This window comes from Phlebotomus argentipes, unplaced genomic scaffold, assembly GCF_947086385.1.
Source record: "Phlebotomus argentipes unplaced genomic scaffold, Phlebotomus argentipes genome assembly contig_6, whole genome shotgun sequence".
In the NCBI taxonomy this organism is placed as follows: domain Eukaryota; kingdom Metazoa; phylum Arthropoda; class Insecta; order Diptera; family Psychodidae; genus Phlebotomus; species Phlebotomus argentipes.
The window spans coordinates 5,331,963-5,402,029 of NW_026776145.1; the positions used below are offsets into that span (position 1 = coordinate 5,331,963).

General features: G+C 42.5%; 7 protein-coding genes and 1 long non-coding RNA gene across 9 annotated transcripts; 7 read left to right on the top strand and 1 right to left on the bottom strand.

Annotated features, from left to right (window-relative positions):
• Window positions 1–3,649: 3,649 nt before the first annotated feature.
• Window positions 3,650–6,195, bottom strand: LOC132260976 (zinc finger protein OZF-like). The gene is made up of 3 exons (XM_059759463.1): window positions 5,982–6,195; window positions 4,562–5,914; window positions 3,650–4,506 (listed from the first exon to the last, which is right to left on the bottom strand). Exons 1-3 carry the CDS (start codon window positions 6,063–6,065, stop codon window positions 4,318–4,320), a joined length of 1,626 nt encoding a protein of 541 aa, XP_059615446.1. The 5' UTR covers window positions 6,066–6,195; the 3' UTR covers window positions 3,650–4,317.
• Window positions 6,196–6,995: 800 nt separating this feature from the next.
• Window positions 6,996–14,010, top strand: LOC132265750 (sodium/potassium/calcium exchanger 3-like). 2 transcript variants are annotated; one of them, XM_059766525.1, is made up of 8 exons: window positions 6,996–7,392; window positions 11,507–11,680; window positions 11,752–11,939; window positions 12,006–12,192; window positions 12,715–12,792; window positions 12,862–13,323; window positions 13,496–13,597; window positions 13,669–14,010. In XM_059766525.1, exons 1-8 carry the CDS (start codon window positions 7,359–7,361, stop codon window positions 14,001–14,003), a joined length of 1,560 nt encoding a protein of 519 aa, XP_059622508.1. In that variant the 5' UTR covers window positions 6,996–7,358; the 3' UTR covers window positions 14,004–14,010. The 2 variants fall into 2 exon arrangements, with proteins under 2 accessions (XP_059622508.1, XP_059622515.1); XM_059766532.1 differs by lacking the exon at window positions 12,715–12,792.
• Window positions 14,011–16,083: 2,073 nt separating this feature from the next.
• On the top strand, window positions 16,084–19,161 carry LOC132265741 (sodium/potassium/calcium exchanger 3-like). Its single transcript, XM_059766513.1, has 5 exons — window positions 16,084–16,196; window positions 16,305–16,489; window positions 16,572–16,850; window positions 16,922–17,257; window positions 17,917–19,161. The coding sequence occupies exons 2-5, from the start codon at window positions 16,342–16,344 to the stop codon at window positions 18,780–18,782; spliced, it is 1,629 nt and encodes a 542-aa protein (XP_059622496.1). The 5' UTR covers window positions 16,084–16,196; window positions 16,305–16,341; the 3' UTR covers window positions 18,783–19,161.
• An 897-nt stretch (window positions 19,162–20,058) lies between these two features.
• LOC132265703 (sodium/potassium/calcium exchanger 3-like) lies at window positions 20,059–22,707 on the top strand. Its single transcript, XM_059766469.1, has 4 exons — window positions 20,059–20,240; window positions 20,432–20,665; window positions 20,934–21,476; window positions 21,795–22,707. The coding sequence occupies exons 1-4, from the start codon at window positions 20,156–20,158 to the stop codon at window positions 22,544–22,546; spliced, it is 1,614 nt and encodes a 537-aa protein (XP_059622452.1). The 5' UTR covers window positions 20,059–20,155; the 3' UTR covers window positions 22,547–22,707.
• Window positions 22,708–24,538: 1,831 nt separating this feature from the next.
• On the top strand, window positions 24,539–27,774 carry LOC132258201 (sodium/potassium/calcium exchanger 4-like). Its single transcript, XM_059755377.1, has 7 exons — window positions 24,539–24,639; window positions 24,681–24,826; window positions 24,896–25,123; window positions 25,203–25,339; window positions 25,401–25,803; window positions 25,866–26,342; window positions 27,113–27,774. Exons 1-7 carry the CDS (start codon window positions 24,539–24,541, stop codon window positions 27,424–27,426), a joined length of 1,806 nt encoding a protein of 601 aa, XP_059611360.1. The 3' UTR covers window positions 27,427–27,774.
• Window positions 27,775–28,454: 680 nt separating this feature from the next.
• LOC132258202 (sodium/potassium/calcium exchanger 4-like) lies at window positions 28,455–30,813 on the top strand. Its single transcript, XM_059755392.1, has 5 exons — window positions 28,455–28,539; window positions 28,928–29,238; window positions 29,310–29,712; window positions 29,776–30,414; window positions 30,491–30,813. Exons 1-5 carry the CDS (start codon window positions 28,455–28,457, stop codon window positions 30,811–30,813), a joined length of 1,761 nt encoding a protein of 586 aa, XP_059611375.1.
• A 1,745-nt stretch (window positions 30,814–32,558) lies between these two features.
• Window positions 32,559–38,044, top strand: LOC132265281 (uncharacterized). Its single transcript, XR_009468563.1, has 3 exons — window positions 32,559–33,189; window positions 36,195–36,562; window positions 38,016–38,044. It is a non-coding gene; the product is annotated as an uncharacterized LOC132265281 (long non-coding RNA).
• On the top strand, window positions 36,394–41,997 carry LOC132258207 (calcitonin gene-related peptide type 1 receptor). Its single transcript, XM_059755408.1, has 10 exons — window positions 36,394–36,562; window positions 38,016–38,157; window positions 38,242–38,332; window positions 39,786–39,877; window positions 39,948–40,074; window positions 40,699–40,800; window positions 40,878–40,996; window positions 41,068–41,141; window positions 41,212–41,426; window positions 41,671–41,997. The coding sequence occupies exons 1-10, from the start codon at window positions 36,394–36,396 to the stop codon at window positions 41,827–41,829; spliced, it is 1,290 nt and encodes a 429-aa protein (XP_059611391.1). The 3' UTR covers window positions 41,830–41,997.
• Window positions 41,998–70,067: the final 28,070 nt, after the last annotated feature.

Sequence of the window (70,067 nt, forward strand, 5' to 3'; positions counted from 1 at the left end):
GCCTCAAAGCGTGAGTGTTTCCTTTAAAAGAAGAAGAAAAAAAACCCACCCATTCAGGCCTCCAACTGAGAGATAGCGACTACATGGGTGGCATTTTGCTGTGATGGAGAAAAATATACCTATTTCTCATATCAAAATTGCGAGAGAAAGTCTGCGCGAGAAAATTGTTGCAGCCAGAAAAGTGCCTTTTTTCCCTGCGCCCGTCTGTAAACATATTCTCTCGAAGAAAATACTCTCGGGGGGGTTTACTCGGTGAAAAATCAAAGTCACAACGGAGAAGAGAGGCAAGTGAGATGAAAAGATTTTCCCGGTATGAAGCGCCCTTTGCTATTTCCATCTGCTTCTCCAATTTAAGTCGGCCGAAAAGAGCTTAAACACGGAGCTTTTGCCAACTTTTCTCCACAGAACACTTGACTTTCTCTACTTACGACCATTTTTTCTCTCTCTCTCTCTATTTTTAGAAAGTGCGGCGGAAAGGAAAAAGAATAAAACACGAGGAAGACTGCACAGAAATGAAAATGAAGAGTCTCTCTGGGAAGTGTGGAATTTTATCACAATCTTCAAAAGTCCGTTCACCCCACAAAACGTGATGTGAAGCCGAAGAAAAGCTCCGTCACGCGAAAATATGATACTGGGAATTCAATGAGGGGCTCAAGATTGGTCAAAATAGAACGTGATAAATCTCAAATCTAAATTGCAACAATCCGAGCAACGTATTGATCTCTCTCACTGCTCGAAAATCGAGGCCAACGAGTGAACTTATGCAACTCATCTGTGATTCAGGCGAAACACCGGAAGCGGAGGGAGAGACATCAAGAAGCATAGGAAATGATCGAAAGACTGAATCAGTGTGTCTTATTGGAATTCTAGAATAAGGAAGAGATTCCTCCTTCTATTCGCATTTCTATTCATCCTCTTCTGCTTTTCAAATGAATAAAAATTGATTTTTTTCGTGGGAAAATTTATATATACTTTGTGATCTCAAGGGAGGAGCGCAACCAGGGTTGTTTGACGGCAGACGCACACACACACACACAGTGGAACTTAGGGCGGATGGTTCAGTGTCTTTTGATAAATAAACTTTTTTTGGTGCTGTTTGCGCCTAATAAAAGCTATTTGAATTGTCTTTCTATATCCCGAAACACTTCTTAGATGGCAAAGTCATAAGATTCTGTTTCAGATAGTAATTTAACTCCTTGCCAAGGATTTGAACTGAATTGCCAACTCATGAAGATTACATTCACTGAATAGCCCGTTCCTGAGAATTTTCATACTCTCAACAACACGCTTTTATTGTATGCAGTCCAATAATCTTGTCGCTGCTTTTCGCTAGACTCAAGGGGGAATTTCATAACAAAAGAATCTCCAATTTCTTCTATGCCCTGCCTCACTTCTGCATTCGGCATGGGCACCAAGCGAAATATTCACGGGAGATTCCCATTTTCATCTCGGCTCCTTTCATCCCAAGTTGCTCCATTTGTTGCCCACACGCTCTTCGGCGGGAGGAACGCGCGCCGTGGAACATTTCCGCCCCCCGCGACATTCATGTGTGTTGTTTGAAGAGGATAGAATGGCAGCCGAAAAAATGCCGCAGTCTTATGTTATGTGAAAAATATTTACTCCCATTTGGTTTACACACAATCCAGGGCATATAAATTATACAATGGCTTGGATATCACAAATAAAGCATGCTCGCCACACTCCATCATTACAACTGGCATTTGTCGAGACGCAGAGAAGGAAAGCGTGATGATTGTGCACTTTGGGATAATTCCCCTTCCGCTTCGCCATCACGAAAGCTCACTCACCCTCTCTCGCGCCCAACAATACATATCGAAATGTGACGCCACCCACACACACACACGCAGTGCGACTCAACCCCAAACCAGCGCCCGGAAACAGATAGTCACTGAGATTTGTTCATGACCCATTAGAGTTATGAATAGCATTCTGTAGTGGAGGAGAAACATTGTCGTATAATTATGCAAATAGGACATTTTATGCTGGTTCCGTTACACACTCAGCCACACCAGAAAATTTACATTTAGACTCCGGAGCACGGGAGAGAGCCTTAAATGACACAGGTGGCTTTACCCGAAGGTGAGACGCCTAAGAAGCTCGCTTTGCGGTCGCTCGCGTCATGCGGAGTCGCCTTGGGTGCCACTTGAAACTAATGACACGAGTTGACATTCCAAACAAGCATTATCATTCACAGCTTCAAATGAATCGATTATCGCCCTTTGCCAGCTATTTCGCGCGCCGAAACCGAAAGTCTCAGCCAAGGGGTGAATATTTGCGACGCTCGTGATTTACTAATCGAATAATCAGCAAATTAAACAGTGATTCAATGCTTTAAGATAATTCTTTTCTTTTGTCTGATGACATATTCATTGTTTTGAAACAAATTGAATTGAAATTTGTCAATATTTTTCAATATTCCATTGGTGTTTTCTGTTTTCATTCCTCCTTCAGTGAAGAGATTCAGCGAAATTCACGCATTATTAATCCATTGAAACACTTCCAGGAAATTGTGAGAATAACACTCAAGACTTCATGGGAACTTTGCAATCAACTTAGAGAGAATTGCTTAACAAATTTTGTGACCAGAAGCATTTTATGCTGTGAATATTTATTAAAATCCTTTTCGCTAAAAGCGCCGTGATTAAAGGGAATTTCAGGGAAGAATTTCCACTTAAAAGTGGTGATACTCACCAAATCACTTTCATCCCAAGGATATTCTCTCCCCCGACAGCACAGCATAATCGAATTAGGGGATGAAAATTGACAACACGGATTCACGTTGGCGCAAGTGGAGAATTTTTGAGCAACACTAATTAATTCGAAACAAGATTTCCGTGCGGAATTTTCTCAGTGAAGAAATTTAATTTACGTCCAACAAAAATAAAAAAAGCGACGCAAAGTGCTCAAGACCATGAATTTCGGGTGAATTTGTTAGTTGGCTCAAATTCCAAAATAAAACTCATCCATTGTGAATGGAATTTCATGTTCGGGATTAATTCAGACAGAAGTACATTGGAAAGAAAGGATGAAGAAATTGCGAAGATTTTCAGCACATATGAATTGAATTATAACTTCGAGGGGAGATTTTTCTTAATGCGCAATTTTTGGCAGAGCTGAAAAGAAGAGCGAAAATCCTCAGACAACACACCACCAAAATAGAGCTGTAAGTCGTCCTTTGAAACCACCCAAATTGACTCTTTAGCTTTCCCGTGAGCGCCTCTTTTTCAGCATAATATCGAATCTAATATGCTTGTGATTTTGTTATTTTAGGACATCCTCGTCTTCGTCGTCTTCCACAAAGGGACGCCCAGACATATTGCACGGCATCTTTGCCTCGTGTAAACTCACGTGTTGTGTACATTATGTCATATCTAAGGACTCCTCACTAAGCGGAAAGTTGTCTATTTCCTCTCTGTGGAGGAAAACAAGAGGGAAAGAGAGCGAAAGTTGAATTTGAGAATGTTCGGCAAATACCTTATGAAACGATATATTCCCAATTTGTACGTTGCTATGCAAATTTCTCACTGCTGGTCAGATCACAGCCACCGCAGAAGCAGTTAAGTTGCAGCCACAGCAAGAGGATACTTTGTGCAAATTTATGCTATTAAAATATTTTGTTTCTCCACAACTAATTTCCACATTCCTCGGGGATATCATAAACTTTCTTCCTTGTCTCGAATTTAGCTTGCACTCGCAAAATTTGATTGCATACCATACACAATTTCATCAAGTAGCTAGAGAAACTAATATCATCAATTAAGCGGTCTTGGGATGTTTATTAACCGCTTCCAGCAATGATATTGAGGTTTATTTTCCTCATTTTCACACAAAATAACGTGAAAACACCGTAAAATTTGACTCTTTTAAGCAAATTAGACTTTTTTGCAAAACTTTCAAACATGACCTTCAGAACTTTGCAGAAGTTACAAACTCTATTAGTTCAGGGAAATGTTTTTGCTATGTTTTCGTATAATTTCTACGAGATTTTTCTCTTAAAATACTTCAGAAATCGACAATTTATTTAATTAAATGCCTAAAATCTAATTATTAAGATTTCAAGTGACTTCTTAAGAAGTTTTATTGCTTTACATTTAATATTTGCCGAGCCGAATGCAATCAATGGGTTAACATAGCATTGGAAATCTCTTAAAAGAAACTCACACTGAAATTTCACAGCATAAGAGATGGTTTTGGTCTTCGCTTGAGTCATTTTAGGCATTTCATTAATAAAAGATCTTATTTCTTATTAAAATTCGAGCATAAAATACAAATCAAAGTAATCTTTCTGAGCATACTTTAAAGACCTACCGCTTCACTCTGGCCTTCGTCCGCCTTGGCCTGGAGAATCTGATTCTCCGACACCACGAAGGTTCCAGCGTTGAGGTGCGTGAGTTGATGCGTGGACAAAGTGGATTGCTGAGAGAAGCTCTTCTTGCACACGCTGCAGGAGTATGGCTTCTCGCCGGTGTGACTGCGGATGTGCACCTGAAAGGGGGAAGCAATTGTTATTCCAGGAAGTTGAATTGAGAATTGCTCTCACATTGAGACTGCTGCTGCTCTTGAAGCGCTTCTTGCAGATGTCACACTCGTAGGGCTTGTTGGAGTTGTGCGATCGCATGTGCCCGTAGAGATGACCTGAGCTGTTGAATCCGCGGCCGCAGAGTTGGCAGACGTGCGGCTTCTCGCCAGTGTGGATGCGCTGGTGGATGACGGCCGTCTCGTGGCGCGCGAAGCGCTTCGGACAGATGGAGCAGGCGTAAGGACGCTCGCCCGTGTGACTGCGGCGGTGGATGGCGAGCGTGTTGGACCCGGCGAAGCCTCTGCCACAGTCCGGGCACACGTACGGCCGCTCGCCGGTGTGCGTGCGCAGGTGGATGCCCACGTAGCCGCTCTGCTTGAATCCCTTGCCGCACACCGGGCAGAGATAAGGCTTCTCGCCCGTGTGCACGCGCAGGTGTTTCGTGAGATTGCACAGCTGCGTGAAGCCCTTGTGGCACACCTCGCACACGAAAGGCTTCTCGCCCGTGTGCGATCGCAGATGGATGCTCAGCGAGCGCGCCTCGACGTAGTACTTCGGACAGTAAGGACACGTGAGGATCTTGTGTTTCGTGTGGTGCTTCATGTGCTTGGACAGCGAACTCGCCCACTTGAACCGTTTTCCGCACACCGAGCAGAGATTTGGCTTGCCCACCACATTACGCAGTTCGCCAGTGTGTTTCTTCTTGTGCTTGGTCAGATTCGAGCTCTCCGCGAATGTCTTTCCGCAGATTGAGCACTCGTGCGGCTTCACGACCAAGTGAGTTTTACTGTGACGCCGCAGAACTTTGTTGTCGGCGAACTTCTTGTGACACTCGCGGCACTCGAAGCGACTCTCCGGCTCCGGAATTTTCTCCTTGACGGGCAGATCACTCGCTTGGTACACCTTCAGATCCTTCACCGTGGCCAGGACATCGTCACAGCAGTCCTCCGGCAGGAGTTCTATCTTCTCCAGCTCGATGCTGGCTTCCTGCAGGTTCTCAATGTCAATGTCCTCCGATGTGGCCAGAGCGTCATCGAAGTAGACGCTTTCCTGGACAATCTCCTCCTCGTGATCCTGCACAGAAGGTAGGGAATTCTCCGGGCACTCCTCAATCTCCTGTTGAATGATGGATTCCTCCTCGAACACCACTTCTGCGCTGTGATTCTTCGCTTCCGGAATGTGCTTCATCATGTACAGCCGGAAAGTGGCGTCAGCTTTCTGGCACTGTTGCTTGAAGGTGAACGCCCGGCTCACTTGCAGGACGCACTGGACGCACATCTGGTCCGGAAGGCCGTCGCCCATCTTCACGTCCACGCACGACACAGTCCTCAGCATGTCATCCAGGCACGAGCCGAAGATTGTCTTCATCTGCACCTGTAAGCGAGCAAACAGGAAGTGTCCATCAACACAACTTTCTTCCCCAATTTCCCACCAGTCTCACCTTCTGACCCATACAAGAGCGGCACACTTTGCTAAAGTCCAACTCACTCTTGCCCTCCAGCACGGAATTGATCAAGAGAGACATCGTTATCACTGATAAAAGCACAGAAATTCGTCTTGTTTTGGTTCGCGAACTCTCCTTGGTGGGCTGTCACTCTCTATGGAGCATATGCTGCACGCAGCATAAACCGTTTTTCGATGTCGAAAATTGCTTTGGCGGGAAAGCCCAATAGCGCATTTCTCTGTATTCTGAGAAATGTACAGGAAAAATCGATGGAATCCTCCAAATAGAGTGTTTATTGGAGGATTTTCCAGGCCGAAGCTTTTGAGAAAATGAAGATTATTGGTTTAAGTGAAGAGAAAAGAGTATTCTATGAATTGTTTTTCTTCAATTGCGCCTTTAAAACAGAATTAAAAGGTGAAGAATTCCTCGACATCTCAACAAGTATTTTTCGCAATTGGGATGTTTAGTGGAAATTTAGATCACATTCCAAGTGAAAGTAAAACGAATTTCCTGATAAGCCGCGCGAGTGCAGATAAGAAGTCGCGAGGTGAACAATCTCTGTGCTAATCACCTGCCGATTGAGAGAAAATGCTTGCGCAGGTGTGATAAATCACAAAATGCAAATTGAGAACGACCTCGGGAAGTTTAGCAGCGAATTTCCATTCATAAAAGAGTTTAATTTTCACGAAGAGAGTCTCTTAATTGGCAAATTAATTACAACTATTTGCCAATTAACGGATGTGTGAGTGAAATTGCATGGATTTATTTGCGTCATAAAGTATACATGCAAATCTTCCTCGCCTACGTTATCTGCAGCGATTGGAGTTTAGTGAAGTGATAAAAGGCAGCAATTAATTACGCCGAGTGATTGAGTGTAGATTAATTTGCTCTGTAACACCCAGATTGTGTGTCTTGCGAGCCGAGGGCTGGGCGAGGAGAAGTTCACGGCTGCGACGGTGAGTCAAAGACTTCTTGTGGCCAAATGGATAAGAGATAAGCGTGCGAGTGTGTAAGATTAGCGTGAGTCAGTGCCGAGATAAGGAGTTTCCGAAGCGTTTTGGGCACTTTCCCGGGCGCTTTTCCCCTTCCCGGCCACCCGGCGGCTCTGTGTGCATCCGAGGGCACTTTTCCGTGTGATCATCGGCGTCGTGCGCGCTCCCGGAGTCTGGCTCGCTGGCAGTTGGGTGTATTGGCGGAGTGTGAGTGGGGAGTGTATTGGAATAATTGGAATATGCTTGGGATGGGGCGCACTTCTCTCTCACTCTCGCTGGACAGAGGCGCGGAGCAAGTAAGAAAAACACACTGTGTGTTGATCAGAAAAAATTAGCGAGTATCTAACACCATCAGTTTGCCAGTGACTACCAAGATATCAAGATGGAAGACTACTGGGGTCTCGCGAGGAATAATGGTACGAACTCATCACCCACAAAAAACACCACCTTTTCTCCTCCAAAATTACATAAGCGCGCCTCCACTCTCTCTCGCCCCCGTCACAAAATCACCGCCAATGATATAAATTAATAACCTGTGCTGCGAACTCAATCACCACTAACTCTCCCAGACAACTTTTCCGCGCTGTGCGCTGGGAAATTCGACTCACAATCTCCAACGCATAAAACGCTCTGTGCCGTGAAGTTTCTTTTATTTTCGTGTGTGAAAAAAAACCACCAGAGAAAAAGTGTGTATTGAGACGACGATCAACGCATCAAGTGGGATTTATTAAGTGGGGAAAAAAATGGTTTATCAGTTGTGATGATATTTCACTAAAGTGATGGATCATCAGCATCCAGACTAAACCAGATTCAGTGGAGAGAAAGACTCAGACGAATCATCTCAAGGATCCTGAGTATAAATTCAAATTGAAACATGTATAAAAGTCAAAGTGCAACAAATTGAAGTATAACTATAGCCACAATCACTCTTACATTGTACAATCTCTCGCGCGCGGAGTGTCACAATTTATGATAAAAAAAAAGAGCGACAAATAGTGTGAGGATGCTGAAAATTTACTACCATCTGTAGATACAAGCACTCTCGTTCGAATGCATATTGAAGAGAGTCCACGTCGAGTGGAAAGAGATTTGTGTTGATTCAATTAAGTTAAATCACATATTAAGAGAAGTTACACGGGATTCACAGACAACATTACTCTATCTCTCTGTGCCTTGATATCTGGCGAGAAATTTCTTTCTTCCTTCCTACTCGACCATTCACCATTTGGAGTGAGGAGGCTTTGACACGGGGAACTTTCAGACCCTCATCAAAAATTCTCCTCAATATTATTCAGCGTAGCGCTATAAGAATGCCTTTTCCCCACTCATGAGCTCAAAATGTGTGAATTTCCACTGTGCTCGAGAGGAAGGTTGATCTCAATATCAAAAGAGCATGCTGAAAATCCAATGAATTTTACAAGGGGGGATAAAAAGCCACCCAGAAATGAGAGGTAGGAAAGAAAGCTCAAGAGAGCGTGCAAAAACATGCAAGGAAGCCTCCTTGTGATGGATTAAACCCATTGAAGAGAGTTCAATAGCAAATAATCTACATCAATATTTTATTGTTAATCCCCCACACGAAAGTGAGCAAAAGAAGAATATATTTCACTTCAACCCGCGACAGTGGCAAGTGAGAATCAACATCGACAGAGTGTGTGAGAGAGAGAAAACACACCAGCTTATAAAGCATCTTTTAACTCCATAACAAAGACTTAAGTGGCACCCTGATTTCCTAATCAACCACAATAAAACTGCACACAATATGCCTCCTTCCTAACCAAATACATTTCGGTACGACAAGCAAACGCAAAACTAGACTGAGCATCTCTCCTCCAGTCCCAAAGCCGTGAGCGAGAGACAATTGTGGATCTGTGATGTCGCGGGTACACGAGCCACCCAATGGGATCGCGCAAGAGCTTTTCCTCGCGCACGAGAGCTTTGGACTTGTTTTAATTCCCGACTTCCGCTCTCTCTCTCTCTCTCTGAGTCTTCGCAATCGGCCTAGTGTGAGCTTTATCTCGACATTCTTCCAATAGCGCCCCAAAACCCAAATGCGATACGATAATACGTATTTGCAGACAATTGCTGATGATAAGGGCGCTCTATTGGGGTCTCTCTCTCTTTCTTCCTGTGCAGGCAATCATTAAAACCAACTGTATTCTCGAGACATTCCAAAAGCGCACAAATTTTTTCAAAAATTATCACGCCCATTGTCTCTGCATATCACCATTCAGCCACGAGTTTGACAAAAGTGTCCCCGCCTTATCACAACTTATTTATAGAGTGGTATATAAGAAAATATTACCGCACTCGAGAGAGGCACTCGAGTCCAAAGTATGCATTTTCCGCCATGCCCAAGATCATCCCAATGTCCCAACTCATTTCCATGCAATGCATCCGAGTGGCACGCTGTGTATCATATCCGATAGCATCTGAAATGAATAAGACAATCTATTTTTAGTGCGAAGATTCTTCAGCTCCCATTGATAAGTTGTCATTGTGGCAATTTTACACATTTTACGATCAATTTATCGCGATACTGTCGCGATGTTAATTACCAATTTACAAAACTCCACTTCTTGCCCATCAATAGCGAGAGAGGAGGCTTCGACATGGCGATAGAGGGTCATTTAACTAATTAATAGGAGAGGCTGAATTTGAATTTTCAAATACCGCTCTGATCAGCTTGTGCAGAGCTGGGATTTTCGGGGTCGAAGCGCAACAATTGCAGTAGTAATTTTGATAACATATCTTCTATTTTCTCTACTAATTTATCTAATCAATTTTATATCTAACAACATATTTTCAGCCGAATTCGCAACCTGAAGAAAGATTAATCATTTCTCACTGAGGCAAATTTTAGCGTAATTAGATTGAAAAAAAATTACTTTTAATCATTTTAGAATCATATTCAGAAACTCTCATTATACTTAATATCTAGATTTTGCATTATTTCGTTAATCAACCGATCACAAAATAAGGCTGTGATGCGAAATCTCAACTCCTAAAAGAGAAGCAAAGCGAGTTTGCTTCATAAATTAATTAAGGAGCGCGTGATAAAGATGCCTCCAGTTACTTGAATAGGCATCTTATCTGCAGACAATCAGATTATTATATGGTGGAGAAAATGAAAGGAAATTTAGTGCGTAGAAATGAATGAAAAATATTTTCATTCACGTGTTTGTTTTTTTGCTCTGAATCCTTTGAATAGTTGTGGAAAATGTGCGAAATGAGCCCAAGAATTGCAGTGTGAATTTCAATACAGAATTCTCGCGCGCGCAAACTTCCGAGGAAATTCACAATTATTTTCAACATGCAAAGATTTTTCAAGCATGTTTTGCCGTGTCATTAGCAAAGTTACAACCGCTCGGCTTGTTTTGATGTTTGCTCTCTTGGCGTCGCAGATAAAAGACCACCAATTAGTCAGACACTCAATTGAGATATTAAATCTTCTTCTCATTTTGCAACCATTTTTCGCACTATGCGAAATTGGCACAGAAATTAACCCCAAGATGCACACGTGATGAATTTTGTCATCTCCTAAATCACATTTCTGCACTTTTATTCATATCTCTGTTCGGGAGAAAGATTGAATTATATCCAGCATTGGCGCTACAAAATGTCTTTTGTATGGTAATTTTTCTTCATCTCTCTTCCCTTCCACGATCTTTTATCGCATTCTTTTTTTTGTATTTGAATACGCGCGATAAGAGGAGATAAAATTATTCATAAAGTCGTGAAAATTGCAACGGAAATGGGGGAAAAATTAATTGTTTATACGTATTTTGCACTCTTTATATGAGGAAAATATCGCTATTTTGACTAATCTGACATCACAAGCGTAATTTACGTCGCGTCTCTCGGACAAATTGTACACTTTGTTATTACATACAATCTCAGGTGAGACTAATAAATGTCCGCTTTGAGTGCTGCGGAAGAATACATCCAGAGTGGCAACATTTAGCATTCAATCGCACCAATTCACTGCATTTACTCATGTGGAACGATGGATTTAGCACAATATTTGCCTCACTATTGGTTTACCCATCAAAATAACGTGTTGCTCTTTAATTAGATCTCTTTGAACAGGCAGTTTTTTGCCATTTTATCGACTCTCTGAAGCCTATGTAATGTTGTTCATCTCATTTGTTTGTTCATTGCGATAGGAAAAAATAACACGACGAATTTTTCCAATTTTCGCATGTGAATTTCCCATTGAAAGACAAAAACACACACACACACATAAAAGGCGTCTGAGAGTTGTAATTTTTGGGGGAGCTTTTGTGTTTTCCCCTCAAAATAACCGTCATGAAGCGCGGGAAGTGAAATAAAAGAGAGTCAAATCACACAATGTTACACGAAATATAAATTTTTGGGATTATGACACGCAAATATTGGTTATTTTTGGCAAAAGAATCACATGATGAAATGTGTTTGTCTCTGAAATCATTTGCCGTTTTTATCACCATGCCAGCTTCCATTCCCAATAAAAGTGGCTAATTGTGCGTTTTCATGTGTCTTCCAATCAAGGCTTAAACTGTACCCCGCCAGCAATTGATGACTTTCCCAGGGATTACTTCACGGAGGAGCAGCGACAAGCTGGTGCTGTGGTGCTTCACATAGTCGGCAGTTTGTATTTATTCGCAGCTCTGGCTGTTGTCTGTGATAAATACTTTGTACCTGCCGTTGAGAAAATATGTCAAGGTGCGTTGCAATTCCATGCACTCTCGCCAATCCATGCCTAACTCTTGTCCATTTGCGCATCTCCTGCACAGCACTTAATATGTCAAACGACGTGGCGGGAGCGACATTCATGGCGGCAGCGACATCAGCTCCCGAACTCTTTGTCAACGTGATTGGGACATTCATTACGGAGGGCGATATTGGGATAGGCACCATAGTGGGATCAGCTGTATTCAACATTCTCGCCGTGGCGGCGTGCTGCGGCATCGGAGCTGGAATGGTGAGACTCTGGCCGATGGCAGAGACTTCATCCAGGCGACTCACACTGCTTCCTCTATCACTTTAGGTGGTGCCGCTCGATTGGTGGCCTCTAACGAGGGATTGCCTCGCTTATGGCATCACAGTTGCCATCCTCATTTGCATAATTCACGACGAACGCGTGGAATGGTACGAGGCGCTGACGCTCGTGCTGCTCTACATTGTCTACATAGCCGTCATGTATTTCGATAAGTCCTTCCAGAAATGCGCAAGAGGTAAAGAGCTCACATCCGTCTCAACCCTGAGCCGTTCCTTGGATTGTTTTCCGCCTCACTTCCATCGTCAGAAGGAGGAATTAATTTACTAGAGATATAGTGATTTTCACCCTTCAATTCTCACTCTAAACAAATTGTAATAATTGAGTGATGAAGTTCTAATTTTGATCACTGTCACTATAAATTACAATTTATTTCCTAAATTCACATTTTCATTGCTATACAATGATTGGGTTTGTGGCTATATAGGAAATGTCCTTTGAATTAGCCGCAAACCAAACATTCGCATAGAGAGAATACAATCCAAGGAGTGGTTGAGAGTTAACTCGTGCATTTAGTGCGTGTGCACATGCATAATTGAACACTAATGGTGACTGGGATCGGTAAATTGAGCGGAAAAGACGGTCAATTTGCCGATAGAGTTCACATGATTAAGTATTCATTATCACGTTGTTCTGGTGGACGGGAGCAATTAGTGAAAATAACTCACTGTATTCGTCGTTCGGCACGGTCTTTTCGTAGGCAGTTTGAAGCACGCACGACAACGTAGATCTCACGATGGCACAGCGAGTATTCGGTCGAAGAGCAGTCGGGAGATGGGTAAATTGTCCCCGAAAATCTCCTTTGCCAAGTGAGGAATTTAATCGTGTGCTTTCTGACCCGCCACAGAGACTCTGGAGGCTCACTTGCCGCTCCGCATTGAGCACTTCCAGCAGAATGGCAATATCAAGAACATCACCCACATTGACGCCAGCAACAATGAGCTCACCACGGCCATTGACGCGCAGTCCAAGACCACGCCGGTCAGGGTGGCGGAGGCCGTGGTCGAGTCACCGGACAACTCGGCCGTGGACATGAAGCAGGACGCCGAGGTGAAGGTGGAGGCGAAGGAGGTGGCAGAGCCGGAGGAGAACAACGTGGACTTCTCCCTGCTGCGCTATCCCTGCGAGGGCAGCTGCTTCCGGCAGATCGTGTGGATCGTCACCTGGCCCATCCACCTGGTCTTCTTCTTCACCATTCCGGACTGCGAGAAGCCGCGCCTCAAGAAGTGGTTCCCCATGACCTTCGTCATGTGCATCATCTGGATTGGGTCGCTGTCCTACTTGGTGGCCTGGATGATAACGATAATCGGTGAGATTGAATTCTTCCTCGGCGCATTTCAATATTGATAAAGCACTCGTCTGTGTCAATATTTTGAATCAATCTTGCGCCACGAGAGCCCCAATCCATCAGCCAGTGACAACTTTTCACCTGATCTTCCTCACCGATTTTTCACACAATCGATATGCCAATTTATTTTCAGGTGACACACTGAAGATTCCCGACTCCGTGATGGGTATCACATTTTTGGCAGCCGGAACGAGCGTCCCCGAGGCCGTGTCAAGTGTCATTGTGGCGAAGCAGGGTGAGAGTGGCAGTGAGATGAGGCTGAGGCCAGGCATTCACGTGGCGCTCTCTCTCTTTTCTCCTTTGCAGGGCACGGATCAATGGGCATAAGCAATTCAATTGGGTCCAACACCTTCGACATTCTGCTGTGCCTGGGCCTGCCATGGCTCATTAAGGCCGCCTTTCTGCCCATCGAGCCCGGCCACCACTGGGTGGGCATCAACTCCGCCGGACTCGAGTACTCGGCCATCTCGCTCCTCTCCACGCTCCTCATGCTCTACATTACGTTCTCCTGCAACAAATTCCGCCTCGATCGCAGAGTTGGACACGTGTGTCTCATCATGTATGCGGTCTTCTTAATTCTAGCTAGTTTAATTGAATTAAATGTGTTTTTCCGTGTCAATCTGCCCACCTGTGGCCGGTGAGCAACCCACCCGCGTCACTGAGAGAAAAGCACACACACACACACACAAACACACAACACTACAAGGAGCCACGTAGAAATTTGTGTAATTTATGTAATGAAATTCCCTTCTTCGTCCTCTTTTAGCAGAGTGACAACGATATTTCTATCATCTCTATCGAACAAATTGACTAATTTCTTGAATATTCTTGAAAACCAAATCTAACAGCCGCACCAAAAGACATAAAAACTACACCACAGACACAAAAAGACTAGTATAAAAGTATTTTAAATGATAATTCTATGTTTAATATATGTAATTTTATGTTAATATTATTTTCTAGACATATTATACGTGTTTATTTGTAAAGTGTTGAAAAGGGTGTTGATGAATAGCAAGTGTTGACTCACAGTCGCGAGACGTGTCGTAGAACGGAGTGGAACTTGTTGTGTCTACAGACCTAAAGATGTTATCAATTCAAAGTCATAATCCTTCGCAGGTTTAGCTTTACATTCCGCACAAACTATTTTCACCATCAAAGATCTCGAATATCTCAGATTTCAACTTGATACGGATATTTGATCGGCAGTAGTGCGGATTTGATGACATTTTCATGTCACAAACAAGTGAAACAAATCCTTTTTACGACGCGTCTCTTGTCAGTGCTGCTCTAAAGGAAATTCCGGGGTTTAGTTTAGTTTAAATTTGCAACAAGTGGTGGTATTTAATTTGACTTGTCTCACATTCCTTCTAATAGATTGTATTTTTATATAGAGAATTCATACTTGTATGATTGATTGCAAGTGAAAGAAAAGAAAAGTCTCCAAAGCCGAGACAGAGTCAAGAGAATTCCTCTCAGTGTATATTTAACCCTCTCGTTGCCAGTAGAATTGCACATTCCTTATCAACTAGTGAGCTTCTATAATCCATTTACCTCTGAATCGCATCCAAGGTTGCATTATGCGGAGCTCAAATTACCCAATATTTAATACGTAAAGCCTTAATGTGAGACTCAATGTTGCATCCCACCCACATTTGGCGGCAGAGACGCGCAGAGTGTTGTGAAAGTGGATGAAGAAATTAGGGACTGTTTTCGTGCAGACATTTGCGTAGCATACCAAAAATGAGGAAAGCTTTCACTGTAATAAGACATTCGTCGCATAATTTAATTTAATGTAAAATGCTAAAAAGACATTTTTAGCCAACATTTCTCGTCTTGTTCTCTCAGAAACTTTAACCTCCCAAGCATTTTTCCCCTGAATGTCCCTTGTTCTTCTCTCTCTGTGTTACGATATATTTCTTGAGATCTGTATTATATACAATCAGAGCATTATTTAAATAAAAAAAAAACACATTATATTGAAGAATTGTATATTTAGTGGACTATTGTTAAATAGCAATGTAAATATTCCTGCTGATGATGTTATTTGTATAATTTTACGTCATAACGCCTTAGTGATTAGTTCCTAATTCCCAATTACAATGTGCATTACAAATATTTAGGGAGTATGATAGTAAATTGTAAGATTTTGTGCCTCTCGATGGAAAATTTCTCTTGCCAACTTGTGCCTTTTCTCCTCTCTTTTTGCTCTAGAGTGACCAAAAATCCCCTTTAATTGCACTCTTTCTCTCTCTAGTCTCATCGAGTTTTGCTAAAATACCACTTCTCCCACTCTTTTCTTGCCTTTTCAACACCACAAAATTGAATGATTCAAATAAATTTGATGACACTGTTAATCTCTTATCATGGTTGACTTTTTTTCGGGTGGCACTTTGGATGAGATTTACCGAAATGCACTTTATTGGACTGCCCGTGAACAAGGACTTTGAGATAGTGAATTGAGTCATTTGGTGCAGCTGAGACGAGACACATCAACATTATAGTTTAAATACTCCATTATCTATTGATATAGTGATTAGACTTCCCGTTCAAAGTGTGTACGAGTGCAAATAAGATAAGAGACACCTAAATTTTCGTGAATAAGAAAGACCAGAGGCATCTCCCTCATTTTCTCTCCACACACAATTGACACGCCAAACTGTGAGCAAGACCCGTGCAAGAGTGACCGCAGATTTACCCTAGACGGGCAATAAAAGTGTTCAAAGTGTCGCGCAAACGGTTTAGAGTTGTCCTTAAGATATACTCTAAGAAGGAGATGCTTTTATGACAATTAATCCAACAATAATAAGACTGTGAGCATCGTTCTTCACGAGGTAACTTGCCAAATAATTTGTCCAAATATTCCCTCAGACATTCTCCTCTTATCTATCATTTTTCCTATCTCTCTCTCTACCGCTTCTCATGTATTCACTCTACCCCAGACAATCCCGCCGCCAAAGAGTGAGAGGTTGACCAAGTATGAGGACAAGAATATCGAGGAGAATTCAGACGAGAGTGACCTTTCTCCTGAGAATTCTCATCTTTCTGGGCGTGACAGCATTTTATCTTGTGATCCCAAACACCGGCTCCGATGCAAATGGACAATCAAAGAGTTGCCTCGTATCTGGTGAGTTTATCTGCTTAGCATTCATGCGAGAAAGCCGGTGGGCGACAGTGCTGTGCGTGAAATGCTGACGCTCTATTCGCAGCTCACAGTGTGCCCAGTCGTCGGCTGATGAGCTTCATGGAAGACTTCCCTGAGGTCCGCTCAGTGCGATTGATGAGTCCTGATGCCAATGGGGTGGAAGAGGTGGAATTGAATTGCACGCCGGCCGCAATACTCGAATTCCCATCGGACGGCTTCACGCGGGAGCAACGCAAGAGCGGCTGGATCGCCATTCACGTTCTCCTCGTGTGCTACTTGTTCTGGCTCCTGGCCATTGTGTGCGACGAGTACTTCGTGCCGGCCATTGAGTCAATGTGCGACAGTGAGTGCGATTGCCATCGCCCAATTTCCGCCAACACGCAATTCATCCTTTGAACTCTCCCCTCGTCGCAGGTCTGAAAATGAAGAAGGACATCGCCGGCGCCACATTCATGGCGGCCGCCTGCTCCAGCTCCGAATTGTTCATCAATTGCGTCGGCACGTTCATCACAGAGGGCGATCTCGGGGTGGGCACCATTGTGGGCTCCGCCGTGTTCAACATCCTCGCCGTGCCCGCGTGCTGCGGCCTCATTGCCGGCCAGATTGTCTTCCTGGACTGGTGGCCAGTGAGCAGGGACTGCCTCATGTACGGATTCGCCGTTATCGCCCTCATCGCCACCCTCTACGATGGCAAAGTGATGTGGTACGAGGCGCTGTGTTTGGTCTCTGCGTACGTCATTTACATTGTTGGTGAGTTCTGTGTGTTCGTCCGAACAGCATGGTGGAATGGAGCAGAGCTGTGCTGATTAATTACTTCCCGAAGAGTGTAATTTTATAGGTAAATTATTCAATTTCGCCCGTTAAAATTGCTTACTTAATAGTTTCTGCTATCAAGAAACACGGGATCCCGCTTTTTTTTTGTTAAATAAGAGCTGAGATTTGAATAACCATTAATTTAATGACTCTGGAAGACGGTTTCTCAGTGGCGCAGATAGAAAGATAATTTCTCATTTTTATGTTAAAGTGTTGAAAGAAATTTTTATAGGCCCACTTTTAGGACAACTTCGGGAGATTTCTGCGAAATGACTTTTGCTAAATCATTCCTCTGCAGACAAAAACCGCGAAGAAAACGTTACGCCACTGATTTATCTTCGTAGAATTTAAATGCAAAACTGTCTCAGCAGGCTAGAAAAGCTAATTTTCTTCTGGATTCCAACCAGATTTCATTAAAAATTTAAATATAAATTGTTTCCTTCTGTAATTTCACATTATTGAAGTGAAATGTATAACAATGATTACACGTCTAAACCGCAGAAAATCAATTTATCAGCACTGTTCTCGCCACTCACCCTGTTCAATACATTCAATGTGCGAGCTCATGAGTGACATTTCATTTAACTTTGATACAGCAATTTGCTGCAATGATATGATTGCACGCAAGGCTCAAACCGTGGTGCATTCGTGCGGAGAGCAGTTCTCCTCGCCGCGGTGCTGCGACAAGGCGCCCAAGACCGTTGACGAGAGCAGCCCGCTGATGGAGGGTGTCCAGCGACTGCAGAATGGCCACATCAAAGACCACACCGAGCCTGCCATCAGCGTCAGCGTCGCAGAGACCAGCGCCACCAGTGAGCCTGACGAGTGCGTCGCCGGCGGGCCGTGGAACCGGAAGGGCGACGCCCTCTTCCCGTTCCTCTGCCGCTGGCCCATCGCCCTCGTGCTGTGGTTCACCATCCCGGACTGCAGACGCTTTCCCAGGCTGCGCTTCCTCACGTTCATCACGTGCGTGATGTGGATCGGCGCCACATCCTACGTAGTGGCCTTCCTCATTACCGCCATCGGCGACACGCTGGACGTGCCGGACTCCGTGATGGGCCTGACATTCCTGGCGGCGGGCACCAGTGTGCCCGAGGCTGTGTCCAGCGTGATAGTCGCCAACAAGGGACACGGCACGATGGGCATCAGCAACTCCATCGGCTCCAACACCTTCGACATCATGCTCTGCCTCGGCCTGCCCTGGCTCATCAAGTCCCTCGTCTTCCCCACCACTCCGGGCGACCACTGGGTGTCCCTCAAGTCCTCCGGCATGACCTACACGGCCAGCCTGCTCCTCTCCGCCCTGGTGGGCCTCTACATCTCGCTCCTGTTCAACCGCTTCAAGCTGGACTGGAAGGTCGGTGCCACGTGCACATTCTTCTACGTGCTCTTCCTCGTCGTCAGCAGCCTGATTGAGCTCAACTTCTTCTTTCCCGTCAACCTGCCCACATGTGATCACTGAAAAGTCCCCACGCACACTTTTCCCGGTGCTTCAAAGTATTCAATTTATGGCTTTCTCGTCTATCATTCCCTCTCCTCCAATATCTCCACTACTCTTTTATATTTAAGTGGCAATAAATCAGAGCAAGACTAACATGGCTGCTAAAGGGTCTCTTCTCCAACCTTCGTAACACACTTTTTCTCAACACTCACACTCAAATGGCAGCTCCAATTTTCATCCCGAAGCCACTCAAGCCCTAAGAACGCCATTGAGATTGCAACTGTTCTCTCGAGTGCCATTGCAGACCCCGTAATGTTTTCATGAAATTTATATATGTGCCATTCTATTATTGCATCTCGCGCGCTGTGTTAAAAATAAAGTTTGTTAAGTGTAAAAATCATTCATTTTTTATCAATTTTAGTGTGGAATTTGGGAAAAATTGATCGATTTTGCTTCTATCGTTTTTACTTCGGACATATCTGAAGAATTCCATAGAAAGTCTTTATTTGTCAGTGGATAAAACAAAGACACGTTTCCAAAAATGTAGTACAAATTCCTTTGAAACACTTTTTAACGACATAAGTTCTTGTTAAATGTGGTTATTTGAAAAAATTCTATACAAAATTCTTATATTTTTTGAAAACACAAATGCTGACGAAAGAAAGTCTTAAGAAAATCTATTGACTGTCCTACACAGAACGCAGAAAGTATATCAAAATCATAAATAAAATCACATTCCATTTATTTAATTATATTTCAAACCATACGTTCAAATTCAATTACATCCTTAAACAAAAATTTATCAATCCTTGGTCTGTGTGTAGACAGAATTGGACAATATGAAGGACATTTCTTCTGATTTGTCATACTAAGACGCATTTTCTCACATGTGGACCAGATAGAAGACTCTTCACGTTAACAAAGGCCTGATTTGAGTTGTTTGTTTACCGGAAACATCCAATAGCGGAAGCTTTTGGCGATATGATGATCTCCCAATAAAATTACAAATAGAACCATAAAACTCAGACATCAGCTCTTCTTATAAGTTTACAGACCCAAATAGATTAGCCGTCTAATCGCTACTTGACATTATGAGATCACTATTATATAGTGTTCTTGTGAATTTTAATTGCAAAATTCCTCCAAAGTCAGGCTTTCAATATTTCGTCGCAAAATGCAATGGCTAAATCGCGCCTTCCAGACGAACTTGGATGCACTTCAGAAGAAATTCCACCCATTGAGTGATAGTAGATAGGTAATAATACTCGATGCTATTGCTATCATGAGCACTTAGTCGCATTTCGTGCGCCTTGCGGGCAAGATCAATTAAAGTGGCGAGACTTTGCTATTTCTGTGTTAATTGGAGCTTTGGGAAATTATTCATAAGGCAAATTATGGGACTTAAAGTAATCTCCATTTATATCATCTCATCAATTATTGGGGTGTGTTTTGCCAATGCTGCCACCCAGAGAGCAACAGGTAGGTTTGTTTTTCCACCAAAGCCTTTAATTCTCAGGCACACAGAGCGCCAAAGTCTACGATGATGTATACTTTGCCCACCTTCTTGTCTTTTGGGTGTGTGTGACTGTGCAAATGGTGTCTCGAGTGGGTGCCATAAGGAAATTGAGAGAGGATTAAGTGTGATGATGTTTGACCCACATCGATTTCAGACACAACAATATCTCCGCGCCATGACGAAACAGTGCGCCAAAGTCACCCAATTCTCAGGTACTTCTACGAGCCGCATCTCACGCTACAGGAGCGCCTGGCTATCGAGCGGGAGACCTGGCATTGGCATCCGTGGAGGAGAATCGAGTGGCGCCAGGCGGAGAATGGCAGCCAAGAGGAGAAGAGCTGTGAATCCCCGTCGTCGATTGATGAGTTCCCCGAAGATATATTTACGCGTAAGTGCAGCAAATATTTAACCTCATGAGGAAAAGATTCGCACGTTGTTTCCATCATTGAGTAAATAATGACTATATTGCATGCTTAATTGTCCATTGTTGGCTGTTCAATCAGCCGCCGTAGTGCGCGATTGTCTCTATGGTCAGAACAATAGATAAGATAGCGCGAGGCGGTTTACCGAAGTTGCAACACCAGATTACCCTTGTCATTGACATTAAATCTGACCACATCAATTGACTATATCTCCCAATCTGACTTCCCGCGCAGAAAGCCAGAGACTGCAGGGCGGCATCTTGCTTCACTTCCTGGCCACCGTGTACTTCTTCACATTCCTGGCTGTTGTCGTGGATGACTTCTTCCTGCCGTCCGTCGAGTGCATCTGCGTGCAACTGAAGATATCCAAAGACGTCGCCGCCGCAACGTTCATGGCGACAGCGACGACGATGCCCGAGTTCTTCACCAACTGCCTGTCCACTTTCCTCACGGGCTCGGACATGGGCCTCGGCACGATCATCGGATCGCTGCTGTTCAACACTCTGGGCGTCGCAGCGCTCGCGGGCATCGCCACCACGAGGCCAGTGCAGCTGGACTGGTGGCCGCTCGTCAGAGACTGCTCCCTGTACGTGATTAACATAAGCCTGCTCACGGTCTTCGCGTGGGACGGCCGAATCTACTGGAGCGAATCGCTGATTCTCTTCATCTTGTACTTCCTCTACTTTGTCATCCTCTTCCAAGACAAACGAATATCCGAAGCCGTGAAATTTGTCTGTGAAGAGAAGCTGAATTGCTGCACCAACAGAGCTTCTCACGGTGAGTTCATTTGCCACATAGGCGTAGGAGAAGAACATACAATGTGACAGAATTTGAAAGAAAATTGATGTTCAGCACTTAAATTTCCCTAAAAACACTAAAGAAATGAATCACAGTGATAAGAATTTGATAAATAGTACAGCTTTTCGATTGTAATTTTCATTCATATTGCGCTTTGGCACGCTTTTATTGGCTTTTGTGATAATTTTATATCATAAAAATGACCAGAAACCGAAATTCTCCTACAATTTCCGACTACGTCCATAACAAAGGTCGGTTTAAAAGCTTATTCAATCTCATTCGCTTTTTCCGCACCAGATTTGGAGCAACCCAAACCATCGAACGACTGTAAGGGAAGAGAAACGGTCGACGATGATGGAGCAAAAAGCGATAAAATCCCAAATCTCTCCACCAAATCTCCCAAAGAGATACAAGAGTGCGGCTCGAGCTTGTGGACAATTCGTCGCGGAAGTGCTCTGCAGACCATCTGGTGGTTGTACACGTGGCCAATCCACCTCGTGCTGACATTCCTTGTGCCAAATCCCCGCACGAATCGCAAGCTCTATCCGCTCACATTTATCCTCTGCATCATCCTAATTGGAGGCAATTCGTACATGATCTACTTCATGATTTCCATCATCGGACACACGTTCAGCATCCCCGAATCTGTGATGGGACTCACATTTGTCGCCGCTGGCGGATGTTTGCCGGAGGCAATTTCCTGCATCATCACGATTCGCAGCGGAGAGGGTGGAATGGGGGTATCCAACGCCCTGGGCGCCAACTCTCTGGCCATCCTGCTGTCGCTGGGCCTGCCGTGGTTCATTCGCAATACAATTACGCGTCAGCACGACCAAGACGCGTACATCAACATCTACTCGTACGGAATCGAGGTGACAATCTTATCGCTCCTGCTCGCCGTTGGGGTGCTCTTTCTCGTTATCAGTCTCGGTCGCTATGAACTGAAGCGCTCAGTTGGCGCGATCTTGCTCACAATCTATCTCATCTTCCTCACATTGGCCATCCTCATCGAAATGGACGTATTCTTCCCGTCCGGCAACGTTTGCTGACGACCATTCATCGCCTCCCAATCTCCACGCAATGTGATAAGCACTCATCGTGTATGTAGTTTTGAATAAACGCACAACTGTGACACCCCAAATCAGTGCATTTCGTGGTAATTGAACTCCTTGCAGCCAGCGCCATATCTGATTACGAGTGATTGATACAAGCCCAGTGATACTCAACTTCTGAATGAGAAGCACGCGCCAAAGTGATTAGCAAGTGATTTGATATTGTTGACTAACGATTTATCTTATCAACACTCACATGTCAACATTATTTTCTTTCCTGCTTTTATTTATGCTCTCCACCACAACTTTTTACCAATCACACACTTGCAAATCCACCCTCTGGCTTTTTTTCTCATGGCAATTTCCGGACCATTTTATCCCTGCTTCCTATGGCGCTTTTTTGCTCACAACACCCCACAATGTTATCACTCGAGAGAGAGGCATTAGTATTGAATTTCCCCCCTTGTTCAATTAGAAAATAATCTGGGTGGTTTTGCACGTGATTTCCATTTAGCTGACTCACCAACACATTCTCCGGCTTTAGCCGTGAGAAGGTCACGTAAGAACAGTAGACAATGTCTTGACTTTTCATTAATCAAATCCGCTGCTACACCAAATGATAAATGCTTTCCCTCGCATTATATTGCGATACATTCACAGCCGCCTCAACTCTCAGCACTCAAACACTTTCGCGGGTGTGATTTTGGTGAATGAAAAAAAAAATGCATTACGAAATATTCAAGGGTGACTAACCCAAGTCAGAGAGATAGAAGAGAATTTCAGACAAAATATAATCGAAGAATTGCCCTATCTTTGACCCACTTCAACTAAGTATAAGAGGATAACCGAAAATACCTGAAAGATGAAGATAACGATGAGTTCTTTAACCCTCTTTGGGCTTTTATGCATGGAATAATGACAAGCAATGAATTTTGATAAGGAATGGATAAATAGTTCGAATTTTATTAGATAGAATATTTCTACTTTCAATTCTCTGCGCTCGATTACACAATAAATTGAGTGTATAAAAATGGAGTCCACAATAATTGTATTGATATTGTAAAAATCTCTTAGAATGACGTATGTTTGATGGCATTGCAATGATTGCAGTGATTGTAAGAGGAATCCACTTCAGTTAAGCTATAGAGACACTTAATATGAGATTCCTACAATCACTGCAGGCTTGTGATTGATGTTTTTCTTTAGCAGAACTTTGATTCCTTTTCCAAGGGTGACTCATAGACGAAGAAATGATATTTGCAGGAGGATTAATTGGGCTTAGAAAGACTCAAAATATAGTCCCTAATCAAAATAATACACGAGATACAGTGGTATTTCATATGATTTTCTGGCAGAAACCACTGCTTTCTGGTGTGACTAAACCCGTGAGAAAATGACTGTCTTGAGTGCGAAGAGGTACAATCATCCATCACCATTAGCATGGATTCCTGGACGCACAGCAAAGGTGTGACTCACAATCAACGTCACATAAATGTCTTTGAGGATTTGATCGACATCATTTAGTGGGCGCAAGAATTCCATCACTTTCATTATCATTTCACACGATATCCTTATCAAGCTTAAATACATGCTTGACTAACAACAGAGAAACATTCACACGTTTTAGCATCAATTCGCTGCCTCATCTGAGGGCAAACGACCATGGAAGAAGTTTGATTAATCGATTTCCAGCTTGACCAGAATTTTCCGCAATAAAAAGACACATCGCGACAAAACACGCCACGTGAATTTGTGATATTCTCTGTCTGTGTGTCGCCTCCCAAGATGGAAAATCCTCAAATGGTATTTTCTGATAACAGGCGTCCGCTCCTAATGCCCACATTTAATCCTTTTAATTCGCCAGATTTTGGAAGAAAGACTAAATCACTACCAAGCCCCGCCTTGTTTCCGAATTTTGATTTTATGATTTGAGACTTGGAATATAAAAGCGCGCGAAGGTGGAAAAGTTTAGTTGATGTGCGATCGCCGATGAAGAAAACAATCGAGTGCAAGTGCTGCCAGTTGTTGGTGTTCAATACCCCAGAATTGTGGAATCCTGCAAGCGCTAGAGATTCATCTCGTTGTGATCCGTGAGGATAACCTGTAAAGTTTGTTAATGCGGTGTTGGAAGATTCCTCAGAGAAGCTCAAAGGAATTCAATAACAAGATTCGGACTAGTTGTGATGGGTTTGGTGACACTGAAGAATGCCCTCTGTGCAGGGTTTGTGGTGTTCCTGATCAGCGGTTTGTCCTGCACCGAAGCCTTCCCGCACAAAGGTAGTTTGAGCGTCCTCAGAAAATCCTTGGGATGGTTGTCAGAAAGATAGTTTTGGTGTGTATTTTCAGAAATAGTGGAGCAGATTTCCCAGGCAAATGACATTTTGCCCTCTTTTCCCATTCTGAATGACATTCGTGAGATTTATCTCACACCCTTGGAGCGATTTCACCTCGTGGCGACGAAATTCAGCTGGTATCCGTGGTACAAAGAGGATGCAACATTTGCCACTGACGACATTCATCCAATTTGCGAAAATCGCTCATCCATCGACGATTTGCCCGATGATTTGTTTACTCGTGAGTTTCACATTGAAACGCATCCAATAATGTAATTCATAAAGGTAATTTTTTCCACTCCATTCTCATTAATGCACAGAGGAGCAGAGGCTTCAGGGAGCAATTATCCTTCACTTTCTCGGTGCCATATATTTCTTCACAATGCTGGGCATTGTGTGCAATAATTACTTCATCCCGGCGGTGGAGTGTATATGCGAAGACTTGAAAATATCACGGGTAATGCACTTAATAGTCATTCGACCACCGAGATTGAATTAACTCTTGTCGTTTCCTACAGGATGTGGCCGCTGCTACATTCATGGCAGTTTCCGGCACAATCCCTGAGCTCTTCACCAACCTCATCAGTACTTTCATCACTGATTCACCGATGGGTCTTGGCGCCATCATTGGCTCTCTGCTGTACAACACACTTGGAGTTGCCGCTGTTTGTGGTTTGGCGACAATTAGTCCAGTGCAAATCAATTGGTTTCCTCTCGGGCGCGACTGCTTCATCCTCTTTATCAATTCTGCCCTGCTCACGGGATTCATCTGGGACGGCGAAATCGCCTGGTATGAGGCAATGGTGATGGTCATTTGCTCCATTCTCTACTTCATCGTCCTCTTCCAAAATCCGCGCATTGAGCGTCTGATCAAGAGTGTCGTGGAAGACAGATGGAACTGCTTCACTGGTCCGCGATACAGTAAGTTCACCTGCAATCACAACTTATAAAGACAGCAACTACAATTCCCATCTTTTCAACAGATATGACAGAGCCTGAGCCCAAGAGAACTTCCGCTGCAGACACCCAACAGCGTCAACCTCCTCGTCCGAGCTCCAATTCCATCACTCCTTCTGTCATTTCGGTGAAGGAAAGAGCCGCCGACGAGGCAAATCCCAGACTATCAACGCCCAAAATCGAACCACCGAAGAAGAGCCCAAAATCTCTGTTCAAGATTCCGAATGACAAAATCATCATGCGCATCTGGTTCTTCTACTCCTGGCCCATCCAGTTCTTTCTGCGCTACACCGTGCCCAGTCCGAAGTACCATCGCCGCTGGTATCCTCTGACCTTCATTATGTGCATCGCCCTGATCGGCGGCATTGCATTCATGGTCTTCTGGATGATCGCGATCATCGGCTACACCTTCTACATCCCGGAATCAGTCATGGGCATGACTCTGCTCGCCTGGGGAAGTTGCATGCCAGAAGCTGTGGCGTGTGTCTTGGTTATTCGCAAAGGTGAGTCATCCTAAGCTTTGTTTACTACACTCGATTATCTGTGACTCAGATGGAGCTTTTGATAAGACATTGACTTGGAAAGTTCAAAGCCCTGTGAAGCTTTTATGGTATCAATATGACCTTTGAGATATTACACGTAGTCCTGAAATATTTGCAGGGAACAGCCTGCGTTTCTTGTCTCTTTTCTTGATATTTCTCCCATTTCCTTCAGTTCAGATTTAATTGATTTTGAAACACACATTTCAGCAGATTATTCTATTTTTTCTTTCTCTCTCTTTAAATTATCCAGAACGCCATTTTCATTTCCGGGTTGTAAGGTTTAGTTTCTCTCCTTCCTTAGTGATTGAAATGATCGGTACTGTGTTCTGATCTCAATATTTCAAATCTCTCTTCAAAATTACTCGGGGAATTTACACTTCCCATTTTGTGAGAGAATTATCCAATTTTTATCCTTTCTGAAAAATGTTAGTCTAACTTTGAACCTTTCATTCTACATTCTTTCCTTGTTTGCAGTACTTGAAAAATTCCCACGAAAGTTTATGCTTTTTTGAATCACTACATCGGGATTTTCCAACAGAAATTAATCGTCCCGTGGAATATTTAACAGCCATTCTTCAATTCTAACATTAAATCGACCAAGAAATTCCACTCTGAGTGATGGCAAGGGTGACAATTTTATGCTCGCTATTTCCGCGATTGTTAATGTTCTGAGAGTACCAGTAAATTTCCATTTTCCCACACGAGAGTAACATTTTATGTGTCTGTTTCAGGAATTGGCGGAATGGGTGTATCAAATGCACTTGGCTCAACCTCCCTGGCCATCCTCATCTCCCTCGGCTTCCCGTGGTTCGTGCGCACCCTCGTGGACGGCGAGCCTTTTAATGTGGTCTCCTATGGCGTGGAATTTACAACGATGACGATGCTCCTCGCCACCACACTCCTCTTCACTGTGCTGGCACTCTTCCGCTTCAAACTGAGGAAGACGTCGGGAATCATCCTCGTGGGAGTTTATGCCATCTTCGTCACTTTTGCCATCCTCAATGAAATTGACATCTTCTTCGCATCTGGCATCTATTGTGACTGATTTACGGGCGTGACTCAACGGAGATTCAATCGACAAGCGCACTAATCTAACGTTAATTCCTCCTGAGTTGTAGAAAATCACGGTAGTGACGAGAATTAGAGATAGGCGTAGATTCCATGAGGAATAATAAAGTAGAATTGGCAGCAAAAAATCTGTGATGCTATCGTGATTGCAAAGTGTGATGTAAAGAGAGTGATAAGGCAATGTGAGATATCTTAAGCATAGTATTTTTGCCTTATGCTGATTTCTCATCAGACAAGTCTATCACGCGCTATAATAATGAAAACAATTTTTTCCCAGCTACATATGTTATGTACATACCTCGATATAGAGCACATAAAGATGTTAAGACTTAAATCGAAAACCGTGATTTGAGTTATTTGTGATAAGGAACAATAGACCTCGTCAGACCATGTCTCTTGTTACTTTGTAGGTGTTCTTTAGGGAAGACTCGCATGCAGCGTCCATGCATGCTCTTCATGCAATATGTCCCATTATCAGCCTCAGACAACAAGCCTCATACTTGCGTTATCATCGAATTATTAAGTTCGCAAAGTCTTCGAGGATCTGCAGAGCTTCAGCGGTATTATTTCGTGTGAAACAGCGAGGAGATTTGAGAATGGAAACTATTATGGTTTCGTACATAATGAAGTCACACTATCAACTGAATATTTGTGCCAAAGTGTAAATCACTGACTGATAAGACACCTCTAAAATGTAATTCCATTTTTTGCTCCCACGATAACTGATTATGATAAATAAGAACTGGAAGTCCACCTCAAAATCCAATATCTGTCGAGGGAGTTAGAGAGCCAAAGTCAGTTCGAAGTGATTCCTCAAGCGAGACAGTTCAAGTGAAGGAAAAGTCTGCCGCGAATTACCCACAGTGAAGTTTTCCCAAGAAGATGTGAATAAATTAACAAATAGCAATCGATTAAGCGAGAGAGAGCAATAATTTGTGATAAGTACTTGCCAAAGATACTCCATTAAAGCCGAGACGCCCGAGAGGAGCAAAAGAGGACTTGAAAATGAGTAAAATACTGATATTCTCCTGTCTCAGCATTATTCTTCTGGGCTTCCTGCTATGTGTCAATGGATATATAGTGCACACAGGTGAGGAAATAATCAATTATAGAGGTGTTTTTCAGCAAAAAAAACCCCATTCCACGTCTCCCACTTTAATACAATGACGTCGGTAATTACGATTCGTCTGCAACGGATAATAATTCGCTCACTGGCTAAATTGAGAATGGATTAAAATACGCGTTGATAAAGCGCCTGGCGATATGGATTTAATTAAAGTTCACTTGCGGAGCAAGTCAAAGTAAAAAAAAACCAAAAAATTCCGATTATTACAAGATTGGACTTGTCGATTTCTTCCCTGATTGTTTTTCCAGGGCGCCTTATCAATAAAAATGTGACGATATTATTGCGTCTTATTGTGTTTGCCACCCAGGAAGTCCTTTCGGCCATAAAAGTAATAAATCTTTTTATATCACAGAATTGGAGTCGAGTATTGGTGAGATGCCAATACAAGATGCTCCGCACGCAGTTCATTTGAACAAGACAAAACGACAATATTGGTTTCCATTCAATGCGCCCTTGGAGGATGCGGAAGATGACTGTCCCGACACGGGATCATCAATTGACGATTTTCCCGATGACCTCTTCACGCAGGACCAGCGAAGACAGGGCGCCATTATTCTGCACATCTTTTGCGCCATTTACTTCTTCACCATCACCGCGATGGTGATCAATGGATATTATATTCCATGCATCGAGTGTATTTGCGAGGATTTGAAGATATCACCGGTACTACTAAGCTGCAGATTACATTACTCCTGATCGAAGTACAATGCTTTTATCTCTTGTGACCTTTGTAGGACGTCGCGGCTGCGACTTTTATGGCCACTGCCACGGCCATGCCCGAGTTCTTCACCAACACCATCTCCATCTTCATCGCGGATTCCGATATGGGCATCGGCACGGTCATTGGGTCAATGATGTTCAACATTCTGGGCGTGAGTGCCATCGTGTGCCTGGCGGCGCGACAAACATACCAAATCGAGTGGTTCCCAGTGACCAGAGACTCACTCCTGTACCTGATTCACGCCGCCTTCCTCACGGCCTTCGCCTGGGACAACAAGGTCATGTGGTGGGGCACAATAATAATGCTCATCCTGGTCGTCAATTACTACACTCTGATGGTGTTCAATCGCATAATCCAGGCAAAAATCGTGTACCTCGTAGAGAACAAGTGTGTCTGCTGTCGCATTAAGAAATACGGTGAGATAATGAGCCAACCTTGCCCATGATTTATCAGTCCAATAACCAGCCTTGCACTTTCAGAGTTTGGAGACTCCAATTCCACCACGGAGATTGACGATAAACCGCGCAAATCCGAGAAAGTGGTGCACATTTCCACGATATCCCCAACTGTTATTGAGACTCCTGACCCACCAAAGCCCTCTTCCGTCGAACCGCCAACTGCGCCCCACACTCCGGTGCCAACGAGACCCTCCACCACATCGAATCCCAACCCAAATCCCCGCACATCCATCCTGTCCATCATCCGGCGCAGCTCCGTGTCGCCGTCCGAGGACTCGCAGATCAATGATGAATTTCCACCACCTCAGCTGGATCCCAGGCGACCGTCGCTCATGCTTAAGCCGCCAATTACGAAGCCCTTCGTGCTGTGGAACATGCCGAAATCGTCGGTGGGACGGCGCATCTGGTGGCTCTACACCTGGCCCATTAGGTTCGTCCTCACCTTCACCGTGCCGTCGCCCAAGCGGATGCGCCGCCTCTACCCGCTCACGTTCATCATGTGCATCATCTGGATCGGCATCAACTCCTACATGATCTTTTGGATGCTCACCGTCATCGGCTACACCTTCTACATCCCCGAGTCCGTCATGGGCATGACTTTCCTCTCCTTCGGCGGGTGCACACCCGAAGCCATCACGGGATTCATTCTCACGCGCAAAGGTAAGGGCCCTTTAATCTCCTCCACCCCCACGATTTCTAATCAGTCTCTCTCTCTCGCCTTCGACTGTTGCCACAGAGATGGGCGGAATGTCGATTGCCAATGCCATCGGATCGAGTTCAGTGGCCATGCTGTTATCACTGGGCTTGCCTTGGTTCATCCGCACAATGGTGGACGGCGCGGGATACACCGATGCACACATTCAGCTCAAATCTAGCGGAATCCAATATATAATTGCCTCAATGCTCGCCGTCATCACCATTTTCTACATTATAATTTCTCTCTCCAAGTACAAGATAAGAAGATGGCTCGGCGTGCCGCTATTTTTCAGCTACGCCATCTTCATCACTCTGGCCATTCTCGTGGAAATGGACGTCTTTATTGGCGGCATTCAGTGCTAAACACTTATCACGGCAATCCCCAATGTTCACCCAAGTTTACTTCTATATCATGCTACCCATTCATTCACTATAAAAGACAACGAAAAGTGAAGGAAAATTATATGTTTAATACTCATACATTTTCGCAACAAATAGTTATTACTTAACATACGATATTAGCCAGGATAAGACAAAGGAAAATAAAGAGGTTATACTAAGTGGAGTGTGTGTAAGAATCCCATGTGGCAAAACCGAGTCAGAAGGACGCTATTTCAGGTCTATTCTTGACTGTTCAGTAGCTGAAACTTGTGCTGATTGGGATGATTTGTTTGCTATTTTGTGCTCCCTCGCGCAACTTCCCATAATCCAAGTCATAACCATTGAAATTACGAGAATTACAACGTCACTGATGAATACAAATTGGGGAACTATGGAGACCTTTTAGAGGATGGTCATCATATTGACACATGGTAAGATATTCAACTCCTTGTTCATCGCATCACAATCGTAGAGAGTCATTATGATATCAAATTGCCAGAGGCTTCAGTGGTCCCTTTGTACTAATTCCTATGGCATGATTGGCCCTCTCAGGTGAAACACACCTTATTGTTTCAATTATTTGACAACACTGGCCGTCCAGAAATAAATACACAAAAGCGGAGATGAAATGGGTGTGACGACGGAGAGAGCGAGCAAATTTCGTGCCACTTCCCTACAAACCCTCCTCACCCACTTCAAACACTGCCGAGCATAAAATTATTAAAAAGGATTAAAGAGATGCAAAATCTACCTGTCTCCCGAATTTTGGGTCCCACGAAAATTATATGCATATGAAATGGAGGCGCCGGGTTAATTTGCAAAATACATTACGAGCCTTCGCGCTGAACCTTTTCGGTGTGTTCAGAGAATCAACAAGTGTTTGAAATCCACTCTCTCTCGCTCTCCTGGTCCTCCACTTCCAGTATGAACTTGAACTGAGTGCTGGTTGAGGTGAAAGTGCCAGAGGCAAGAAGTTCTTTGAGGATGAATTTTAAATCCACAGCAGAACGATAAGCGCATCAGAAAGCTCTCTCTCTCTCTCTCCGGCTCTTCGTTCTGCGCACTTCAATGGCATGGGTTTGAAAAAGTGCGGCTGTGATAAAATTCGATCAACTCCACAAGTTATACAGCATCAGAGTCAGGAGAGGGAAAGCAGTGAGAGGACTCTCAGCATTGCTCCATTGAACATCTCTCCCACATGCTCCATCGACTTGGTAGTGCGATACTCACCGAAAATCAAAGTTTCTGCCGCTTTTGCCGCACAGCAACACAATTGAGAGTCAGTCTTCAATTGGCACGCGACGGGATAAGAACGTGGCGAATTTCTCTTTGTAACTTTCACGCCTCGCGCTGTGACCCTGAAAGAGGCAAAGGAATACACACGCATTATTTATTGAAGAAGCATCGGAAGATTTTATATTTCTCCGTCTCTCCCCAGGATTTTATTATATTGTTTATTTTTCCCAAGTTCTGCCTCATCACTCTCACCCGTCGAGGTAGGGAAAAAATTGATTCTCTCATGTGATTTTTTCCCGTGATTCCACAACGGCAAACTTTTTAATATTTCATCTTCACGCTCTTTTTGATATAAACAGGAAGTTTCGCCACAGCGAGTGAGAGCCAAAAGACATTCTGTGGATATTTTATCACTCTGGCAATCAACTGAATCGCCCAATGTGCGAACAATCAGTGAGATGAATTAATTCGCAGTGTGCTGATCTGAAGACACTGGAGGAATTATGTGCAGACAAACACATATTTCATAAAAATATTTGTGCGCTCGGCTATAATGAGAAATCTCACAATTGGCGCCGATGCCATAAATTGCAGTGCCACACAAGTGAGATTCACTAATTCAATTGATTCTCCCTCTGATCATGTAATTTTCCCTGCAAAGTGACACTAATGGCACTTTACTACCACATTGTGTCGTAATTAACGTGAATATCCTCCATGGAATAGTCAAAACATTAAAATTTTTATCGCTCCCACACACTAATTGTGCCGACAGAGCGAAATCTTGAAAGAAAATTGTGCTTATATCGATTTAACGAACGTTTCCTTCAATTATTTCCCAGCCATAAGTGTTTGTTCCTAATTGGATGATTATAAGGTGAATCATAATCGTTCTGGAAATTGTGTAAAAAAAAATTAATTGACTTTCATCAGTGGAAGGATAAAGTTTCCTCGTGTTGTAAAAAAATAAATGGACTCGCAGTGAACTTTCCACGCTGAGCAATTTTCTCGTCTGTTTCACCGATAATTTTTATGCGTAATTGCTGGAAAGAGGCTGAATTTTTTCTCCTGGCGGCCACCAAAGAATCTCCATTCTTTCATCTTACCGACTAAAGAATACAGGTCAGTGCAGAAAATCGTTGCCCTAAAGTGTTGTTCTTTATTGGTTTGGCACTGGAAAAGGCTTAGAGGTTGCTTTTGGGGCAAATATTCTCACGCAAATTTATAGCGATATTATGTAAATTTAGAACATTGAATATCCCATTTAAATTTACAATATTTACAGTTGAAAATTTCAAAGAGCGACGACATAAATTTCAATATGCAGAGCATAAGATTGTTTCTGGGTGAAAAAGAAGTTCAACACTTGGCATTTATTTCCCTGACTCACCCTTTCGCTCCACGTCAGCTTTTATTGCCACTTTAATATTCATTTATTGGATTAAAACATTATATTTTCAGTGATGTCTCGAACCCACACACGGTGCCAGACAGAGTCGGGAGAGGTGTAAAGAATAACAGAAGGAGGAGGAGGGTGTTTTTCAGAAAGAAAATACACTGCGGAGAGTGAAATTACTTCATGAAATACAGCAATAAAATAAAATACGAGTGCCTCGCATAAGTGTTAAATTAAGCACACACTGAGGGACCAAAATGATGGTTTAGTTGGTTATTTCTTCAAGCCATACCTAAACTACAGGTCTTATTGCTCGTTTGGCAGTGCAAACATATAAATATTTGGATTGAAAAAAGGAGAGAAGATTACTAATATGAGGGAGTTCAATATTGGAGTATATATACCTTTCGCCTCCCCTCGTCGCGTCTTATCATGCACCACACATAACATAGCAGTTCGCTTTCAATATTTTCTAAATATAATGAAATAAGAGAAGAGAAAAATATAATGTGGAGGGCAATGTGTTGCAAACTCTTCCATCTGGTATTCCATTTATGAGAACTTCACTCAATTTGTCTGACTCGGTGTTTTCCACCCCGTGAACTTCTTTCTCACTTTTGACCTTCATCCAGCAGTCGGACAAGTCATCACTTCACACCGTCAATAACACTTTTGCCACCTCAAAACTTCACAGAAGTTCGCACTGAACCGCACAAGGACTCAATGAGTTTCGTCTCATGTTTCCTTCTTGAGTATGCAAAGTGAGATTTCCAATTACATTTGTGTGAAAAGTGCAATTTAGATTTTGAAATATTTCCATTTCAGAACATTATTAGTTATTTAGAGGGATGTAGAGTATATTAAAGACAAATCTGGAGGTCGAAAGAAATTGCGTTATAATTTTGTTTTCCAATATAACACCACGTTAACGGAATGTTAATTTACTGTCTCTCTAAATAACATAAATATCTAGACACGTTGTGGCAAAACTTCCCTCTTTTCCCCTATAAATTCACAAACTCCTGAGCTTGCTCAGCATTTTTTCATTTTCTCCTGCAAGAGCGTGTTTCCCTGTTTCTGCCATATTTATGACGGTGAAAGAGGGCAAAAATACATCAAATAATTTGACAGAATAAATTGCATATGAGCAAATTTGGCGAAAAATGGTCTTTAAACGGTGTGCGCGATGGAAAAAGAGATAAGAAGAGCACACAAAATTCAGTGAAGAAAATTCTTAACATCATTTATTTTAATAATAATAAGACAATATTTACCTTTTGGAATGAAGAAGTAAATATTTTCCTTCTGTGCAAATTCTGATGAGGTGCGCCTTCAATGCCCTGAAATCTCGAGACAAAATGCTCATTATTTTTACGATCCTCGCCTTCTCACTTTTCCTCCGGGGCGATTCCATTTGCTCTTTTCGTCAAGCTTCCTTTCTTCACACTGTTTGGTATTTTTAGTGATTCGAATAGGATGTTCATTTCCCGACGTGCAGAAAAAAGAAACTCAACTGCGGCGCAATGAAAAGCGTTGCTAGAGAGAGAGAGAGAGTTTTGTGAATATTTGAGAAATTGAGGCAATTGTGGGGTCAGAATCACAAATCACACTTCCTCAGTCACTCTTTCTTTCTTATTGTTTCAATTTAAGCCACATGATAATCAACATCCGCCCTCGGAATAAATTGTAAGCGCGTGAATTTGTCGCCTTCAAATTCACTCTTCATCATTCCCAATAAGTTGTACGAGAAATGTGCTTCTCGCTCGCATTGTCTGATAATTTGGCTCGATGTTTGAGCAGCATCTCATGGAGAAAATCAAGTGCAGTCTCTTGTGTTACAATTGGGATCGTGTTTGCCTATGGGAGTCATCGTATTGACAGTGCTATTGTGATGGTTTTTGGGCAGAATACGAGAGCTCTCATTGGCCTGGGATTGTGCGGTGATTGAAATGGGAATATTTTGATCATTCGAGAAAAATATCAAATTATTTGCTTCAAATGTGAGTGTAATTTGTGGAAAATCTCAACTGATATTTGATCATTCATCTAAGAACTTTCTCATCACGTCACTAATAGGCTGCTATTAGAGCGATTAATTGCGCATTTTCGTGTCAATGCCTGTTTTCACCGCATTTACCTTACAAGAGCTTCACATTTTTGAGCATCTCCCCCTCCCCCAGACCACGCATCTAATACGCTTCTCAGCCAGCACAGAAGACATACAAGTATATAGAAACTTAATGGTTTCTATTTCCAATTGCTTGTTTTCTCTTAAAGTTCCTCTGGAGGGTGGCTTGCTAAATGTGAGTTTATCCAGAGATTGTTTTCTTGAGCACTTCAATTTACCAGTATTTGCTTAAAGGGCAAAAAACAACAAGTAGATATTTGCTTTCACCCACACTCTCATTGCGGAAACCATTGGAATAATGGAAATTTATACACCTGCATTTTGCTTATTTTCAATATTTGAGGGATTTTACAGGCCTTCTCGCGTATTACCAGCGAAATCCTATAAATTATTTTCAATGGTACTTCGGTTGCTGAATAAAATGTTGCATTTTATTGTTAAAAATGAAATTTTGCGACTGTTGACAAATATGAAAGTTGTAATTTATGCATTTTGCTGTGAAAATTAATTTTGCACTCAAATGATAAATAGTCACATTGTGACTCTACAGAACTTTTGACCGAGCTTTTCACTCAGTTTTCACCCTGGCATTTTCATTCACAGTGACACAAGATGAAGCAGAAGGTGGCAATCGAAGGACGGAAGAAATTCTCGACGGTCCAGATGGAATAATTTATAAAGCGTCAAATCAAATTACCGACTCCACAAGAGTCACCACAAATAGATGAGATTTTGATCAGCAGAATCATCATTAGAATTACAAAATTGGAAAGAGAGAAGGTGAGAAGATTATTCCAATAAAATGGGCACGGCGACACAAATTGATGAGAAGGAACTTCTCGAATCGATTGATGAGGAACTGAGTGAAATTCCAAACTCACGCACAGATGAAGTGAGAGCTCTGCTTACACGTCTCTATTATGAATGCATGAAAACCGACAAGAATACATCGGAATATAAAAATAAAGCAGGTGAGTTGAAGTCCATGTGCAAGTCTTTCATCTCCACCGAGGAAGAAATCTCTGCGGGGGTGAAAAAAGAACATCTCTCGGAATATTTTCAACATAGCCACAAAGTAAATCTGCTCAAAGACACAATGATTAAATTCAGCACAGAGAGAGAAGACAAGTGCTCAGGGATAAAAGTTTTAATGTTGTTGAGAAAAGGCACGAATATCTCTAGTTTAGCCAATTTTTATAAACTTCCCTTGTAAAAGAACAGAAGATCAAACTAAAGTCAACTTAAGATGAGTAGGAGGAAACTCGGCAAACAAATGCACATACATAATATTGAGTGAAACTTGAGCTTTTATAAATTGTTTCGTGGAAAAAAGACTTCTATCTAACTGTTGTTTATGCAATTATTTATTGATATTTCTGAATGCATTTATTGTAGACAATTCTCCATCTTTTCTCTTACTCTTCTTCGCCCACGCGAAATAGGAGATGAGAAATATTTTCAAACAAATCCCATTCATTGTGATATTCTGAATATAAAAAACATTTTAATCTCAATCAAAAATAATTCGAGCGAAGCATAAGTAAATATTTTAATGAATTTTCACCATCAAATAAACAAACTTCCACGAAAATGGTTCTAGATTAATGTCATGTTATTGATTGCATTTGCTCGCTTTCCAGCATTAATTGACTTAAGTTGCAAGTTGAATAAACCATATTGCGATAATAAATCGTCGGTTCCACACTAAAGTTTTGCCATTGCACGTCAAGTCTTATTGCACGTTCCTCTTCATCTTCATCAGAAGACTCAATTGCACATGATTTCTACTTTTATCCTCCGAATCACGTCTAAAAACCGCCACATTTATAACAAAGATATTTATATTCTCAAGATAATGATTCTCCGTGAAACATCTGCATTTTGTTTCTTCTTCACAAGATGTTTCCATGTGTCCACAAATATCTTAATATCAATTTCAAATATCTTCTGAGAATGAAGCTTTTCAGTCTTACAGTAAGAAAAATATCCTTTTTCGAATCATAAATTTAAGGTGTGTTATAATATTTCTTGCTTTAAATTGTCCTTTTTGCTGTAACATTGACATCACATTCCAAATGCTTTACTGTGGACCCGTCGAAATGTGTTGAAAATTGGGTGAAACTCTGTGATCAAGTATTGTATAGAATAACTTATGGAAAGTGACACAACTTGACGACGCAACAATTAATTGCATTAAATAATTTTATCAAGTGCGAAGAAAGTTACTGGCAATTCACAACTTTCATCCCCCTTCCCCATTTTCCTTATAATAAATGTGATAAGAATCTCTCTTCTAACTCAATTGTCATCAAAGAAAGCTCAATTCAATTACCGTCAATTAGCGAGATGCTTTTTTCATCCCATCAACTTCCATCATCGACACTTTGAAGTGAGGGGACGAAAAGTCACTGTAAATTTCTCCAGGAAATCCATCGCATGGTCTTCAGTGTCCCAGAACCTTCGACGGCTACTTGTGCTGGCCTCCGACGGCAGCTGACTCCATAGTCTCGCAGCACTGCCCGGATTTCGTCACCGGCTTCGATAGTTCACGCTTAGCCTACAAGACGTAAGTGAAGTGAATGGAGAATTCAGTGGAGCGGGAAATTGTTCATCTTCTGCGTGACTCTCCAATGATCTTGTGTACTTTCAGGTGCTTGCCAAATGGCACTTGGTACTCGCATCCTGAGACCGGGAATGTATGGTCCAATTACACCACTTGCGTGGACATTGAGGATTTCGAGGTAAAATTCCACCGTCCCCCGAATGTGGTTTGATTCTAACCATACGAGGAGGACCTCATGTTTATCCCTGCTTTGATATTTCGCCCTCTGGCTGTGCGCCCCTCCGCTCACCCACTTCCCATACACCCTCCGGCTATTAGCACAACATAAAATTTTATAATAAAATGGATAAAAGGTGCAGATACGGAGCAACATGTGCCGAACCTAATGTTAAAGTAGATTTTACGATGGTGTGTGCATGTGAGAATTTTTCCATCCCTCTTCACACACATATCATACCTCTTTTTATAAATAAATACAGGGGAATTTCATAGACAGAATTCAATGTTTACCACACACTTTTTTGCCAGCCCACGGGTGAAAGGAGCGCTTTTCAGGTGCTTAGACGGAGAGCAACAACTCTTGGCAACCCACCCAAAAAATTGGGACAGGGAACTTTGAGGGTGGTTTGTGATTATGTTCAATACTTTTTCCCATACGAAATCCCTCACATGTGCCCCATGAAAATTATTAATATGACAAGAAGGGGGGGAAAGAAGCTCTCTCAGAACCAATAAAATTGTTTATGGACCTTGGAAATCAGGAAGAAGGATATTCAATTTCCTTCCACGGGCAATCCATTGGGCATCCTAAAAGACATGGAGAGTATGTAATCGCAAGGGAAGTTTTCCCCCTTTGCCATGGTGAAATGAGTCCCTCATCTATTCAATAATCGATTTCAATTTCCATTGAGAATTCCTTTCTCTCTCCTCCATTTTTTGCATACATTTCATACATATCTGTCTCGATTTATTTCAGCATCAAGTGAAATGGGTCTATTTTTAAAACATTGCCAGTGTCTCTCCTCCACCCACTCTCAAATCAATAGGATAACAGAGAAATACTATAGAATTTGCGGTGTTTCTAGGAACTATTTTTGCATATTTTATGTATTGAAAAGCTTTTGCATGTTTAAAAGGGCCAATTTGTGTTCTCTTGTCGCACAAGAACGTGTATCAATTATGTTGAGATAATTAAATACAAACAATGAGCGTTTAATTATTTTTAAGAGAATTTCTGTATTAACTAAAAATCAGCTTGATTGAACAAAACAAGCTAATAAACACTGAGAAAATTTTAGTTGCGGTTAACAAATATAAACTGTAATCATTTCAATCATGATTTTAATGATTGTGCAAAGTGTGTTTAGTACAATCACATTTCAATAATTGCGCTCTACAAACACTTTGCAATCGATGCAGTGAAAGTCATACAGAAACTTATTTTGTTTATGTTTTTCTCAGTGTACATTTGCACATAATAAATATTTTATATTCAATCTATGTGAAATTAAATTTAAAATTGAAAACAATTAAGTATCTCCCGTCACCCCATTTTTGGCATTCATCAGTTGCACTCGTCAATTGACTCATTAATTTCCATGCAAATATTTTCTCTCGTTTTGTATTTGCAGTTCAGACAAATAGTCAACGATTTGTACACTAGAGGTTATATAATTTCACTAGTCACTTTAATAATCTCTCTTGTCATCTTTCTCAGCTTTAGGTAAACTGGAAATTTTCAATTTCACCCCTCCTTCGCGGGAAAGACTAATGGGATGTTATTGTTTTTCCAGATCACTGCGCTGCACGAGGATAAAAATCCACGTACACTTGTTTATTTCGCTGGCCTTCACGTGCACCGCTTGGATTCTCTGGTATAAATTAGTCGTGGAGAAACCGGACACGATACGAGACAATACGGTAACTAACTTCTTCTCTGCAGGATGTCAATTAACATTTAAGTCCATGCCTAATCGTAAACAAACGCAGCTTGAATGCGAGCAAGAAGAGGAGTGCTCTGTATATAATAAATTCATACAATTTTCCTCCTTAATACTCACGTAGACAATCTTATCTCACTTTGTGCAATCACACCAGCGTCTCTCACTAGGATTGCACTCGAGCACTCCGACAAGAGGCAAGAGAGCATCAACCTTAGAGAGGAAATTGACTCGCTTGAGTGCAACTTCCGATAATATATATACTTTGAGGGTGAAATCTGTTTTTCACTTGTGCATATCAGTCGATGACAAAATTATATTATGCAGTATATTTTTCGAAACAAAATTGCACAAACTAATTTAAAATTCATCCAAGCTCAGCAATTGTTCGCAGAAGTTCGCATTCACTGAATTCCCACGCTTCGCTGCAATTTGCCTCATTCTCCCGAGGGTTGTTCGTGCAATATTGCGCGCCACACATACTAAATGAAGTCATTAAGTAATTTTTACGCGCTTCGAGAGATATTGCCCCAGGCGAGACTGTCAATGTAGACCTGGCAAATCAATTTGTACTCATACAGATCAATAAAATGTTCCATTGCAGACTGGATGTGTTGCTCTCCACATAGTCCTTCACTATCTCATGCTGGTGAATTATTTTTGGATGTTCTGCGAAGGACTCCACCTACATCTCGTGCTGGTTGTGGTCAGTATTGCGGAAATATGCTCGGTAATGTACACAAATTAACTTCTCTGTTAATTTTTTGCCCTCCCTATTCGTAGGTATTTGTAAAGGATGCTGTTGCCATGAGGTGGTTTACGATAATTGGCTGGATTCTCCCAATTATTCTCGTGTCAGTTTACGCTGTAATCCGTGGACAGAACGCCACAGCTGCCAAACAGTGTGTACATAGTCAATCCAGTTTTGAGAAGAAGTGTCTCACGAGAAATCTACTTCTTTCTCCCCATACAGATGCTGGATGGAAGATTCCGAGCTCATGTGGATACTCACAATTCCCGTTTGCATTTCATTAATTGCTTCCATGGGTTGAAAAAGCAGCTTATGTGCTATTTCGGCGTCTCACACTAATTTCACTCCTCTCTTCTTTGAATATAGTTTTCCTGATTAATGTCGTCCGTGTTCTACTCACAAAATTACACCCCTGCTCGGCCCAGCCAGCTCCGCTGGGACTTCGGAAGGCAGTGCGAGCCACCCTCATTCTGGTGCCACTCTTTGGCCTCCAGCACATCCTGCTCCCCTTCCGGCCGGACGCAGGCTCTCCCCTGGAGCAGTACTACCAAATCGCCTCGGCCATTCTCGTGAGCCTTCAGGTATAGTGGCCAAAGAGACACAAAGACCCTCAAGAGAATCCCATTAAATCCCAATCAATGTCTCAAGTGATGCTTTTAAGAACACTCTCTATACTCATTTCTTTGGAGCGAAGAAAAGTTGAAAACTTGAAGAGCAAGTCTAAAAAATTCTTAAGCTCCTCTGAATTGCGTTCCCCACCTTCGCTATCACATCTCCAATTTCCCTCCACACATTCTCTCTCTTTTTTTTTATTTTACTTTCCAGGGATTTTGTGTTTCGTGTTTGTTTTGCTTCATGAATCACGATGTCATATTTGCACTGTGGAACCTTCTGAGTCGTCTATTTCCGAGCATAACACCCAACATGAGATGGGAAAGTGTCAATGGACCACCAGCAACCCAAAGTCGTGATATTGTTGTGTAAAAACACTGTTTTGCCAGCGGAAAGAAAGGATGATGAGCGGTTAGCCAGCATTTACGTAGTAGTAAAGAAAACAAAGAAATATTTCTGTATTTTATGGCCAAAAATTAAATTATCACTTCTCAATGTTATAAGCAAGAAAATATGTAATGAGACTGTGTGCAAAATATATTGTACTGAATGGTAAGCTTTTTTCTCGCCTTTTCCTATTCCCATCCCAATTAATTATCGTACACGGCTGTTCGGCAGATGAGAAGCACTTTACACGGCTACAAATTGTTTACAACTTCCACATTCTGCATGGCATTTTAAAGTCGAAGTCTATTGTTGAGGGGATATATTTAGAAAACTCCCTAGCAACGCTCACTTTCAACAGTGTACATTATTATGTCAATCAGCGAAGCATTTTACTGTCGAGCTGATGATGGTGAAGATGGAAAAAGTAGCTTAATTTCATTAATAAGAGTGAAAAACAGTGATCATTTAGAATCGATTATATGGCTCAGAGTATCTCATATATAAATGAGATGGGCTTACGAATTTTATTATCATTGTTAAATTTACTGAAACGATTGAAGTATCTCGAAAATGTTGGCCTTCGTAGGACTCATCTGTTGTGCTCTGTTTGCAAATTTGGTAAGCATTACTCGATTTGGACAATACTGAGGAAAATGATAAAGGTTTTATTGAAAATTCACACCAATACAGAACGCAACACCAGTTGATCCTAACCTGATGCAGCCTAGAGTTGCTCAAATCGACCTTCCAGAGGGAGCTATGTATTCAGATATGTCAGACGCGAAACTTTTCCCTGCTCTTGAAAATGGCACATTTGGTAAGATAGTGTTTTAACAAATCCTTCTTTCATTCACATATTATACAAATTCATTTATTTCACGCAGAGATGTTTCTTCCTGGATCAATTCCTCCAACGCTAGGAGGTATGGAAAGTACGCGTATGCAAGTGTCACCGCCATTCAGTGTTTAAGGAAAAACAGCAAAGATCTTGCATAAAGACTTGTAGTACTGACACTGTTTGAAATAAAGCTGTTTAGTCTATCCATTATGTCTCATTCAGAACACTCTTCGGGGCGGATTAGTGAATAATTCAATAGACTTATTGATATTTACCTTAATCACTCAAAGTTTCTCATTCTGATTCTGTCTGCTCTATCGGTGATTACTATAATGCTTAATGTCACAGGTTACTTTTAAGTAATTGCTATGATGAAGTGTTTCCAGTCTATAAGCCTGGAACTTCCGTTTCCTAACTTCTCGCTAAGTTTTTCAACGTGTTCACATTTCCAATGAACTTGGTATTGCTCAGTATACTTCACTTTCTCACATATAAAAACAGAAGAAGTAGAAAAAAAACACACCACGAGAGCCCTTTTTTTTAAACCTCTTATGTCACTCCCATACCGTATAATTGGAGCAAAAAGCAACGCATATGGTGAAAATATACTACATACCTACTATTAGTTTTATGAATGAAATTCAACAACATTTACGATACGTTGTTGCTTGTTTATTTACATATTCTTCAGACTTTTTATTCCTCCTCTTAATACCTCCCGCCTTGTACCACTTTTTGTTTGTTCAGACTACAGTCGTTTTATTTTCGCCTCTGGTTAACCGTCTGGTGGAAAATACGTTTATTGCACTGAACAAAATATTTATGATGTCATCGCTATATACACCGGCCTTCTTACTGTATACATATAAGCAGAAGAGATACTTTTTAGGCAATCACTGAAAGTGAGATCAAGTTCAATGCCGGAGACATTTTTGATGTTCAACAGGTTTCAAGCAGATTCATAAACACTCAAGAGTTCTTTCAACTTTTGATTGTCAATCATAAATCAGGTGTATTGTGCATGGGCAGCAGCCCAGCTGTGTTATACATATAAACTTGTAGGTATATTCCGTTACAGTGGAAGGCGTCGCATTGTCATAATTTCTAGCTGCATCTTCGACACGTGGATTTCATAATGAGTTCACCTTTCTTATGTGGTTATGTTTGACCAAAAATAGACATTTTATTTATGTGTTTCTTATGTGAAGATTAAACAAGAGTTTTAGGAAGGGCCAATCAAAGAACACGCATTTGAATATTGAGTTTAGAGAAATTTTACTTATCTCAGAAACTATGATGTTAAAGAATTTGTAAATTATGCAAAGCACTTTGGGGAGGAACATTGACCTAACCAGTTTCTTCTACAATTTCTCTACAAGTAAGCATATAAATTCCCTCTAAAACTGGTTAGAAGTTCATTGGTTTCTCAAAAAATCTCATCTTTCACGAAATGAAACTAAAAGAATCGAAAGAAGATTAAAACTCACCAGTGATTTGCAAAGCAAATCTCTCGGATATTATTCTGAACTCCCGAAACTGAGGTCAAAATGGCAAAATAAATGAGAGACTGTAAGGAGATAATCATCTACATATCTATACTTAATTTTTCGGTGTTTGTTATTCTTTGTTAATTTATGAGAGGAACATTTGCGAAAACATTGCCAAAGCCGCTTCGCATCCTTGAAGTACATATGTATATAATATGGGAATGTTTTATGAACTCTACGGGACGCATTCATTTATATTCAAGAGTTCTACATGATATAAAAATTTCATCACTTACAGTCCACTTAAGAGATCAATGCTTTAACACTCAGATTCCGGAATGCCTGAAATCTACATACGTCACCAATTAGTTATAGCCCGAGAGTCTGTGCGACAGTGGTCACTGAACCCTTTGAAATTCTATAATATATAACGTGAAAAAACCATGAATAAATAATAAGGTATGATATTTCTTAAATCACTGAGTAGAAAACTAAACGAGATACTTTGGCAAATCCTCAAGATATTTGTCTTATGTTGTATAGAATAGATTATGATGGGCATCAGAGGACATTGGCATGTGGGTCTCTCTCTTTAGCATCCACATAGAGAATAGAAAAAAAATCTGGTTTTCTATGAGAAGAAAAAGGTAAAATCAAAGGTAAAGAGCACAACTTTTGGTGGGGTTTGCCGAAACTAATAAAAAGCCGAAATCAATCAGAAAATTTCAGTTCTTCCCAAGACTTCTCCTAGAAGTCATGGCTCTGAAGTGGAGTTTCCAACTTTTACTGTGCTTTGTGGCATTGGTGACAAATTCTCTGGGCAAATCCCTTGAGACGTCGGATCTTCCAGAGTTAACTGAGTACAGTGGTACTGTGAAAAGTCAGTGAAGTTTTACAATTGCCAAATGAAATTATTACTAAATCGAAAATGATTTTTCAGTTCATGCCGCTTCTAATGATACAGCAGCAAGTGTAAAATCTCGCCCGGTTAAATGTGGTTCTCATGAGGAGTATCTCAACTGTGGCCCCTCATGTGAAATCGATTGCTCTACAATTGGAAAGGCGTGTACTGTTAATGAATGCCGCCCGGGATGTTACTGTCGCCCAGGATACGTGAGAGAGGGCCCAGGCGGAAAGTGCATATCCCAAAAGAAGTGTTCAAGTGAGTGTATCGCATAATTCAAGCAGTTCTTTTGGAAATTTCAACTCCTTTTTTTCTGTTAAGGACCTACATGTCCGAAACACGAGGAGTATCTATTCTGTGGCGAGGCCCCGCTTTGTCAGGCAACCTGTGAAAATTATGGGAAAGCCTGCAACATCAAGCTGTCGGCCAGCACATGTCCTCAAGGATGTTATTGCAAAAGTGGATACGCTCGCCATCCGGTGACAAATCAGTGTATTCACGTGAAAAGTTGCCCATCCATTGAATATGTTCCCCAGAAGGCTCCCACCACGACAACCACCACCACAACCACAACAACCACCGAGAAACCCCAGACAACTTGTGGCAGATACGAAGAGTACGTGACTTGCGGATCCCCTTGCCAAGTCACGTGCTCTAATTTAGGCCAGGCTTGTCCATTCACCAGTAAAAAGTGCAAGGATGGATGCTATTGCAAACCAGGATACGCCAGAGATGGAGATGGAGGACCTTGTATTCCGCAGAAGAGTTGCCCAGGTAATTCACTGAAAACTCTAGTATGGATCACAATTTTATCGCTCAAATGCTCTCCTTTCCCCAGAACCCTACTGTCCCAAGAATGAAGTGTGGTTGCCATGTGGCCAAGCTCCTGCCTGTCAGGAAACTTGCGACGGTGTGGACCGTGATTGTGATGCGCGCAAATATGACAACAATTGTCCATCAGGATGCTACTGTCGGAAGGGATACGCTCGGCATCCTACGACTGGGGAATGTATCAAGAAGCGTGATTGTCCAACGGAACCACAGTGTCCAGCTAATGAAGAGTTCGCCACCTGTGGGAAACGTTGCAATGAAGATTGTGACGCATCTGGTAAGGCGTGCAAGAAAGAACCCTGCACAGAGGGATGCTTCTGCATAAGTGGATACAAGAGAGTTGGAGGTGTGTGTGTTCCTGCATCCAACTGTCCACCACCCGAATGCCCAAAACCAAATGAAGTATACACAACTTGCGGAAAGTCTTGCAATGAAGACTGCACAAAATCAAGCGATGAATGCAAGAGCGAGAGCTGCAGTGAAGGATGCTTCTGTGCTAAAGGATTCAAGAGAGTTCATGGTCGTTGTGTGCCTGAAGAGGATTGCGAATGCCCACCTCATGAGGAGTACAAGTGCGGAACTGACTGTGATGAAGACTGTAGCACAAAGTCTGTGCAGTGTTGGAACAAAAAGTGCCGCAACAAATGCTATTGTGTGGGTAATTACAAGAGAATTGACGGCGTATGTCAGCCACCATCGAAATGTCAGTGCCCTAGCAATGAAGAATACAAATATGGAAATAAGTGCTTCGACCAATGTGGGACGCCTGACAGCGAATGTTTGAGTCAAAAACAGTACTTTGATTGCTTCTGCCAGGAGAACTTCAAGAGAATCGGAGGAGTGTGCGTTCCTGATACCCAATGCCCGTGTAATGCAGATGAGACATACAGATATGGAAGTCGTTGCGAGGAACAGTGCAATATCGATGGAACTTTGGATTGTTCTCAAGAAGAATGCTTCAAATCGTGCTTCTGCAATGAAGGGTATGTAAGACAAAATGGACAATGTGTCTTAGGCAGTAGTGTATGTCAATGCGGTGAAAATGAAGAATATTTAAATGGAAACGAGTGTGATGAAGACTGTAGTAAAACATGGGACGACTGTCTGCAAGAACCCTCATCCTACAGATGTAGATGCTCACGAAATTTCAAAAGAATTGATGGGAAGTGTGTCCCGGACACTGAATGTCCATGCCCAGAAAATGAAGAGTTTCAACATTCAAATGACTGTTTGGAAACTTGCGATGGTAATCCCGAAACATGCGATGGTTTACCAAACGAAAACAAATGCTTTTGTTCATCGGGTTACAGGCGAATATTAGGAAAATGTGTCAAAGATTATTTATGTCCATGCGGACAAAATGAAGAGTACAAGTTGGGTGACCGCTGCCATGAACTCTGTCAAGAAAATTACGATGACTGCCCTGAAATTGAATCTTACAAAGCTTGTTTCTGTAAAAATGGTTACGTACGAGTTAATGGAACATGTCAAACATTTGACAATTGCGAATGCGGTGATAATGAAGTATACTCGTATTCAAATAATTGTTTAGATACATGTGATGGCAATCCGGAAAACTGTAAGGATCTTCCTGAGTCAGCAGCCTGTTATTGTGCACCTGGATACCGAAGAAATTACAAGGGCAACTGTGTTCCAGATACAAAGTGTCCATGTTCAGATCCCAATGCCGAATATAAGCAGGGCAAATCGTGCGAGGATGAATGCATCCAAGCCGACGATTGCTCAGAACAGGAATGCTATAAGGATTGCTACTGCAAAGAAGGGTTCAAGAACATTGATGGTGTTTGCACACCACAAACACAATGCACATGCGAAGGTGAAAATACAGCTTATCAAGAATCAAATGAATGTCTTGACACATGTTTAGGTAACTCGGTGACATGTGACGGAATTCCAACTGAACTTGGTTGCTTCTGTGCTGTTGGGTTCATAAAGGATGACAAAGGAAATTGTGTTCCAAGATCCACATGCAGTTACGTATGCACCGCAGAAAATACGGAATACGGGTCTGCTCAACCTTGTGCAGACGAATGTTTCCCAGCTGACGATTGCGACACCACAGATTGTCTGAAGGGATGCTACTGTGTTGAAGGATATAAGAACATTGACGGAGCTTGTGTTCCACAATCCGAATGTCCTTGCAAAGGAAAGAATGTCGAGTATCAAGACTCCAATGACTGTCTCGATACATGTCTAGGAAACGCAGTGACTTGCGAAGGAGTTCCGACTACTAGTGGTTGCTTCTGTGCTCTTGGATTCATTCGTAACGATAAAGGAAAATGTGTACCAAGATCCACTTGCGGCTACGTATGCACAGCAGAAAATACTGAATACAAGTCAGGACAGTCTTGCGCAGACGAATGCTTCCCATCTGACGATTGCGAAACCACGGACTGCCTTAAGGGGTGCTATTGTGCTGATGGATACAAGAATATCAGCGGAGTATGCACAGCACAGTCTGCGTGCGCATGTGCCGGTGCCAACGAGGAGTATCAAACCTCCAACAACTGTCTCGATACATGTCTAGGAAACTCAGTTACATGTGACGGTGTTCCATTTGAAGATGGTTGCTTCTGTGCTGTTGGATTTATAAGAGACGACAAGGGAAATTGTGTTCCAAGATCCACATGCAGTTACGTATGCACCGCAGAAAATACGGAATACGGGTCTGCTCAACCTTGTGCAGATGAATGTTTCCCAGCTGACGATTGCGGCACCACAGATTGTCTGAAGGGATGCTACTGTGTTGAAGGATATAAGAACATTGACGGAGCTTGTGTTCCACAATCCGAATGTAAATGCAAGGGAAAGAATGTCGAGTATCAAGACTCCAATGACTGTCTCGATACATGCCTAGGAAACGCAGTGACTTGCGAAGGAGTTCCGACTACTAGTGGTTGCTTCTGTGCTCTTGGATTCATTCGTAACGATAAAGGAAAATGTGTACCACGGTCCACTTGCGGCTACGTATGCACAGCAGAAAATACTGAATACAAGTCAGGACAGTCTTGCGCAGACGAATGCTTCCCATCTGACGATTGCGAAACCACGGACTGCCTTAAGGGGTGCTATTGTGCTGATGGATACAAGAATATCAGCGGAGTATGCACAGCACAGTCTGCGTGCGCATGTGCCGGTGCCAACGAGGAGTATCAAACCTCCAACAACTGTCTCGATACATGTCTAGGAAACTCAGTTACATGTGACGGAGTACCATTTGAAGATGGTTGCTTCTGTGCTGTTGGATTTATAAGAGACGACAAGGGAAATTGTGTTCCAAGATCCACATGCAGTTACGTATGCACCGCAGAAAATACGGAATACGGGTCTGCTCAACCTTGCGCAGACGAATGTTTCCCAGCTGACGATTGCGGCACCACAGATTGTCTGAAGGGATGCTACTGTGTTGAAGGATATAAGAACATTGACGGAGCTTGTGTTCCACAATCCGAATGTCCTTGCAAAGGAAAGAATGTCGAGTATCAAGACTCCAATGACTGTCTCGATACATGCCTAGGAAACGCAGTGACTTGCGAAGGGTTCCGACTACTAGTGGTTGCTTCTGTGCTCTTGGATTCATTCGTAACGATAAAGGAAAATGTGTACCACGGTCCACTTGCGGCTACGTATGCACAGCAGAAAATACTGAATACAAATCAGGACAGTCTTGCGCAGACGAATGCTTCCCATCTGACGATTGCGAAACCACGGACTGCCTTAAGGGGTGCTATTGTGCTGATGGATACAAGAATATCAGCGGAGTATGCACAGCACAGTCTGCGTGCGCATGTGCCGGTGCCAACGAGGAGTATCAAACCTCCAACAACTGTCTCGATACATGTCTAGGAAACTCAGTTACATGTGACGGTGTTCCATTTGAAGATGGTTGCTTCTGTGCTGTTGGATTTATAAGAGACGACAAGGGAAATTGTGTTCCAAGATCCACATGCAGTTACGTATGCACTGCAGAAAATACGGAATACGGGTCTGCTCAACCTTGCGCAGACGAATGTTTCCCAGCTGACGATTGCGGCACCACAGATTGTCTGAAGGGATGCTACTGTGTTGAAGGATATAAGAACATTGACGGAGCTTGTGTTCCACAATCCGAATGTAAATGCAAGGGAAAGAATGTCGAGTATCAAGACTCCAATGACTGTCTCGATACATGCCTAGGAAACGCAGTGACTTGCGAAGGAGTTCCGACTACTAGTGGTTGCTTCTGTGCTCTTGGATTTATTCGTAACGATAAAGGAAAATGTGTACCACGGTCCACTTGCGGCTACGTATGCACAGCAGAAAATACTGAATACAAGTCAGGACAGTCTTGCGCAGACGAATGCTTCCCATCTGACGATTGCGAAACCACGGACTGCCTTAAGGGGTGCTATTGTGCTGATGGATACAAGAATATCAGCGGAGTATGCACAGCACAGTCTGCGTGCGCATGTGCCGGTGCCAACGAGGAGTATCAAACCTCCAACAACTGTCTCGATACATGTCTAGGAAACTCAGTTACATGTGACGGAGTACCATTTGAAGATGGTTGCTTCTGTGCTGTTGGATTTATACGAGCCGCCGATGGATCTTGTGTTCCAAGATCCACATGTAGTTCAGAATGTACGGCAGAAAACACGGAATACGGGTCTGCTCAGCCTTGCGCAGACGAATGTTTCCCAGCTGACGATTGCGGCACCACAGATTGTCTGAAGGGATGCTACTGTGTTGAAGGATATAAGAACATTGACGGAGCTTTGTTCACAATCCGAATGTAAATGCAAGGGAAAGAATGTCGAGTATCAAGACTCCAATGACTGTCTCGATACATGTCTAGGACGCAGTGACTTGCGAAGGAGTTCCGACTACTAGTGGTTGCTTCTGTGCTCTTGGATTTATTCGTAACGATAAAGGAAAATGTGTACCAAGTCCACTTGCGGCTACGTATGCACAGCAGAAAATACTGAATACAAGTCAGGACAGTCTTGCGCAGACGAATGCTTCCCATCTGACGATTGCGAAACCACGGACTGCCTTAGGGGTGCTATTGTGCTGATGGATACAAGAATATCAGCGGAGTATGCACAGCACAGTCTGCGTGCGCATGTGCCGGTGCCAACGAGGAGTATCAAACCTCCAACAACTGTCTCGATACATGTCTAGGAAACTCAGTTACATGTGACGGAGTACCATTTGAAGATGGTTGCTTCTGTGCTGTTGGATTTATACGAGCCGCCGATGGATCTTGTGTTCCAAGATCCACATGTAGTTCAGAATGTACGGCAGAAAACACGGAATACGGGTCTGCTCAGCCTTGCGCAGACGAATGTTTCCCAGCTGACGATTGCGGCACCACAGATTGTCTGAAGGGATGCTACTGTGTTGAAGGATATAAGAACATTGACGGAGCTTGTGTTCCACAATCCGAATGTCCTTGCAAAGGAAAGAATGTCGAGTATCAAGACTCCAATGACTGTCTCGATACATGTCTAGGAAACCCAGTGACTTGCGAAGGTATACCAACTGCTGGCGGGTGTTTCTGTGCCGTCGGATATGTTCGCAACAGTAAAGGAAAATGTGTGCCTAGATCCACATGTAGTTCAGAATGTACAGAACCAAATACTGAATACAGGTCTTCTCAGCCATGCGCTGAGGACTGCTTCCCATCAGACGATTGCGAAACTACAGATTGCTATAAGGGATGCTACTGCATAGAAGGTTACAAGAATATCAGTGGAGTCTGTACACCACAATCTCAATGTCCATGCACCGGTGAAAATGAAGAATACCAAAACTCCAATGATTGTCTTGATAGTTGCTTAGGAAATTCAGTGACTTGTGAAGGAGTTCCTACTACTGATGGCTGCTTTTGTGCTGTTGGCTATGTCCGAGCCGCCGATGGAACCTGTGTTCCCAGGTCCACATGTAGCTCCGCATGTACAGCCGAAAATACAGAATACAGTTCATCTCAGCCTTGTGCAGACCTATGTTTCCCACCTGAAGATTGTGACACCACAGACTGCCTGAAAGGTTGCTATTGTGCTGATGGATACAAAAATATCAGCGGTGTATGCACCCCGCAATCAGAATGTACATGTCCCAATACAAACGAGGAGTATCAAGAATCCAATAACTGTCTGGATACATGTCTCGGAAATCAGGAGACTTGTGAGGGTGTTCCCTTAGAAGATGGTTGCTTCTGTGCGGATGGATACGTCCGAGCCGCCGATGGAACCTGCGTTCCAAGATCCACATGTAGTTCAGAGTGTACAGCTGAAAATACCGAGTATAGAGTTGACAAGCCATGCAATGATGAATGTTTCCCACCAGACGATTGCGAGACAGTGAGTTGCCTTAAAGGTTGCTATTGTGCTGATGGATACAAGAATATCAGCGGAGTTTGTACTTTACAATCCGCATGCGTATGTCCCAATACAAACGAGGAGTATCAAGAATCCAATAACTGTCTGGATACATGTCTCGGAAATCAGGAGACTTGTGAGGGTGTTCCCTTAGAAGATGGTTGCTTCTGTGCGGATGGATACGTCCGAGCCGCCGATGGAACCTGTGTTCCAAGATCCACATGTAGTTCAGAGTGTACAGCTGAAAATACCGAGTATAGAGTTGACAAGCCATGCAATGATGAATGTTTCCCACCAGACGATTGCGAGACAGTGAGTTGCCTTAAAGGTTGCTATTGTGCTGATGGATACAAGAATATCAGCGGAGTTTGTACTTTACAATCGCATGCGTATGTCCCAATACACGAGGAGTATCAAGATCCAATAACTGTCTGGATACATGTCTCGAAATCAGGAGACTTGTGGGGTGTTCCCTTAGAATTGGTTCTTCTGTGCAGTTGGATACGTCCGAGCTGCCGACGGAACCTGTGTTCCAAGATCCACATTAGTTCAAGTGTAGCTGAAAATACCGAGTATAGAGTTGACAAGCCATGCAATGATGAATGTTTCCACCGATTGCGAAACACAGATTGCTGAAGGTGCTATGTGAGGATAAAGAATATCGGAGTTTGTACTTTACAATCCGCATGCGTATGTCCCAATACAAACGAGGAGTATCAAGAATCCAATAACTGTCTGGATACATGTCTCGGAAATCAGGAGACTTGTGCGGGTGTTCCCTTAGAATATGGTTGCTTCTGTGCAGTTGGATACGTCCGAGCTGCCGACGGAACCTGTGTTCCAAGATCCACATGTAGTTCAGAGTGTACAGCTGAAAATACCGAGTATAGAGTTGACAAGCCATGCAATGATGAATGTTTCCCACCAGACGATTGCGAGACAGTGAGTTGCCTTAAAGGTTGCTATTGTGCTGATGGATACAAGAATATCAGCGGAGTTTGTACTTTACAATCCGCATGCGTATGTCCCAATACAAACGAGGAGTATCAAGAATCCAATAACTGTCTGGATACATGTCTCGGAAATCAGGAGACTTGTGCGGGTGTTCCCTTAGAATATGGTTGCTTCTGTGCAGTTGGATACGTCCGAGCTGCCGACGGAACCTGTGTTCCAAGATCCACATGTAGTTCAGAGTGTACAGCTGAAAATACCGAGTATAGAGTTGACAAGCCATGCAATGATGAATGTTTCCCACCAGACGATTGCGAAACCACAGATTGTCTGAAGGGATGCTACTGTGTTGAAGGATATAAGAATATTGACGGAGCTTGTGTACCACAATCCGCATGCGTATGTCCCAATACAAACGAGGAGTATCAAGAATCCAATAACTGTCTGGATACATGTCTCGGAAATCAGGAGACTTGTGAGGGTGTTCCCTTAGAAGATGGTTGCTTCTGTGCGGATGGATACGTCCGAGCCGCCGATGGAACCTGCGTTCCAAGATCCACATGTAGTTCAGAGTGTACAGCTGAAAATACCGAGTATAGAGTTGACAAGCCATGCAATGATGAATGTTTCCCACCAGACGATTGCGAGACAGTGAGTTGCCTTAAAGGTTGCTATTGTGCTGATGGATACAAGAATATCAGCGGAGTTTGTACTTTACAATCCGCATGCGTATGTCCCAATACAAACGAGGAGTATCAAGAATCCAATAACTGTCTGGATACATGTCTCGGAAATCAGGAGACTTGTGAGGGTGTTCCCTTAGAAGATGGTTGCTTCTGTGCGGATGGATACGTCCGAGCCGCCGATGGAACCTGCGTTCCAAGATCCACATGTAGTTCAGAGTGTACAGCTGAAAATACCGAGTATAGAGTTGACAAGCCATGCAATGATGAATGTTTCCCACCAGACGATTGCGAGACAGTGAGTTGCCTTAAAGGTTGCTATTGTGCTGATGGATACAAGAATATCAGCGGAGTTTGTACTTTACAATCCGCATGCGTATGTCCCAATACAAACAGGAGTATCAAGAATCCAATAACTGTTGGATACATGTCTCGGAAATCAGAGACTTGTGAGGGTGTTCCCTTAGAAGATGGTTGCTTCTGTGCGGATGGATACGTCCGAGCCGCCGATGGAACCTGCGTTCCAAGATCCACATGTAGTTCAGAGTGTCAGCTGAAAATACCGATATAGAGTTGACAAGCCATGCAATGATGAATGTTTCCCACCAGACGATTGCGAGACAGTGAGTTGCCTTAAAGGTTGCTATTGTGCTGATGGATACAAGAATATCAGCGGAGTTTGTACTTTACAATCCGCATGCCCATGTCCCAATACAAACGAGGAGTATCAAGAATCCAATAACTGTTTGGATACATGTCTCGGAAATCAGGAGACTTGTGAGGGTGTTCCCTTAGAAGATGGTTGCTTCTGTGCGGATGGATACGTTCGAGCCGCCGATGGAACCTGCGTTCCAAGATCAACATGTAGCTCAGAGTGTACCGCTGAAAATACCGAGTATAGAGTTGACAAGCCTTGCAATGATCTATGTGTCATACCTGACGATTGCGAAACTGCAAGTTGCCTTAAAGGTTGCTATTGTGCTGATGGATACAAGAATGTAAGTGGAACTTGTGTTGCGCAGTCTGAGTGTGAGTGTCCTGGTTGGCCACTCGAGGTGTACACTAATTCAAATCCGTGCGAAGATAGTTGTGATGGTACACCTGCCTTATGTGACGGATTACCCACAACTCCTGGATGTTATTGTGCCCCTGGCTATAAGAGAGATGTAAACAATGTGTGCATTCCAGAAGGCGACTGTCTGTGTACAGATCCTAATGCAGAATATAAGTCAGGAAAACCGTGTGAAGACGTGTGTCCTCGACCGGATACTTGTGATGCAGAGCACTGTTACCAAGGTTGTTTCTGCAAGACTGGATATAAACTTATGAATGGTGTCTGTACCGAGGTGAGTACGGCATGTCCATGCACAGGCGAAAATGAAGTCTATAAGCCTGGAAAACGGTGTGAAGAGGAGTGTGAGCCAGCAGCAGAGTGCGAATTTGCGGACTGCGTAGACGATTGCTACTGCCAAACTGGTTACAAGAGAATCAATGGAACTTGTGTGGAGGAGCGCTTCTGTTCACCATGTCCTGAAGGCGAGGAATACCGATGCGGTAATGGGTGTGACGAGCAATGTCCTCTACTGGGTGATCTTAATCTCTGTTTGGACCTGCCTTGTACTGATGGATGCTACTGCCGACAAGGATTCCTGAGGATTCTTGGAATTTGTGTCAGGATTGAGCTTGGAGCTTTGTTATGTCTTTGCCCTCCGACGCGGGCATTCAATCAGAAGACCGCTTGTGAATCAAGTTGTGACTACTTGCCAAGCGAATGTACCGAAGAACCAACTCTACTGGATTATGGATGCCACTGTGAGCCACCAGTAGAAAAAGAACAAAATGGTGTTTGTATAGCTCCAGTTATATGTTCTTGTGGCGCGAATCAGACACCTCGCAACGGTGACTTGTGTCAAGAAAGCTGTACCGAACCAAATCCTCTCACATGTCAATCGGCCGATGCAGGTGCCCGAGGATGGAAATGCTTCTGCAACACGGGATATTGCAGACAAGCCGACGGATCGTGTGCTTTACGCGCTGGTCGCAAGACAAATATTAGAGATAGAATTAAGAGCTTGCTTTGGTAAAGGAACTTTAGGGCCTTCTGTTAGTATAAGTGCATAATTGGTGTTATAATATCGATAAATGAGAAAATAATAACTGATTAGTGTTTCCTAGAACCGACAATCAAATATATGCGAGGGATGTTAAGATAGATTGTTACTTTGGAATTCAGTCTCCAATTTCCATTTTGAAATGTAAATTTTGGTGAATAAATCTCATAATAATTCCGAAAGTACATAATAGAATTTAATTCATGAACTGGTTTCAGGAATACGAAAACACAGTAAGTATACAAAATTTCAGGATCATAAATAATCAGAATTTTTCTAACTGTTGTCTCATTTCATAGTCATTCTTTACTGTATGTATCGTTACTAAAAACAAAATTCGAAGAAATAATTGAATTTGACATTAAAATGAACAATAAACAATAATTTTTGAGTATTCCGTTTTTGTATAATAAAACCGATACTTGTATTATATATCACATATGTATCTACCATTAATTGTCGATGAACTGGAAACAGAAGTGAAATATAATCCACTCTATACAAAAGTATATTTCTGACTTTCATAGGTCTTATATATTCTTTCAGGTAATTTATTAATGGAAATGTAGAATATTCTACAGGTCAAATGCCTTTTTTTTCAGAACCAGTCTTAGGAATGCTTCTTTCATCCAAGGAAATCTAATAAAAGTCACTTATCAGCATAGGAATATATTAAGAACATAATATATTCAGAAATGGTGGGAGATGAACTGAACGCTTATATACGAGACCCCCTCGGAATTAAGTTCAGTTGACACTCAATCTTGTCCACATCAAAATCATGAGGTATAAGAAAATATTCGTAATCTTCTTCAGTTTTTTAATCGTAGAGGCTCTAACAAGTGAAACAGAGTCTGGTACTGGAAAAAGTGAAGTCCAAATAAATAGTTAGTACACATATGCCATTTTCCATTACTCTTCATAAATAAAAATTGTTCAATTTTACAGAAAATACAACGCAAAATGATAATCCAGATACTGAATTAAGAAAAGGAGCCGGAAAATGTGCATATCATGAGGAATATCTTAGCTGTGGACCTTCATGCGAAGTTGATTGCTCGACTATTGGAAAAGCGTGTGGATCCAATTCGTGTCGGCCAGGATGCTTCTGCCGCCCAGGATATGTAAGAGATGTTCCTGGTGGAAAGTGTATTTTGCAGAAAAGATGTGCAAGTGAGTGTAAATAGATTGTGTAAACACTCCGAGGCTTTTTCAAAAGGGATTTCTCTACTTTAGGACCATCATGTCCCAAATTTGAGGAATATCTCTTCTGTGGCGAGGCTCCGCCATGCCAAACGACATGTGAAAATGTCGGGAGAACTTGCGACGTCAAGGTATCAACCTACTGTCCCCAAGGATGCTACTGCAAGACCGGATATGCTCGCCATCCAGACACCAATCAGTGCATACACGTGAAAACCTGTCCTACGATTGATTATGTCGCCCAGTCTCCCATCACAACCACTGAGGCATCGTCAGAGATTTGCGGAGACAACGAAGAATATGCGCACTGTGGCCCAGCGTGTCAAGTGGAATGTGCAAATTTGGGCAAGGACTGCCCAAAGGGCAACACCAAGTGCAAGACTGGTTGCTTCTGCAAAGCCGGATACGCTCGCGACGGCGCTGGAGGACCATGTATCCCGCAAAAGTCCTGTCCGAGTAATTTTAAAGATTTTCCCCGTTTTAGACATATTTTGTAAATCTTTTTTTGTTCTGCACAGAGCCCTTTTGCCCTAAAAACGAAGTTTGGTTGGTCTGCGGACAGGCTCCTGACTGCCAGGAGACGTGCGATGGAGTGGATCGTGATTGCGAGGGACGGAAGTACGTTGACAATTGCCCGAAAGGATGCTACTGCAGCAAAGGCTATGCTCGTCATCCAGAAACTGGAGTTTGCGTTCGCAAGAGTGACTGCCCAAAGGAACCCGACTGCGCGGCAAATGAGGAATATACTGATTGCGGATATCGATGCAAGGAAACGTGTTATGGCAGCAAGAAGGATTGCTTCTACGAGGAATGCGAATCAGGATGTTTCTGCGTGGAAGGTTACGTAAGAATTAATGGTAAATGTCTCCCAAAACAAAAATGTGTGAAACAGTGTCCACCCAATGAGGAGTATACAAAATGTGGCTTTCGATGCAACGAAGATTGCGACAATCCGGAAGGATCGTGTCAGTACAAACTTTGCGAGGAGGGATGTTTCTGCATCAGTGGTTATAGAAGAGTGGCAGGAGTATGCGTGCCCGTTTCCAATTGTCCCAAATCGGCATGTCCTGGTCAGAACGAAGAGTACACAACTTGTGGAAACTCATGCAACGAAGACTGTTCAAAGTCAAGCGATGATTGTGCGTCTGCTAATTGCCAAGAAGGATGTTACTGTGTTGAAGGATACAAACGAGTAAGTGGACGTTGCGTATTAGAAAAGGAATGTGAATGTCCTTCAAAAGAAGAATATAAATGTGGAACAGATTGTGATGAAAAATGTAATGTTAATCCTTTTGAATGTTTAAAAAAGGAATGTCAAAAGAAATGTCATTGTGTGGCCAATTACAAGAGAATCGATGGAGTGTGTCAACCTCCATCTAAATGCAAGTGTCCGAAAAATGAGGAGTACAAGTACGCTAACAAATGCAATGAAGAATGTGGGAAATCTCAAAGTGATTGTTCCAATCAGAAGCAGTATTTCGACTGTTTCTGCAAGGAAAACTTCAAAAGAGTTGGCGGAGTTTGTGTTCCTGACACCAAATGCGAATGCCCCGAAAACGAAGAATACGTTTATGGAAACAAATGCGATGAAGATTGCAGCGCCAAACCGGGCGACTGCAAGGACGCAGAATGTTACAAGGGATGCTTTTGCAAGGATGGGTTCAGAAGAATCAACGGATTGTGCGTTCCTGACACAAACTGTCATTGCGGTAAAAACGAAGAATATAGCAATGGAAATCCATGCTTCGAAGATTGTACTAAAACTCTGTTGGAATGTGTTACGGAGGATGTTTACAAGAGATGTAACTGTTTACTGGGTTTCAAGAGAATCAATGGCAGATGTGTCCCAGACACGGCATGCAAGTGTAATGAGAATGAGTCATACAGATATTCAAGTGCTTGTGAAGAGCAATGCAATAATGGTTCATTAGATTGCTCTCAGGATTTGTGCTACAAGGGTTGCTTCTGCGACGAAGGGTATGTTAGAGTTAAGGGGATATGTGTTTCCGGTAGTACTGCTTGCAATGAAGTTTGCGGTGAAAATGAGGTATACATAAACAGTAATGATTGTGCGGAAGACTGCAGCAAGACATGGGCTGAATGTGCAAATGAACCTCGAGTATTTAGATGTGCTTGCATGAAAAATTACAAGAGAATCAAAGGAAAATGTGTACCAGATGAAAATTGTCCATGTCCCAAGAATGAGGAGTACGGTTATTCTAATGAATGTATAGAGAGTTGTGAGGGAAATGTGGTTACGTGTTCAGGCACAACTATTGAAAACCGATGTACTTGCAAAGAAGGTTTCAAAAGGATTTTAGGAAAGTGTGTTAAGGATAATTTATGTCCATGTGGTAAAAATGAGGAGTACAAGTATGGTGACAGTTGTCATGAAAGTTGCCAACAGAATTATGATAAATGTCCAGAGCAAGAACCATATAAATCTTGCTTTTGTAAGGATGGATATGTTAGAGTAAATGGTACATGTAATACATTTGATGAGTGTCCATGCAAATCGAATGAAGTGTACCAGTATTCAAATGGTTGCCTTGATAGTTGTAAAGGAAATTCTGATACATGTAAAGATATACCAAATAAGGCCGGTTGCTACTGTGCTGAGGGATTTAGGAGGAATTATAAAGGCAAATGTGTATCTGACTCATTTTGCTCATGTTCTGATAAAAATGCCGAATATAAACTAGGCAAAAAATGTGACGATCAGTGTATAAAACCAGATAATTGTGCAGAGCAAGAATATTTTAGAGATTGCTACTGCAAGGATGGGTACAAACTTATTGAGGGCAATTGCAAACCAGACTCAAATTGTAAATGTACGGGTTCGAATGAAGTATACAAGGTATCGAGCGAATGTTTGGACAAATGCAATGGTAATGTAGACAGTTGTAAAGATATATCCACAAACAAGGGATGTTATTGCGCAGATGGATACAGAAGATCTGACAAAGATGAATGTATTCCAGATATCTGGTGTCCCTGTTTAGACCCTAACTCTGAATACAAACAAGGTAAAAAATGTGAAGATGAGTGCATTTCGCCTATCGATTGTTCTGAACGGGAATGCTATAAGGGTTGCTATTGCAAAGATGGGTACAAAAATATCAGAGGAAAGTGTTTACCTTATGCAAAATGCACCTGTAGTGGCGCACACGAACGATATTATGTATCAAGCATATGCTTAGAAAGTTGCGATGGGAACCAAGATAATTGTGCTAATGATTCAACTGAATTAGGATGCTATTGTGATGAAGGATATAAGAGAATTGATGGGGTTTGTGTTTCAGACACATCTTGCTCATGTAAAGATCTCAACGCTGAATATAGGCAAGGAAAGAAATGTGAAGATGAATGTGAAATATCATCAGATTGTGCCAATAAGATATGTTATAAAGCTTGTTACTGCAAAGATGGGTACAAACTAATCAATGGGCGATGTCAATCAGATTCAGGCTGCACATGTAGTGGAGTAAAAGAAAGCTTTCAAACATCAAATGATTGTTTGGAAAAATGTACAGGAAATCCAGATACATGCACTGGAATTCCAACTGAAAAAGGCTGCTATTGCGCACCAGGATACAGAAGAAATGGGAAAAGATGTATCTCGGAAAATTTATGCACATGCGCAGACGTAAATGCTGAGTACAAACAGGGGAAAAGATGCGAAGACGATTGTGTTCCATCGGATGATTGTTCCGATCAAATATGCTACAAGGACTGCTATTGTAAGGATGGATACAAGAATATCGAAGGAAGCTGTCAACCTGTAGCCAACTGTACATGCACAGGAACAAACGAAGCGTATCAAGTTTCCAATCCATGCCTAGAGACTTGCCTAGGAAATCCAGACACTTGCAGTGGTCTATCAACCGAAGAAGGTTGCTATTGTGCTCCAGGATACAGAAGAATTGGTGGAGTGTGCGTTCCAGATGCATTCTGCAGCTGTACGGATCCGAACGCTGAGTACAAACAGGGGAAAAGATGCGAAGACGATTGTGTTCCATCAGATGATTGTTCCGATCAAATATGCTACAAGGACTGCTATTGTAAGGATGGATACAAGAGCATTAAAGGAATCTGTCAATTGGTAAGTAAATGCAAATGCAACGGAACAAACGAAGCGTATCAAGTTTCCAATCCATGCCTAGAGACTTGCCTAGGAAATCCAGACACTTGTAGTAGTCTATCAACCGAAGAAGGTTGCTATTGTACTCCAGGATACAGAAGAATTGGTGGAGTGTGCGTTCCAGATGCATTCTGCAGCTGTACGGATCCGAACGCTGAGTACAAACAGGGGAAAAGATGCGAAGACGATTGTGTTCCATCAGATGATTGTTCCGATCAAATATGCTACAAGGACTGCTATTGTAAGGATGGATACAAGAATATCGGAGGAAGCTGTCAACCTGTAGCCAACTGTACATGCACAGGAACAAACGAAGCGTATCAAGTTTCCAATCCGTGCCTAGAGACTTGCCTAGGAAATCCAGACACTTGCAGTGGTCTATTGACCGAAGAAGGTTGCTATTGTGCTCCAGGATACAGAAGAATTGGTGGAGTGTGCGTTCCAGATGCATTCTGCAGCTGTACGGATCCGAACGCTGAGTACAAACAGGGGAAAAGATGCGAAGACGATTGTGTTCCATCAGATGATTGTTCCGATCAAATATGCTACAAGGACTGCTATTGTAAGGATGGATACAAGAATATCGGAGGAAGCTGTCAACCTGTAGCCAACTGTACATGCACAGGAACAAACGAAGCGTATCAAGTTTCCAATCCATGCCTAGAGACTTGCCTAGGAAATCCAGACACTTGCAGTGTCTATCAACCGAAGAAGGTTGCTATGTGCTCCAGGATACAGAAGAATTGGTGGAGTGTGCGTTCCAGATGCATTCTGCAGCTGTACGGATCCGAACGCTGAGTACAAACAGGGGAAAAGATGCGAAGACGATTGTGTTCCATCAGATGATTGTTCCGATCAAATATGCTACAAGGACTGCTATTGTAAGGATGGATACAAGAATATCGGAGGAAGCTGTCAACCTGTAGCCAACTGTACGTGCACAGGAACAAACGAAGCGTATCAAGTTTCCAATCCATGCCTAGAGACTTGCCTAGGAAATCCAGACACTTGCAGTGGTCTATCAACCGAAGAAGGTTGCTATTGTGCTCCAGGATACAGAAGAATTGGTGGAGTGTGCGTTCCAGATGCATTCTGCAGCTGTACGGATCCGAACGCTGAGTACAAACAGGGGAAAAGATGCGAAGACGATTGTGTTCCATCAGATGATTGTTCCGATCAAATATGCTACAAGGACTGCTATTGTAAGGATGGATACAAGAATATCGGAGGAAGCTGTCAACCTGTAGCCAACTGTACATGCACAGGAACAAACGAAGCGTATCAAGTTTCCAATCCATGCCTAGAGACTTGCCTAGGAAATCCAGACACTTGCAGTGGTCTATTGACCGTAGAAGGTTGCTTTTGTGCTCCAGGATACAGAAGAATTGGTGGAGTGTGCGTTCCAGATGCATTCTGCAGCTGTACGGATCCGAACGCTGAGTACAAACAGGGGAAAAGATGCGAAGACGATTGTGTTCCATCAGATGATTGTTCCGATCAAATATGCTACAAGGACTGCTATTGTAAGGATGGATACAAGAATATCGGAGGAAGCTGTCAACCTGTAGCCAACTGTACATGCACAGGAACAAACGAAGCGTATCAAGTTTCCAATCCATGCCTAGAGACTTGCCTAGGAAATCCAGACACTTGCAGTGGTCTATCAACCGAAGAAGGTTGCTATTGTGCTCCAGGATACAGAAGAATTGGTGGAGTGTGCGTTCCAGATGCATTCTGCAGCTGTACGGATCCGAACGCTGAGTACAAACAGGGGAAAAGATGCGAAGACGATTGTGTTCCATCAGATGATTGTTCCGATCAAATATGCTACAAGGACTGCTATTGTAAGGATGGATACAAGAATATAGGAGGAAGCTGTCAACCTGTAGCCAACTGTACATGCACAGGAACAAACGAAGCGTATCAAGTTTCCAATCCATGCCTAGAGACTTGCCTAGGAAATCCAGACACTTGCAGTGGTCTATCAACCGAAGAAGGTTGCTATTGTGCTCCAGGATACAGAAGAATTGGTGGAGTGTGCGTTCCAGATGCATTCTGCAGCTGTACGGATCCGAACGCTGAGTACAAACAGGGGAAAAGATGCGAAGACGATTGTGTTCCATCAGATGATTGTTCCGATCAAATATGCTACAAGGACTGCTATTGTAAGGATGGATACAAGAATATCGGAGGAAGCTGTCAACCTGTAGCCAACTGTACATGCACAGGAACAAACGAAGCGTATCAAGTTTCCAATCCATGCCTAGAGACTTGCCTAGGAAATCCAGACACTTGCAGTGGTCTATCAACCGTAGAAGGTTGCTATTGTGCTCCAGGATACAGAAGAATTGGTGGAGTGTGCGTTCCAGATGCATTCTGCAGCTGTACGGATCCGAACGCTGAGTACAAACAGGGGAAAAGATGCGAAGACGATTGTGTTCCATCAGATGATTGTTCCGATCAAATATGCTACAAGGACTGCTATTGTAAGGATGGATACAAGAATATCGGAGGGAGCTGTCAACTTCTTGTGAATTGTGCTTGTGATGGGGCAAATGAGGTATACACCTATTCTAATAATTGCTTTGATCAATGTGGTGGTTCGCTCGCAACATGTGTAGGTCAAGTAGTCACTCTGGGTTGCTACTGTATGCCAGGCTTTAAAAGAGATGATACAGGTACGTGTGTGAATGCAACTGAGGCATGTCCATGCACTGGCGAAAATGAAGTCTATAAGCCTGGAAAACGGTGTGAAGAGGAATGTGAGCCAACAGCGGACTGTGAATTTGCGGACTGCGTAGACGATTGCTACTGCCAAACTGGTTACAAGAGAATCAATGGAACTTGTGTGGAGGAGCGCTTCTGTTCACCATGTCCTGAAGGCGAGGAATACCGATGCGGTAATGAGTGTGACGAGCAATGTCCTCTACTGGGTGATCTTAATCTCTGTTTGGACCTGCCTTGTACTGATGGATGCTACTGCCGACAAGGATTCCTGAGGATTCTTGGAATTTGTGTCAGGATTGAGCTTGGAGCTTTGTTATGTCTTTGCCCTCCAACGCGGGCATTCAATCAGAAGACCGCTTGTGAATCAAGTTGTGACTACTTGCCAAGCGAATGTACCGAAGAACCAACTCTACTGGATTATGGATGCCACTGTGAGCCACCAGTAGAAAAAGAACAAAATGGTGTTTGTATAGCTCCAGTTATATGTTCTTGTGGCGCGAATCAGACACCTCGCAACGGTGACTTGTGTCAAGAAAGCTGTACCGAACCAAATCCTCTCACATGTCAATCGACCGATGCAGGTGCCCGAGGATGGAAATGCTTCTGCAACACGGGATACTGCAGACAAGCCGACGGATCGTGTGCTTTACGCACTGTTCGCAAAACAAATATTAGAGATAGAATTAAGAGCTTGCTTTGGTAAAGGAACTTTAGGGCCTTCTTTTAGAATGACTGCGACAGTTTTAAACTAGTCGAGATGGTAATCTTTATGAAGGTGAATGTGCTAAGAATCAGACAAAAGCGGTTAAAAATGCTACTTTAATATGGAATACCACGGAGGAAATGATAATTATTAATATATGTCGTTCGCGTACCCTAAAGCTTATTTTAATGACTTCATAATACTTTTCGTATATTACACACAAAAGATTAGTTTTGAAGTTGGAACGAAATTACGAAGCGAATATATTGTAATAGACATTTTAACATTATCAATGGAAAAGTACTCCTTTGGCTAATGTCTTCACATAAGTTTATGGATATTACTGGATTTACGTGTAAAAATTGACAATATAGAAATATAAAGATCGGTACAAATTATGTTTATTTCCTTCACGACGAATAGTAATATTTCTTTCATACAGTTTTTATGGTAAGTAAGAAATTTAATCACGAGGAGAGGGAAGATGGAACATTCATATATGTGTAAAAGATTTCATACAACCTAAATATTCTATAATAGATTCCTTGGTATTGAATTGCATATCATATATTTCAAATAATCGTTTCAAAATGCAAATTATTCTTTTATCCACCTCCCAAGCAGTTCTCTCATAGTTGATAAAATAAGATGCTCATATTATCTCCGACTTTCTCTGAAAATGTTCCAAGTAATTTAGAGTCATTCTACAGTTATAGGAGTGTTTTGTTCCACATTTATGTGTATTGGTTAGCCACTCTATTTATAAACCTTTAATAACATAGCCAATAAATTAACATAGTGGTTTGATAGGAAAACACTCTGTTCCAGAAATTTACATTTACGTATATATTAGAAAATCTTTTAGCAAGCGATTCAGTTGTTGTTTTATTCTCCGCCCAACATAGTCATGACCCGTAAAGAATACTGGCTAATATTTTGGTATCTGCTGATATCAATTGTATCATCTAATACCTTATCAAGATATAGTAAAAATGTATTTTTAAAAGGTGGTTATGAAACTAATGGTTCAGAATTAGATTTAAATTATAAATGGGGTACTTGTGAATGGCATGAAGAGTATTTAAGCTGTGGACCTTCATGTGAAGTTGATTGCTCGACTATCGGAAAAGCGTGTGGATCCAATTCGTGTCGGCCAGGATGCTTCTGCCGCCCAGGATATGTAAGAGATGTTCCTGGTGGAAAGTGTATTTTGCAGAAAAGATGTGCAAGTGAGTGTAAATAGATTGTGTAAACACTTCGAGGCTTTTTCAAAAGGGATTTATCCACTTTAGGACCATCATGTCCCAAATTTGAGGAATATCTCTTCTGTGGCGAGGCCCCGCCATGCCAAACGACATGTGAAAATGTCGGGAGAACTTGCGACGTCAAGGTATCCACCTACTGTCCCCAAGGATGCTACTGCAAGACCGGATATGCTCGCCATCCAGACACCAATCAGTGCATACACGTGAAAACCTGTCCTACGATTGATTATGTCGCCCAGTCTCCCATCACAACCACTGAGGCATCGTCAGAGATTTGCGGAGACAACGAAGAATATGCGCACTGTGGCCCAGCGTGTCAAGTGGAATGTGCAAATTTGGGCAAGGACTGCCCAAAGGGCAACACCAAGTGCAAGACTGGTTGCTTCTGCAAAGCCGGATACGCTCGCGACGGCGCTGGAGGACCATGTATCCCGCAAAAGTCCTGTCCGAGTAATTTTAAAAATTTCCCCGTTTTAGACATATTTTGTAAATCTTCTTTTGTTCTGCACAGAGCCCTTTTGCCCTAAAAACGAAGTGTGGTTGGTCTGCGGACAGGCCCCAGACTGCCAGGAGACGTGCGATGGAGTGGATCGTGATTGCGAGGGACGGAAGTACGTTGACAATTGCCCGAAAGGATGCTACTGCAGCAAAGGCTATGCTCGTCATCCGGAAACTGGTGTTTGCGTCCGCAAGAGTGACTGCCCAAAGGAACCCGACTGCGCGGCAAATGAGGAATATACTGATTGCGGATATCGATGCAAGGAAACGTGTTATGGCAGCAAGAAGGATTGCTTCTACGAGGAATGCGAATCAGGATGTTTCTGCGTGGAAGGTTACGTAAGAATTAATGGTAAATGTCTCCCAAAACAAAAATGTGTGAAACAGTGTCCACCCAATGAGGAGTATACAAAATGTGGCTTTCGATGCAACGAAGATTGCGACAATCCGGAAGGATCGTGTCAGTACAAACTTTGCGAGGAGGGATGTTTCTGCATCAGTGGTTATAGAAGAGTGGCAGGAGTATGCGTGCCCGTTTCTAATTGTCCCAAATCGGCATGTCCTGGTCAGAACGAAGAGTACACAACTTGTGGTAACTCATGCAACGAAGACTGTTCAAAGTCAAGCGATGATTGTGCGTCTGCTAATTGCCAAGAAGGATGTTACTGTGTTGAAGGATACAAGCGAGTAAATGGACGTTGCGTATTAGAAAAAGATTGCTAATGTCTCACGAAATATACAAGGGAGACAAGATATTTTTATATTTTCTTTTCCTCGATTTTTGGGATGAAAAAGTTAAAGAATAGACTAAATGTGTGTCGCCAACTCAGCTTAAAATGTGTATATCGAACATAAAATAAATTTTGGTTCCAAACATGTCCCCTGATTTATATACTCTTATATACGAATCCCATATATCTCTCTGGGTCAAACACCTCGTGATTGACCCCTCGTGACCAAAATGATCAATTAGATTAACAGCAGGTTTATGTCTTTTGTCACATATGTATAAAAGAGTGGTAGAAAATGGACGCACTGCTTATATTTAGAGATTTCACGGGGACATCTTCAGTTTAACTTTAGCTTTCTGCTGATCCAAGTCATGGCTCGCTGGGAAGTGTTCTTAATATTGTGCAGTGGATTTTCTGTTAACGCTTTCATAGTCAACACCACCGAAACCACAGGTTTAAGTGAAAGTAAATTCATTAATCCAGTAGAATTTATTTGCGAAGTAAGACAATGACAAACCTTTTCTTAGCGCTCGAAAGCAAGTCGGATTTTTCCCGAAATACCTCTCGTGATGCCAGAGTAAAATGCGGATCTCACGAGGATTTTCTCGTCTGCGGACCACCATGTGAAATCGATTGCACGACCATTGGAAGAGTGTGTAAAGTCAAAGACTGTCGGTCGGGTTGTTTTTGTCGTCCGGGTTACGTGAGAGAAAATCCTGGAGGAAAGTGCATATCACAGAAGAAATGCGCAAGTGAGTATTGTACATTATCAGTAATTTTAGTTCTAGTTCAGTGCTTCACTTTTCATTAGAATGTTCTTTTTTGCGAAATCAGTATACGCTGAATAAAGAAAACGTTAGGAAACCATAAAATAAGGAATTGTCGTAAAAAAAGCATAAAGAAAGATACAAAGTTGATAAAGTTTTGGTATGTAAGTTGTCTTATATACAAGACATTTTTGAATCTCAAATTAGGATGCGAGGCAACATTTTTATGATAATTTTGGTGTAAATATTTAATTACTGATATCGTACACATATGTTTACTAAACTAGGTATATTATTCTTACACGGTTAAATAGAATTATTTATTTTGTTCACGTTCTTTTAAATTGATGTTTAAAATGTATTCTAAATATTTTTTGGGGTCCAAAGATAAAATTTCAGAGCCTTCTTGTCCAAAACACGAGGAATATCTTGTCTGCGGCGAAGCGCCGCCTTGTCAGACAACCTGCGAGAATTATGGAAGACCATGTGATGTCCGGCCAACTTCCTACTGTCCTTATGGTTGCTATTGCAAAAGTGGATACGCGCGCCATCCAATCACCAATCAGTGCGTGCATTTGAAGAATTGCCCAATGATCTATCATGAATACATTACTCAAAATTATCCGAGAACAACAACTGAAGTTCCAAAATTTTCCAAAACTTCTCAAAATTCACCAAGCCCAACTACTGAATTAGCAACTGAAAAAACAACAACTTCCACCACCACTCAAAAACCGTCCAATGAGTGTGGCGAAAACGAAGAATATTCTGACTGTGGCCCTGCGTGCCAAGTGGAATGCTCTAATCTAGGCAGAGACTGTCCAAAAGGCAATGTCAAATGCACAAGAGGTTGTTTTTGCAAACCAGGATATGCCCGAGATCACACTTCAGGACTCTGTATTGCACAGCGTAATTGCCCAGGTAAGTATAACAACGAAGTTTCAAAAGCAATTCTTTCCATGTCATAGAGATTGAATCCCCTTTCAGATCCTTTTTGTCCCCGAAATGAAATTTGGCTGATCTGCGGACAAGCTCCAGAGTGTCAAGAGATGTGCGACGGAATTGATCACGAGTGTGAAGCGCGCAAATATGGTGTCAAATGCCCGTCAGGGTGCTACTGTCGCAAAGGCTACGCTCGGCATCCCACAACAGGTGAATGTGTTAAGAAGCGCGATTGTCCACGCGAATTGCAATGTGTGGAAAACGAAGAGTTCAGGAATTGTGGGTATCGGTGCAGAGAAACTTGTAACAGTGAAAATAGTTGCTACCATGAAAAGTGTGAAGCAGGATGCTTCTGTTCAGAAGGATATGTTAGGATTAATGGTCAGTGTGTTTCGAATGAAAACTGCATTGGAAATTGTTCAGTCAATGAAGAATATTTGACTTGTGGTAAACGTTGTAGTGAGGAATGTGGTACATCGGCGGAAAATTGCAGGCGAGAAGTTTGTTTTGAGGGATGTTTCTGTATTGGTGGCTACAAAAGAGTAGGAGGGGTTTGTGTTTCAACATCTAATTGTCCACCGCCTCAGTGTGGAAAGGCAAACGAAGTTTACACAACGTGTGGAAATTCTTGCAAAGAAGACTGCAAAAAATCTAAAAGTGACTGTCAGCACGAAAGTTGTGTGGAAGGTTGCTTTTGTGCAAACGGATTTAAACGTTTCCGTAAACGATGCATTCCAGAACAAGATTGTGAATGTCCCGCTAATGAAGTCTTCAAATGTGGGACCAATTGCGATGAAGATTGCAAAGCTAATCCTTTCGAGTGCATAAAAATGAAGTGTGAGAACAGATGCCATTGCATTGGCAATTACAAGAGAATCAATGGAGTGTGTCAACCTCCATCTAAATGCAAGTGTCCGAAAAATGAGGAGTACAAGTACGCCAACAAATGCAATGAAGAATGTGGGAAATCTCAAAGTGATTGTTCCAATCAGAAGCAGTATTTTGACTGTTTCTGCAAGGAAAGCTTCAAAAGAATTGGCGGAGTTTGTGTTCCTGACACC

Coding starts and splice junctions, on each gene's coding strand:
- LOC132258207 (XM_059755408.1), top strand. CDS start 36,394: ATGGGCACGGCGACACAAATTGATGAGAAGGAACTTCTCGAATCGATT. Junction 36,563..38,015: donor GGAATATAAAAATAAAGCAG/GTGAGTTGAAGT, acceptor AAATTTCTCCAG/GAAATCCATCGCATGGTCTT. Junction 40,075..40,698: donor ACACGATACGAGACAATACG/GTAACTAACTTC, acceptor GTTCCATTGCAG/ACTGGATGTGTTGCTCTCCA.
- LOC132258201 (XM_059755377.1), top strand. CDS start 24,539: ATGAAGAAAACAATCGAGTGCAAGTGCTGCCAGTTGTTGGTGTTCAAT. Junction 24,827..24,895: donor CGAAGCCTTCCCGCACAAAG/GTAGTTTGAGCG, acceptor GTGTATTTTCAG/AAATAGTGGAGCAGATTTCC. Junction 25,340..25,400: donor AAGACTTGAAAATATCACGG/GTAATGCACTTA, acceptor CGTTTCCTACAG/GATGTGGCCGCTGCTACATT.
- LOC132265703 (XM_059766469.1), top strand. CDS start 20,156: ATGGGACTTAAAGTAATCTCCATTTATATCATCTCATCAATTATTGGG. Junction 20,666..20,933: donor CCCCGAAGATATATTTACGC/GTAAGTGCAGCA, acceptor CTTCCCGCGCAG/AAAGCCAGAGACTGCAGGGC. Junction 21,477..21,794: donor CACCAACAGAGCTTCTCACG/GTGAGTTCATTT, acceptor TTTCCGCACCAG/ATTTGGAGCAACCCAAACCA.
- LOC132265750 (XM_059766525.1), top strand. CDS start 7,359: ATGGAAGACTACTGGGGTCTCGCGAGGAATAATG. Junction 7,393..11,506: donor GGGTCTCGCGAGGAATAATG/GTACGAACTCAT, acceptor CTTCCAATCAAG/GCTTAAACTGTACCCCGCCA. Junction 13,598..13,668: donor TGTCATTGTGGCGAAGCAGG/GTGAGAGTGGCA, acceptor TCTCCTTTGCAG/GGCACGGATCAATGGGCATA.
- LOC132260976 (XM_059759463.1), bottom strand. CDS start 6,065: ATGTCTCTCTTGATCAATTCCGTGCTGGAGGGCAAGAGTGAGTTGGAC. Junction 5,915..5,981: donor GCTCTTGTATGGGTCAGAAG/GTGAGACTGGTG, acceptor GCTCGCTTACAG/GTGCAGATGAAGACAATCTT. Junction 4,507..4,561: donor AGAGCAGCAGCAGTCTCAAT/GTGAGAGCAATT, acceptor TCCCCCTTTCAG/GTGCACATCCGCAGTCACAC.
- LOC132265741 (XM_059766513.1), top strand. CDS start 16,342: ATGAGGACAAGAATATCGAGGAGAATTCAGACGAGAGTGACCTTTCTC. Junction 16,851..16,921: donor CATTGAGTCAATGTGCGACA/GTGAGTGCGATT, acceptor CCCTCGTCGCAG/GTCTGAAAATGAAGAAGGAC. Junction 17,258..17,916: donor GTACGTCATTTACATTGTTG/GTGAGTTCTGTG, acceptor ACTTTGATACAG/CAATTTGCTGCAATGATATG.
- LOC132258202 (XM_059755392.1), top strand. CDS start 28,455: ATGAGTAAAATACTGATATTCTCCTGTCTCAGCATTATTCTTCTGGGC. Junction 28,540..28,927: donor TGGATATATAGTGCACACAG/GTGAGGAAATAA, acceptor TTTATATCACAG/AATTGGAGTCGAGTATTGGT. Junction 29,239..29,309: donor AGGATTTGAAGATATCACCG/GTACTACTAAGC, acceptor TGACCTTTGTAG/GACGTCGCGGCTGCGACTTT.